Source organism: Hirundo rustica, chromosome 4, assembly GCF_015227805.2.
Source record: "Hirundo rustica isolate bHirRus1 chromosome 4, bHirRus1.pri.v3, whole genome shotgun sequence".
Lineage (NCBI taxonomy): Eukaryota > Metazoa > Chordata > Aves > Passeriformes > Hirundinidae > Hirundo > Hirundo rustica.
Window position 1 is genome coordinate 53,166,468 of NC_053453.1, and position 60,948 is coordinate 53,227,415.

Sequence of the window (60,948 nt, forward strand, 5' to 3'; positions counted from 1 at the left end):
CCTTGTTAACTGGTTTGCAATGCTGTCATTGGCACTGTACCTGAAAGCACAAGCCTCGGTATCCAAAAATGTGGCTGTGTGTCAGAGCCCCTGCCTTGAGGCAAGTGTTCAATCAGATCAGTTGTCCTGCCTGTTGCAAGTTGAGTCATGCTTTGTTGGCCCCTGTGTGTTAGAAAAAAGACTTCCACCCTCCTTTTGCTGTGGAGCTGCAACATCTTTTGGGCATACTTGTAATTTTCAGAGGAGTAAGGTTTATGGATCAGACGTGGTCCCTTGTCCTGTATATTCCCACAAAAGACCCCTCTGTGACTGATGAACCTGCTGGATCCAGTCCAAAGGAGACTGTGGAGATGATCAGAGGGCTGAAGCACCTCTGCTAATAAGACAGGCTGAGAGGGTTGAAGTTGCTCAGCCTGAAGAAGAGAATGCTCTGGAGAGACCTCATACCAGTTCCTAAAGGATGTCAACAGGAAACCTTCTGGCAGGGCCTGTTGTAAGAGAACAAGGGTTAGAGGTTTTTTCTAGGTTGGATGTAGGGAAGGGAAGAAGTCTTAGAATGAGGGTGGTGAAATACTGTAACAGGTTGCCTAGAGAGATGGTGGGTGCCCCACCCCTGGAAGCATTCAGGGATAGGTTGGATAAAGCTCTGAGCAATACTATCTAGTTCAAGGTGTCCCTGGTCATTGCAGTGACATTGGACTGGGTGACCTGTAAAGGTCCCTTCCAACCCAAACTATGATTCTATGAGGCTTTGGAGCCTCTAAGGTTCTCTACTTTTTGCTATAAAACTGTTCTCAGTTGCTGGAGGATTTTTCCTTATGGATTTTCAGTGGAAAGCTGGGAAAGTTGGCAACAGTTTGCTTGCTATTGTGTTTCCCTCTCATTTCTTGGTCCCCTGCATATTGCTGCCATTACCCATCAAAGCATCAGGCTGAGTCAGATGTAGAAAATGAGATGAAAAACTCAGGGTGATGGATGGGTGGCAGCCAAAATGACTCTTCCTATCCGCCTGTCCCCTAGAGCTGTGATAGCAGCTCAGAGGTTGTGCCTCATGACTTCATCCCTCCCTGCTGAGGGGAGATGGGAACATCATTATCAGCTGCCGATGAGTCCTGACTTGGAGCCAGCAGTGAAAATGTCCTCGGATGTAGAGCTCCTCCTCCGCCCCAAGAGTGACTTGAACCTGTGGGGAAGATGGAGGAAGAGCTGGAGGGGGGTGATGAGAAGAAAGAGGTGCAAATTCAACCACGTCTCTAGGAGGGTGTCATGGCAACAAGGTACATCGGAGTGCTTGTCAGGTGATCAGAGCAGGCTTTGAAGGTCTCCTGCTCTTCTCTGTTGCTGCAGGCTCATGTCTGACTCGCTGAAAAAAATCTTTCGGGTAATATTTATGCCAGCATTGATGTGCTAAGGGTGGCAAATGCCTCAACTAAGCCCCGTGCCTTTGCTTTCCAGTGGGATGCTAAATCAGGGCAAGGAGATAGGATTGCCAGTTTCATTATCTGGGAATGGGACAAACAGGCAGTAGAGTGGCTTCAGCCCATAGGGTCCCTGTGCTCATCTGACTCTAGGACATGAGAAGGAGGTTTCTATCCCCTCCAGGCCCATTTGGAGCTGGTTTAGGGCACTGGAAGGAGGAGGTCTCCCTCTCTTCAGGGCTGGCTCTGGGATAATGAAATCCGTGGTCCTGCTCCGGGAGTCGAGTCCATCTCCTTTGATGTGATCAGTTAAGTACACGGAGATGGTGTGTTGTTGTTTGGTGGTGTTTTTTTTTTTTTTTTTTTTTTTTTTTTTTTTCTGAGCCGTGACCTAATGATCTCATATTCCAGCTACAGCCCTTCCTAGGGACCTTCTGTCTGAACCGTGTGTCCAGACTGAATTCAGCAAACTTCCCGGAGCAAGACGCTGTGTTCCCCCACCCAGGGACGCCATCTGCTCCCTTCCACCAGCTCCTTCTGCGGGGCTTTGAGCTCGCCAGCCGGGCTGGAAAGCTCTCCTCCTCCTCCTCTCTCGCCCCGGTTCCCCTCGGCCATCTTGTTAGCAGAAGGCTCCGGAACGCGGGGCTGGCTGAATCTGGGCCGGTGATGGTGTCAGCCGGAGGCGGTTTCCAGGCAACTGTCGCGTCGTGAGACACGCGAGCCAGGAACACCGGGGACACCGCGTTCCCAGCGCCGCCGGGGAGCGCGCCGAGACACGCACGCAGGGAGCCGGCACGGGACGGTGCGAAGAGGGAAGCGCAGGGATGGCAGCAGAGGAGGGGGTCTCCAGAATATCCCCTCCTGCCCGCTGATCATCATACCTTCCCTGGCTGGTAGCGAGCGTTCCCAAGCTGCCTGCTAGTGCATCGCGCGACAAGGAAGGACTACACAATGTATGGGATTTTTCATGCCTTCTGCATCCTTTGGAAGATCGAACAGAAAAGAAACGTGCCGGACTGTGCCCCAGTCCCCAGACTTATTGCAGGTGGTCCTGTGCTTCTCTGTCCCTTATCAATTACAAAGCTCTACCCCTACAAGTCATGAACCATTTTTGTGCACACATCCCAGCTCTGTGTCTCTGGGGGTCACTGAAAAAGTGAATTTCTCGTAAAAAGAATGCTCTTCCCTTTCACAAGTTGACAGTCCTCCCCAGCACTTGGTGGAGTCCCACTGCCCCTCTGTGCTGATGCCCAAGGCAGTATCCCCACTACTGCCCACTTGCCTTCCCTGCCTGCTTTAGGGGCCCTGGGAACATCCCTGCCCCTGAGACTCACATGCCTGGTAGCCCTTCCTTACACTACCTGCCCAGCATTTCCCCTCACAGCAATGTCAGTACTCACATCCCCTTTGTTTTATTCAATTTGAGTGGCTTTCGAGAGGGGGCTTGAGTACAACTGGTTTTCACTGGATGAGGGAGGGTGATAAAATTGATATGGCCGAGCAATGGGAAAAAAATTCTTCTGGATTCTGAGAGTGCAGCTATGACAAATATGGGGAATCGGGCTACGTAGTGCTTGGCAGAGTATGCTGCAGAAGGGCAGAACCATTTTAATGCCCCGTACTTAAGGAAATGTTCTGCAGCCCTGTGCAGGTGACAGCACAGAGAGACAGGACAGTGGGGAGTCATCTGCAGCCCTGAGCCAGCCTTGCAGCTATTGATTTGGAACTTGCCCCGTTTACTCTAACCTTGGCAGTGCCAGCTCAACCCTTAGCAGTGCTGATAAACCCCACCACAACCTCCTGTCCCATCCTGGCAGTGTCACACCATGAGGTGCCGTGGTGACAGATCTTTCCTGCCACTCTGCCCTCGCACTCGTTGCTCTTTTGCTGCGATGCTCTAAATCCAGGAAACCTCTCTCCTATTTTTGCACAGAGACTGCAGCCACATCAACATTTTTAACCTGTTGTGGGTGCCTGTCCCTTGTCAAGTGTTTTGTGTGAGGAGGGATGCGGTGCCGGCTGCAAATGCCTTTCCAGAGGAAATTTAAAATCAGCCTTCTCCTTCTTCTGCTCTTGGCCCTTCTTGTGCACCTGGTGATGGATTTTGCTCTCCCCACAACCCACAGGCCCTGCGGCTGCGATACAAAAGCATCAAAAGCCATGGGAGTCCTGTCAGGCAGCCCCATGCCGGCCAGCCCCAAAAAGCTGAGCCTGCGAATCCTTCAGGATTTCAGTGGAAGCAACGGCTCCTTGGAGAAAAGTTCCCAGCCACAGAGAGCAGGGCTGCAATTGAGGGCTGGAGAGCCAGGGGTCCAACAGCAGCATGAAGAGTGGAATGCAGGGTGGACCAAGGGATCAAAGCTGGCAGCACTCTTCGAGCATCCTCTTTACAACATCGCAGTCCCAGAAGTGACAGAGAAAGACAAGCTGTTTATCATCAACCCCACGGAGAAGTTCAGCCTGCGCAGCAGTGGGAGTGATGAATGGTGAGCAAGCTCAACCCTAGCTTGCATTTCGGGGATATGTGGGTTTGAGGAGACAAGCAGCAGGGACCAAATGTGTAGTTTCCTTATGTAGATCAGCATCCTACCCCAAGGGGCCCGCATTGCTAAGCGTGCTCTTCTCACATCTCAGATCCTCTCCTAGCCCTGAATTTTTGGCTGCTATCCATAAGCTTGTAGCCCACAGCAAAACTAAAGGAGACTCTTGAATTATTAATTGTGATTAGGTGATCTCCTCTGCTCCTTCCCTTCCCCAATCCAGACTACCCCTTAGAGTCTCTCTCTCTATATATGAGGAAGTCCCTCCTCCAGACTTCTCACCAGTTTTATCCCCCTCTCTCAGCATGTTGGAGATGCAAAGCCTGAAGTGTAGGTTACCTCTAACCGGGAGACCATTCGTGTCCTGCATTTTGTAGGATATTGCCTGACCCCTTTAGGCTTGGCCGTACGGTGAGCTCACTGCTGATGGCTGTCTATTTTTATCTTTGGACTACTAACCTCTAATTAGAAGTGAAGATATTAAAAAGCTTTAGCATTGTAACACATGGCAGCTTCCCTATGAAAAGCACATCTTTCAAAAGTGGTGCCTGCTAGAACTGGGAGAGAATAAAAGACAGCTTAAGAGCTGGTTTCCACAAATGGGCATTTGACTTGTCTCTGAGGACCACCTATGGGTAGCCTTGGGTCTGGTTTGATGAAGTCAATGCACGGTCTGTGTTTTCCTAGAGAGATACATAGATATGGGTTATAGATACCCTGGACTAACCGCCCCATTGCAGTGCCAGTGTGTGCTAGCACAGCGGTGGGGCAGATACCCCCAGGGGCTCCCTTGGATGCCAGCAAACTGCAAATTTGCTAGATGCACAGAGACAGGGAGAGTGTTGATCCAAACTTATCCCCCTGGGGAAACCCACCAAAGGGGAACGGGTTGTTGAGGATGGGAGTTCTGGTCAGAGCTGGGGATGGGCTGGGAAGCCCATGCTACTCCACACATGTACACACATGTGTCCCCAGTAAGCACATGGAGGGGTGTAGCAGAGTGTACTCCTGGGAGCCAATCCCATAGGGAAAAACAATGAGATGACCTCTTCCAGAAGGGAAATAAATGCACGGATGAGAGAAGCAGGATCAACCCAGAGATTTTCCATGGGGGATGGAGGGAAGACACTGTGTTCAGTGTAGCCATGCTTGTGGGTCTTCCTGGCCACCAACTTTGGGTGGGATCTGCCAGGTGTCAAAAGCCTCACAGAGGCCATATGGGGCAGGGGGGTTCTACAACCATGAAACCTGGAACCTATCCGGGGCTTGCTCTGGGCTTTCTCCCTACCTCACCCTCCATGCACTGGCTCCCAGGAAGGGCCTGGGGACACGGGACCCATCCTGTCCCAACTAAAAGCTGTCATTGTTGTTGGGGTGGTGGTGGCTCTTGGGCTGCAGGGTCAGCAGCAGTAAAGCCGAGACGGTCCTCCCGACAGGGAAGACAGCCTATGACACCTACCCCACCTGGCTCAAATTCCACATCGGCATCAACCGCTATGAGCTGTACCCCCGTCGGGACCCCCTGTTGCCCACACTCCTCCGGGATTTAGCCACGCAAAGGATCATCAGTTCAGGTACCACCTCCCTGCCTGTACCCCGGTCCACACCCCTGCCCTGCTGCCTACTGCCTGCCTCTCTCATCCCTGTGTGCCTCCTTTCAGTCCAGAAGTCCGGTGGGACCCAGCTCAAGCTCATCATGACGTTCCCAAACTATGGGCAGGCCCTCTTCAAGCCCATAAAGTGAGTAGAGCCTGGGACAACTCTATACCTCACCTACACTGTCCTGTTAGGTGGTGAGGAGTGGCCCGAGGGGACCACGGAGGGAGAAATGGAGAAATGCTTCATGTGCTGCCTCGCTTCTGCACCTCTATCCCAAAACTGAGGCGAGGTGAATGGTCCCGTTTCTCTTGCCTACCCTGGCGATGCTTGCTGCAAACTGGATGCAGCCTGTGATGGGGTAGTGACCTCCAGTGGTGGAAAGAAGAAGGTGGTCCGTGAGGACCATCCAGGAGCCCCCAGTCCATGAAGGGTTTCCCCACCCTTGAGTTGGAGGCAGGGGTTGTGTGGAGGCCTGGATAGGGGGCTTGGAGCTACCCTCCCATCATGAAGTGTCTCGAGGAGACTGGGTCTGGCTGTGTCTCCAGTGTCACCAGGGAACACAGGGTGGGTGGTGGTTTAAAACTAATCCATGCTTGGAGTGACCCCATCCATGGTGATTGCCTCACTGTCTCTTCTCCTTCCAGGCAGACCCGGGACCAGGAGACCCCCATTGATTTCTTCTACTTCTCAGACTTTGAGCGGCACAATGCTGAGATTGCAGCCTTCCACCTGGACAGGTGAGCATAAGCTTTGCACACTGCCAAAGCACCAGAGAAACTGCTCCTTCATCCCACCTCTCGCTCCCTGTTGCAAGCGGTACCTGTGTCTTCTGTCAGTTTTAATAACTCACTGTTACTAAACCAGCTGAGGTCAGTAAGAAATTGTTTCAAGTTCTGTGTTTCAGGATCCTGGATTTCCGGCGAATCCCCCCAGTTTCTGGCCGTTTGGTCAACATAACAAAGGAAATTTGGGATATCACCACAGACAAGAAACTGGCCAAGACTTTCTTCATCTCCCCAGGTGAGCTTTCATGCTCTCTCTCCTCTCCTGTGGCCACCTGGATGGAGCTCAGCTGGAGCTGGCTGCTGCTGCCCTGGCTCCCCCCACACTCAGACAAACCATCCCACTGGAGACTGTTCCAGCTCCCGTGGGTAGCCTGCCACAGGCCTTTGCTCCTCACAGCCTCTCTTGCCATTGCTTTGCTGGTGGCAGATGGCCAGAATGCAGGGAGCATCCTCCCCTGGCTGCTTGCTGGACCACTCTGCCTGGGGATTGCGGGCTCGTCGCCTTCCTTCTCTTTGTTAACCTTTGCCTTGTCCCCATGGCCAGCGGGTAACGTCTGCTTCTATGGGGAGTGCTCCTACTACTGCTCCACCGAGCACGCCCTCTGCGGCAAACCGGACCAGCTGGAGGGCTCCATGGCTGTCCTGCTCCCTGACAAGACTCTGGCCAAGCGCCACTCCTGGCGCAGCCCCTGGCGCCGCTCCTACCACAAGAGCAAGAAGGCTGAGTGAGATGGGTCATGGCGGGTGTGGGGACATGGGCCAGCAGAGCCATGGGATGGGAGGGGGCTTCTTCACAGCTGCTCTCATGGCCCCATTGCCCTCCCTGGCCTCTGCCACCAGGTGGGAGCTGAACCCCAACTACTGTGCTCAGGTGCGAGAGACACCACCCTACGACAGGGGCCATCGCCTCCTCGACCTCATCGACATGACGATCCTCGATTTCCTCATGGGTGAGCCCCTCTGTGCCTGTGCTGGGGGCTGTGCAGGTCCTTCAGGACCAGCAGGCCCAAACGGCTCCATGCCCCATGGTACCATGCCCTGCGAGGTTTGTTGGCCAAACTGGTGTTCAGGCTGCTGTGAGCCGCAGTCTTACCCACAATAAGAGCACAGGGCTGTGCCACCAGGGCATTTCTCAGGCGGAAGTTGAAAAGTCAAGAGATGCCAGGGTCACCCCAGCTGAATGCCCTGGACATGAGAAGCACCTTCCAGCACACTCTCACACGCAGCCCCTGGAGAGCCAGAGGTAGAGATGATGCTGCCCAGGGCTCTTGCTGCCTCTCCTGTCCCTGGGCCATTTCTTCCTCCCTGCACTGTCCCCTCACCAGCGTCTGCCTGGAGACTTTCCCATCTCCTCATTCCTGACCACCCAGCCATGCCTTTGCCATTACTTCTGCTTCATTTGCCACTGTTGTCCATCTGTGGGGCCGCTGGGATGAGAAGGGGCCTGGAGGCCATGTGGTCTCTGCTCAGTCCCCCTGTACAACCATGGCCACCACATGGACACCTTAGAGGTGCCTCCAACCCTTTTCCCCAGGCTCTGGGTTTCAGTCTGACACCAGGAGGGTGCTCCATATCCCTGCTCCCATCTCCCAGCCCACAACTTGATGGCAAAATTGTTGGCCCACTACAGGCAATATGGATCGGCACCACTACGAGACCTTTGAGAAATTTGGGAATGACACTTTCCTGCTCCACCTGGACAACGGTCGTGGGTAAAGATGAGGAGAAGGGGGAAGCAATCACAGCAAAAGAATGGAGGGAGACCTCCAGTCTTGCTGAAATGCCACCCTGACACATCCTTACGGACTTCTCCCCGCCCCTAGCTTTGGCACACACTCACGCGATGAACTGTCCATCCTGGCCCCTCTCCAGCAATGCTGCAGGTAAGGGGCTGCCAAGCACCCTGGATCTGCTGTTGGGGTGAGGCTCCTCCTATTGAGACCTCTCCCTCCTCGTCTCTGGCAGCATCAAGAAGTCCACTTACTTGCGGCTGCAGCTGCTGGCCACCCAGCCCTACCGCCTGAGTGATGTGCTGCGAGAGGCGCTGGCTGCAGATCCACTGGCCCCTGTCCTGGCCGAGCCCCACCTGCAGGCACTGGACCGGCGCCTGGGGAAGGTGCTGGTGGCGGTGGGACACTGCCTGGCCAGGGCAGCCCGCCAGGAGGAGGTGCTGGTGGATGATGTGGGGTCAGGGGTGTGATGGGGGGGCTGGGTATCCTGCTGGACTGGGCTGTTTTGTTGTGCTGCCAAGGATCATGAGGGGATCGATGTGCAGCTCTGATTCTTTGTAGCATCAGCTTTTGGTGGTGCCGGAGGTGGTGGTGTGATGAACCAGGAAAGCAGGTTGTAAGGATAGCTGGGACAGAGGGGAAATTTAAATAAAAAGGTTGGCCTAGTGGAGAAGACACGGGCTGTGATCTTCCCCACCAAGGCTGTTTTCCCAGCCCTGGCCTCTCCTTGTGTGTCTGGATGCGTCACTTCAGCCCTCCAAAGCCTTTTAGAAAAGGGTAGGGATTTTTCCTGCCTTTCCCGCGCAAGAGCTGCTAAACTGGAACAGCTGGCAATCTCCTTCTGCCCCACCCCTACCCCTAGCATGGTGATGCCCTGGTGACCTCCAAAAAGAGGGCTGAGACTCCCCACAGCTGGTGTGGGGAAAATGAGGCAGAAGCTCTCAGCTACACACCACTTACCTTTGCCCCAGTCTTCCCACACCCACTCAAAAACTCTATAGCTCTGGCATCACCGTCTCCTCAACAGGACCAGGGATGCAGCAAGGACAAACCCCACTCCCCTCAGAACATCTTCCCGGGATAAAGAAATCCCCCGGGAACTGCCACTGACTCCCCTTATACCTGAAAAAGTGGCTCCTGAGGAGGGGATGAATGGATCGGGTGCTGAGCACACTAATGCCTGGTGGCTCAGCACCCAGCTTATCCCCTGAGCCTCCCGGGAGGGATTAATTCACACAGGGTTACGTCACCTGGAGGAGGTGCCATTGTTACAGCTACTGCCAGTGTACCCAGGCTGGGACACAGGATTGCCATCTGCACGGCCAGAGATAAAGGTGCTGCTGGGCAGGGGAGATGTCCTCTGGTCCTCTGTCCCAGCCAGACACTTGCAAAGGAATGGGAAGCCACGGGAAAGGGTGAAAAAGGGCAGCTGGCACAGTGGGAGATGGAGCTGGAAAAGCTAGGCTGAGATTTTGGCTGGAACAAAAAGTGGGCTCAAAAAAAAAATAAAAAAAAAAAAAAAAAAAAAAAAAGGAGACAAAGAGGATCTGTTTGTGTTACACAACGGCTTGGAACGCTGAACTGGGGTTTGTTGTGGTGTGCCCCCCCGATGCTGACAGCACGTCTTCCTGCCACTGCCCTGGCTTGTGCCCCAAAGCCCAGCACACGGAGGAAAAGGTTTAATGGCTCTTTTGCAATAGGTTCCTTTCCTTCTGCTAGCTTCTCATTTTCTTTACTCTTTATATAAATACCTTTTTGCCCCATACCCAAAGCCAGGGGGACCATTCCTGCACCGTGCCTCACAGACGTAGCCTAAACGACCGCATCCCGACACAGGTTGCCAGCTGTCCTGACTCGCGGAGCTCCCCCAGGCAAATCTTTTTCCGAGGCGCCGTCAGATTTAAAAGGCGGGGTGTGGGAGGGTGGCTGTTTTTTCAGCCTGGTGAGTTTGCACAAGCTGTGCCGCAGCGGTTCAAGGTCCCATGGGAGCAGGTTTGGCTCACACGCCCCTGACGAGCCCGCCGAGCTGCCCGTGGGAAAGAGCGATGGCAGCGCGGTGTCTGGGGCCCGTGGCCCAGGGAGCAGCATAACACGCCTGCCCAGTCGAGGTGGCGTGGGCACACGGGTGTCGAGCGGGGCTGCCCACGCCCCAGGGACAGGTTCGGCCGTGTCGTCGTGACGGGTGGTGCGTGGGGTGCGGGGATTTCCCGCCCCACTAGAACCAGCAAATCAGACACCCCGGCAAAGCCCAAACGGGGCCGGGGCGCAGCCCTGCACCTGGGAGCTCCCATTTTGGGCTGGCATCACCCACGCCCTTGGCTGGCAGCGTGGGATGACTGCTGCCCGTGCTGGGCACGGGGGGAGGAACCCCAGGGCTGAGGTGTTTGTGGACCAGGCCCAGTGGGCAGCACAGCGCGGATGTACCCTCATCATCGCCGCCCCAGTGATGAAAATAAAAAAAAATGAAATTAAAAGAATATGCCGGTGGCGGTAATAATACTAAACACCAATAATCATGAGGATAAAGAAGAAGTCAGCAGAGCGGTGTCTGCCCCGCTCTCCGCGGCGGCGGGCGGGCGGGGCGGGGCGGTGATGGGGGGGCCCGGGGGGAGGGCGGGGAGGCGGGTGCCGCCTTCCCCCGCAAAACAAAAGGGAGCGGCGGCGAGAGCGGCTGGGAAGAACGGGTGGATCGTTCTCGGCTGCGCGGCGCTTGCCGGTGGGTTTGCGACGGGGACGGTCCGGCGGGGGCACAGCCGCGGGCTTGCGGGGGGGACTCAGTACCGGGGCTTTGCGGGAGGATGTGTCGGGCCGGGAGCAGCTGCTCCACGCGCGGGCGGTCGGCGGAGGGGGGCGGAGGAGGCGAAGGGGTTTTATCGGCCTGTACCGGGAGGCGGCTCCATCCCGGGGCGCCCCGCGGCCGCCAGCTCGAGACGGTGTTGGGTGCGGGCCGGGACCCCTGCCACAGGGGTGGGGTCCCCGCGAGGGGGATGCCGCTGGATGCGCTCCTCCAGGGACCCCGCCACTGACACCTCCTTCTCTCCCCACCCCCAGGTGAGCCGAGGCCCCCTCCGTGCTGCCGCCATGTCCCGCCGCAGTCAGCGCCTTGTCACCACCCGCTATTACCCCGGGGACGATGATGCCGCGACCGGCAGCAGTACATCTCTGCTGGGTGGGACACAGCTCCCCTTCAAGGAGACCACCGGCAGGTTAGTGGGGGGGGGCTGCTCCCGCCCAAATCTGACAGGGGCGGGGCATTCCATCCCACACCAGGGACCTTCCCGGGTGAGGTGTGGGGATAGCTCGCAGGAGGGAGCACGACGGTGAGCCTGACGCATTCCAGCATGGCCGCCTTGGCACGGGCTGTGCCCCTGCTCCAGCCAAAGCCCCGCGCTCCCTGCCCAGGCACCTCTGCGTCCCCACGGGCCCGGCACGGCAGCCTGCCGCGGGTGGCCGGGTGCCAGCTCCCAGCTGTAGCTGGATGGCGAGTGGGAGGACGGAGGAAAGAGGGAGGTGCGCTGCAAGTGCCGGCCGGAAAACCGCAGCGGTGCGAGCGGAAGCGGTGCCCGGGACGGGCGGGAGGCCTCTGCAAAGCAGGGGTTGCAGCCTCCGAAAGCTGCCGCCATCCGGTGTGGAGGGAAGTGGTGCTGGTCGAGGGATTGGGGCGAATTCCCATGGGCGCACTGTGACCCACCCACCCTGAAACCACACATGTCTGATGAGCCTGTTCTTGCCTCCCGCAGGACGATCAGGAGGAAATCGAGTAGCACAAAGCGCCTCTCTCCCACCCCCAGCACCCAAACCTCCTACTATAGCGAGTCCATGATGAGCGAGTCCTACCTGGGGGGCAGCCGGGGCCTTGCTGCCCTGGGTAGCTCCATGCTGGATGATGACCTGGACAGCAGCGCGTACTGGGGTGAGCCTTTCCACTCTCCTATGGCAGCTGGGGGCCTCCCTGTGCACTGGAGAGTGCTGGGGCAACTGCCCAGGCTGGCTGACTGGGTTGCCCCTTTTGGAAGTGATGCTGGGTGATTTTTCAGTGGAACTCTGTTTTGAGGGCAGGTGGAGGGCTCTCCACCAGGAGGAGAAGAGGCACAGGGGACACCGAGTCCAGTAAGATCAATGGGGTACTAGAGAGCAAGACGTACGACACCTACACATCTTCATCCGGGTACTCCTCGGAGGACGACTATGCTGGTAGGGATGCACTAGTCTGTCTGTAGTGGCAGGAATGCAGGGGAGGCATCCCCAGGGAGACCACCCCAGGGCCTGGCTGTACCCAGTGTGCTGCCAGTCCCCACTAGGTGCCACCCCCAGTGCAAAGCCTTTGCTGTGGGCAATGCACTGGGATGTTGTCTGCATTGGTGACTTGATGCTTCCTTTCCAGGTCACTATTTTTCAGGCCAGAGTAGCTCTGGGTCGGGTCTGAGAACTGCAGCCTCCCGGGTGGGCTCCTTCCTCTGGCAGGTGTTCACCTCCCCAGGTGAGTGGAGGGCTGGCAGGGGCATTTCTACCTGCAGTGTTCTTGCCAGTCAGCATCTCTATTCTCCAGGTGCTGTGTGTGCTATTCCCTGTTTGGCTGGAGGGGTTTTATCCCCGTGTGATGCCCCCCTTGGGCATGGAGGGGACATCTCTGCCAGCACTCCTTCTGAGGCTTGTTTTTTTCTCTTGGCAGTTCGGTTCATGGGGTGGCTGTTCTCGAGGCTGGCAGGGGCCTGGCGCTGCCTCACCGGCACAGCTTCCCACCTGGACAGTGTCCCTTTCTCCAGGTGAGTGTGCTGGGGGGGACACCAGGATGGGGGAAGCCTGCAGGACCCTGGAAAGGGGAGGCACGTTTGGAGTGGTGGCTTGTCATCGTTGCTTTCCCTCTGGCCCCCCTCCAAAGGTGATGGAAGGTGGCCACAGTCCTCCAGGCACCTCTTTCTTCTCCATGCTCCAGGCGCTACCCACGTCTGAAGAGGTCCTTGCTGCTGCTGCTGCTGCTCCTCCTGCTCCTCGCTGCTACAGCCTATGGTGAGCCAGCCTCCCTTGATGTGCTGCCCTGAGATCAGGGGCAGTGCAGAGCTTCCCACTGGCACAGCTGGGAGACAGGATGGCTTGGAGCTCAGTGCTCATGGGTTCTGGTAACCTGTTCCATCTGCATCCCACTGTCAGTGTCTCTTGGTAATCACTGGAGATGCTGATGGCTGAGCCTCTGCATGTCCACCCTGTCCGCTACTGTGGTCCATTACCACCATAGCCTGTGGTTTTGACCATCTCATCCCTCTGTGCCCAGGAGCTTGGTACTTCTATCCAAATGGGCTGTCAACACTCAGCCTGCCTTCCTTCTCATCGTGGGGAGCTGGAAAGCTTTCCTCCACTTCTGATGTTCCTGGGGCAGGGGACCTGACCATGCTGGACCAGGTAAGCTTCAACAAAAGCATGATAGTGGCCAGGTGGGATGAGTGCCTTGCAGGGAGAGCTGGGACAGTGTGATCCATGACTGAACAATTGTTTCTAGGGTATGAGGAATGGGGCAGATGATAACTCCACACTGGCTCCCTGCGAGCTTGTGGCCATCACTCTTGGGGCGTCCCTGGGATGGAGCAGGGGGGACATCTACCTTTTCCTGGGAAGCAACAGATGAATAAGATGCCACTGATTCTGGGGAAGTGGGTGGGAATGAGTGGTCAGGGTCCCCTTTTACAGGGGTCCTGTAGAGCAGACTTCTCTGGGGAGCTGCATCACATCCTGTTTTTGTCCCTGCAGGGGGGACACCGACTCTTGGCTCGCTTCCAGTCCCTGGAGAAACGGTTTGAGGCACTGGAGGCCGAGCTGTCACGGTGGGAGCTGCGTCATGGGGCGGCAGCAGTGACAGCAGGGGGAGAACCACCCCCGGGGGACATCCTTGCACTGCTGGAGGGGCTGGTGAACCGTCGGGACATGGGGCTGAAGGAGCATCTCCACACCGACATGGCCAACCACCTCCAGGTGGGTGACACGGGAAATGCAGGGAGATGGGGGTGTGCAGGGCCAGGCTCTGATATTCCACCCTGTTCTTCATCCTTCAGGGCGAGCTGGATGCGCTCCGAGCCCAGGTGCAGAGGGATTTAGATGGGCGCCTGGGCAAGATGGAACAAGCTTCCCGGGTAAGCAGATGAGCATGCGGTGGTACCTGGACAGGACACCCTCACCAGTGGTGTCGTGGGTCTCACTCCTTCCCCTTTTCCTGGTAGGAGATGGAAGCACGCTTGCTGGAGCTGCACTCGGAGTGGCAGAGGTAATGCTGGCTGTGGAGCAATGCTATTGCTCTGTTAGGGCCATAGTCAAGGGGCATCAAGAGGCATAGTCTGGGGGGGATAGGAAGGAAGGATGCATTTGTGGGTGTCTGTGGGAGCCAGCACTGTGTCCTTCTGGCCAGAAAGGCCAGTGGTATCCTTTAGGTGCAATAGGAAGGGCATTGTCAGTAGGTTGAGGGAGGTGATCTTGTCCTTCTATCCAGCCCTAGTGAGGTCACCTCTGTAGTGCTGTGTCCAGTTCTGGGCTCCCCAGTATGACAGAGACATGGAGCTCCTGGAGGTGGTCCAGCAGAGGGCTGCAGGGATGATGAAGGAACTGGAGAATCTCTCTTATGAGGAAAGGCTGAAGGAGTTGGGCCTGTTCAGTCTTGAGAAGAGACAAGTGAGGAGGGACCTCACCAATGTCTATCAGTATCTAAGGGGAGGGTGTCAGATGGATGGAGCCAGGCTCTTCTCAGTGGTGCCAAGCAATAAGATAAGAGGCAATAGGCAGAAATTGATACACAGGAAGTTCCACCTGAATATGTGGAAGAATTTCTTTACTGGGTAGTGAACCACACACTGGAACACATTGCCCAGAGACGTTGTGGAGTCTCCCTTCCTGGAGATAGTCCAGAACCATCTGGATGCTCTCATGTTCTATGTACTCTGGGATGACCCTGCTAGAGAAGGGAGGTTGGACCAAATCACCCCCTGTGGTCTGTTCCAACCTGACCTGCCATTCCATGGCTGGCAGCAGGGCTCCAAGAGCAATGGCAACAAATGACCTTTGCCACTGTTGTTCGCATCACTGTGAATGTGGCCCTTCAGCTGAGGGGTGAGCCGAGGATGCTTTCCCATGGGATGCGGTAGAAGAGGTCACTGCCAGTAGAATTAACACTGGGTCTGGAGGTGGGGTTGAGCATAGGTGATGTGGGATGAACCTCTTCCTCCAGTTTGCAGAGGGGAACTGGGCCTATTGGCATGAAGTTTTGTTACCTTTCTCTTGGCACAGCTTGGTGCAGGAGAGCCTACGAGGGACCTTCCAGCAGGAGGTGGGCAAGCTGGAGCAGGAGGTGGCAGTGCTGAGGAGGGAGCTGGCAAGCCTCAAGTCAGACCAGGAGGTGATGGGGAAGCATGTGGAGGGGATACTGGAGCAGCTGAAGACAGTGCGGGCTGATGTGAGTCCCCGGTCCCCAGCCTGTTTGGTAGAAAGGCGAGCAGGGGTGCCTGTGCCAGGGCTGAGTTGTCCACACCATTCCAGGTGGAAATGCAGTTCCCAGTGTGGATCAGTAGGTTCCTGTCAGAGTCCCAGCAGGATGGTGCTGCTGCCTTCATCCTCCAGCGGGAAGACCTGCAAGCAGAGCTCCAGGCTTTGGAGCACAAGATCCTAGCAAAAGTCCTGGAGGACCGGAGACTGTCAGCACGGGATGCCCAGGCTGGTATTGGAGTGGCCCTGCGGCAAGGAGGGACTGCAGGAGTGACGGAGGAGGTGAGTACTGGCCTGAGCCCCAGGGACATGAGGTGACAACAGGTATGGGGTTGGGGACTGTGCCCCACTTAATGTGTGCAGGGGGCTGGCATGTATGCCTGGCAGATGGCAGAGGCATTGGGATAGCCCTCATAGCTGAGATATTGATCCTGGGCTCACAGGATGCAATAGCACCCTTGAATCTCCTTTGCAACTCCCTTCTCAGTTTGTGCCTGCTCTGTGCTCTGGAGGAGGTTGCAGATGGTAATAGCTGCAGCCCTGCAAGGCTCTTACTGTCTTAAAATCCAGGCTTCTGCTCCTGCATCCTTCACCTGGAATGTGGTGCCAACAAGGCTTCCATAGGTGGAGCATCTTGCTTATTCATTCTTCAGCAGCACTGCTGAGTTGTTTGGTGCAAAGCATTTCAGCAGAATGACACCAAGGGGAAAAAATGAGCCTGCTTGCTTTGGAAACAGTTGCTGGCAATTCCCTGTGGAGGGAGGGGTCAAGCTGGGATTAGCAGTCCCCATAGTCTGTGCAAGCTTTGTATGCTCCTTAAAGTTTACACTCAGTGATGCTGTGGGTCCTAGCCCCTTAGGCTGGCTTTTGCTCCAGATGGATGCTCTAGCCATCTCCTCCTTTTCTGGATGGGGGGAGCTCCCAACCATCCTGTAGGACAGGGCAGGAGGGACCATCAGATGATTCTGGGTGGTCTGTCAGGTTGTGTCTGGTGGTACCTCTCCTCCCTCTTGGGCCAGCCCCTCTTGGGGACAGGCAAGTGCAGCGTGCCTGGGTGCTGCCCCTTCACTGCACAGCTCTCTCCCCGGGGTATTTTTAGCAACTTCTGACGAGGCTTCCCAGCCAAGTGCACATCCTCTCATTTTTGCCACGGTGATTCATCCCCTGGCTGTTCTATCCCCTGGCTGTCTTGCGGGAAGGTCCTTGCACCCTCTGTCCCTGCAGGGGCAGGTGGGTGGAGGGCAGGATGCCTGCCCCAGTTTGTCACCCTCCTGTGCCCTCTACTTGTGCTGCAGCAAGTGCATCTCATCGTGGGCCAGGCCCTGAAGCGCTACAGTGAGGACCGTGTGGGGATGGTTGACTACGCCCTCGAGTCAGCAGGTAGGTGGTCGGGACAAGCCAGCTGTCCTTGGGGAGGTGACCACAGGGTGCTGGTGTGCAGCTCAACTGCTGCCATCCCCTCTCATGCCAGGAGCCAGTGTCATCAACACTCGCTGCTCAGAGACCTACGAGACACGCACGGCACTGCTGAGCTTGTTTGGCATCCCCCTGTGGTACCACTCACAGTCCCCCCGTGTCATTCTGCAGGTGGGTGCTGAGTGGCAGGACTGGGCTGGTTCTCGTGGGGATTTTATTGGGCTTTGACTGTTGCTCCAAGCCAGCAGCCAGGCTGGTGGGAGAGAAATTACTCTGATGGTGGTAACATTGCTGGTGTCTCACTTCCATGCTCGTAGCCAGATGTCAACCCTGGGAACTGCTGGGCATTTCGTGGCTCCCAGGGCTTTGCTGTCATCCGCCTCTCCGGCATTATCCGCCCCACGGCCGTGACGCTGGAGCACATCTCAAAAGCCCTCTCGCCACAGGGGACCATCCCCAGTGCCCCCAAGGACTTTGCTGTCTATGTGAGTGCCCTTGCCCAGAGCTGAGGGAGGGGGAGGGTGCTGGAAGGGATGACTAACAATCCTCATACCTGGCTGTGGGGTGCTCTGGAATCTTACCATGAAGAAGAAGCAATACTGGTGGGGAGAGGGGCAGCACCGGGTTTCAGAAAGAATTCGAGGGGACACAGGCACAAAGGCACTTTAGTAGGTGTAACTTTTGGTCTTCACCGCGGCCCCCCCCCCCCATACCCCCCCGCCCTTATCCTTCCCCTCTGGTCCCTGTTCCCATTTGTCTATTTTGACCTAGAAGAGCAGGAGCAAGGGCCAAGCACACTTGCATCCACCTCTCCCTCTTCTGCCCTGAATGTGTGCATCACTTCTGGTCTCCCTCTCTGATGACCCCTGGTTCTCCCTTTCTGCCTCCCTGCCCTTCCATAGGGCTTAAAAGAAGAAAGAGAGGAGGAGGGCCTTCTCCTTGGACAGTTCACCTACAACCACGATGGCGACCCCATCCAAACATTTTACTTGGAGGTAAATGCTTTGTCCCTGGAGCACCTGACCCCTGAGAAGAAAATGGAGCCTCTGAGGTCTCTGAGCCTTAGAGAGCCCTCAAGGACTCAAGTTTTTCTTTTCCCTCCCCCCCAAGGGCGACTCCATGGGCACATACCAGCTGGTGGAGCTCCGGGTGCTGAGCAATTGGGGCCACCCCGAATACACCTGCATCTACCGCTTCCGCGTGCACGGGGAGCTGGCGCACTGACCCCAGCCCTGCGCGGGATGAGGATGCTGTTGGGCTGACAGCAGGAGGGGATGCGTCTGGTTCGCTGCTTCAAACGTAGAAATCCTGGCGTGTGCCAGCAGCCGCCCCAGGAAGCTGCTCCCCTGGAGGGAGGAGAAGAGCTGGTGTTGAAGGGATGAGGCTTTCACGCTTCCAAGGACCTGGGTGTTGAGGCAAGAGCATCCCAAGTGGGTCCTAGCGCAGCCTGGCTTGTTTTCAGCGCATATGGGACATTTTAACTTTTTAAGCTAACTTTGTATCAGGTTTGCGCTGCCCCTCTTCCCTGTTTTTCCACTCCTTTCTAGCATGGCCAGGGCTTGGGAAAGAGGTGTCATTTTGTGATGTGCTTCATGTGGGCTTGGTGCAAAAGATTGGTGTGTGGGACCTTGGTGCTTGACTCAGTGCTGCCACAGTAGGTGGGAGCCACCGGTCGTGGCCACCAAGTGCCCTCCACACAGGGTCACTTCTCTTGCCTTGGTGTTGGTTTGGGTAAAGATCTCTAGCCCTCCAATGCTGGGCTGGCAGAGAGGAAATAAGACAGTATTAATGAAGTATTAACATAAAACTAACAGTTTGGGGCAGCAGGAGGAGAGGTGTGTGGCATGTGTTGGTGGCAGAGCCCACCTTGGTGCTGCCATCCAGCCACTCAAGCCCTCCTGCTCACAGTAGCTGAGTTGGGTCTTGGCAATGCTGTTGGCCTCCCTGGCTGCCTCCCCAGTGTTAAGCTTGATGATGCTATTGAAAAGTCCTGTTGCTTGCTTTTCCTTTGGGGTTTGTTCTGATTTTTTTTTTTTTTTTTTTTTAAGAGGGGTGGGGAGCTATTTTCCTGTTAGGGTGTTGGGGCTGTTTTGGGTGGGTTTTTTGTTTGTTTGTTTTGGGTTTTTTTTGCAGGGGTTGGGGGGTTTGTCGTATCAAAGGGGAAAAAAGACTTTTTCCATGCAATTTATACTTAACCAGAGAATGTTACATGGTGCCACTTGGATGAGTGGTACAGATATGGAGAGGGCTAGAGCTTTTTTTAGTAGAATAGCACACACAGTAGGATAAGCTAGAATGAGATGAGCAAGGCTGTTTAAAATACAGGCCTCACCTTGTTGGTGGCTTGGTAGCTGGACTTGGCAGCTGGGATCCTCTGTGCACTGCTGCTAGTAGGGTGCTAGAGGTGTTCCTGCTCTCCTTGCTCTGGATGTCCTCTGAGACTGCAATGCCTGGCTGTGGCCTCTTGTCCATTGCTGCATCTGTATATACTTGACTGTTAGCAGCAAGTGGGTGCTGCTGTCCCAGGGTTCTTGTGGGGGGAGACAGGGCAATCACCAGGGCTTGCAGGTGCCAGCTGGTGGCTGGTGCAGGCTGACCTCCTTTCTCTTGGAAGTGCTCCCTTTTCCTCCTACCTCTCCTCATTGGCATTGTGCTGTTTTCTGAGCCCTGGCTGTGGTAGGACTGGGCTGGAGCAGGTGGGGGAGTTCTGCCTGCAGTGGGCATGTAGATCTTGCCTGTACTTTTGGGATGGGTGGAGGCATAGCAGGGGTTTGCAGGAAGGATGCACAGGGACCTTCCCCAGGCTGGGGAGTGCTAGGGCCATCTGGCCCCTCCACCTGCTGGCTGCCTGCATCACAGAGTTTGGCTTATATTCTTGGCTGGTGTTAACAGCCTCCAGCATTGTGTTGTGTTTCACTGAAAGAAAAGCCCAAGGGCTCACGGCCAGTGTTTCAGTCCCTGTCCAATGCTGGTATCATCCTTCCCCTGACTTCATGAGAGCACCATGTATTGATTCCCACTCTGCTTGAAGCAATGTAGGCAATAGAGGAGGAGGAGAGGCTGAAAAAGGGTCTCCTCTCAGCATCCCCTAATGGACATCAGGCAGAGCTGCTGAGCCTTGACTCCCTCCATGCCAGCCTGGGAGGGTGAGGATGGTGGCAACACATCCCTTGCTGAAGGGGTCTCCTTGCTCCAAGCAGGGAAGTGAGCCCTGAGGGTGCAGTCCTGTCTCCAACAGGTTAAAATTACCCTGTGGAGCCTCTTGCAGAGCTAGGAGGCCCTGCTGCAGGGAGAAAGCTGACCTGGAGCCAGAGCTAGGGACTATAAATTCTCTCCTATATTGAGCGTAGTCTTAATTCTTGGCATCCACAGCCAAAGTTATTTTAAACTTGTCTACAGCTGCCGCTTGCCTTGGAGTCATGTACATAACTGCACTGAGCACACAAAAGTTGTGCTTTTATGAATGCCTAGACCAGTTCTGGGCTTGGCAGCCCAGCTCCTGTATTTGTTTGAATCATAAAGAGTGAGCAGAGATTAAGCTCTCCCTTTTTCTCACCTTTCACTGGCTGCTGGAGCAAGAGCAATAACCATGAGCCTGGGAAAAAAACCCTTTTCTTATGTTCCTTCTGGGTTTCTGGCTTGAACTGTAAGGACAGGTGAGGTCTTTGCCCAAGAAAAAAATTATTTCATGGTAAATCAGGCATGCTGGTGAAAGGCAGGAAAGGTGACCTCTTCCTCTGAAAATGGAGTTGTAGTCGGATCTCCTTCCACGTGGGTGTTAACTGCTTTGTCCCGGTTAGGGAGCATTTGTCTTTACAGTGCAAGCTTGCCTTGTCCTTTGGACATGAAAACCATTGCTGTTCTAAGTAAAACTCCCTGGGGCCACCAGTGAGAGCTCATTCTGGGGCTTCGTGCTCTTTTCGAACTGGTTTTAGAGGCCTCACCATGCCGTCTGTGTGAGGATCCCCATGAACATATGCTGGGGCTGCATATGGGTTTTCAGCCCCAAAATTCAGCATCAGTGCTGGGCTGCAGCCTGAGTACATGTGCTGAGTGCCCAGAGCCACCGGCTCTTGAGATTGTAGATTGCAGCATTTCCCAGAGCTGCAGAAGACGGCACAGAAAACTGCTGCTTCAGCATGTGCTTCATTGCCCAGGGGTATTTAATCCTAGATCTAAATGCTGAAGATGAGGCTGGTGAGGCAGGGGAAATGCAGAACAGTTGTTGGGAGCAGATTTCTCTTATTTACTCCATTTACCTCCTTTATTTTCCCTCCTCAGTTTGCCCTACACACGTTACAATTTAGCCCTCCAGAAACAGATGGTTACAGACAGGAGTTTGTGTTTGATGCTGTAGCCTGTTGCAAATGCTGCACTGTTTTGTTCCTTTTATTTTTTAATCAACAGATTGTAATTTATGCCTATGCAAGAAAAAAAAAAAAAGAAGACCAAGACATAAATTATATCAAAACTGCTCTGAGTGCTTTGGATGTTTTATAACTGAATTTGCTGTTTGGAATGATGTACAATTATTAGATAGACAAAGCTATTCTTGGAGCTCTTCTTCGATGTAGTTTTATGGCAAATCCTTATTTTCCAATACTGATATACTAACTCTAGGGCCAGTTAACAAACTTACCACCTTGTCACTGAGCAGGCTTGAGGATGCAAAAACTGCTTGAAACAATGCTGAAAACAAGACTTATCCTAAAACCTCCAATTCCTTGGGACTAAAAACTTCTACTAGACTTAAGTTGGTGATATCATGGTTGTCCTAATTCTGCAGTCACCTCCCAAGCCTTCCCATCTTTTGCTTACCATGAGCAGAGCCCAGCTGGCCCCAAGGAGCAGCAAGTGAGGCTGGGTTAGCAGGGCCAAAGCCTGATACAAAGCCTAATTCAGGGTATCTGCATGCTTCTCTTTTCCTTCCCATAAGGTGTTAACTACTCCTCAGCTACAAAGCAGGTGGAAATGAAAAATTTAATTTTCCTTAGCAGGAGGAAGTTAACTTAGTTGCATAAAAAAGTCTGAAAAATGGGAAATTGAACTGGCTTTGAGGGAGGTCACAACCATGTCTGCTTAACCTGGGCTTGGAGGAAGACTTTTGTTGAGGAATACCCACCCAGCTCCTCCCCGAAGCCCATGCTAGGGCCAGGCTTCCTCTCTGCTGGCCCTGGACCAGCCCTCTCCAGGAGGAAAATGGCTGTGTAGGCCTCAGTTCTGGCTACCACAGCCCAACACTTATCTATGAAAAGGCTGTGCAGAGCAATAAAAAGTCTTTGTGAGCCTCTGGGATCAACTGAGGAGACAGAAAACAGCTCCTTGCCAACCTTGCACACTCCCACTGTATTTGCAGAAACAGGTCAGGTGCATGTCCCAGGGAGCGCAGTATGTAGACACTGCAAGTGTTGTGCTAATGCTGCATCCTCTAGCAGAGTTTCTCTCGTGGGGCTGGCCCCAAGTGATGTGCTAGAGCTGCTCTTCATGTCCACTCAGACATCTCACGTAGCACAGCTCAAGCCACAGTCGTGTTCTTATTTTACCACTCTGCCATCAAGGTGCACTTCATTTTGGCCAGAGTAAAAGCTGTCAGAGCTGTACAGAGGCTCAGCAGCTGCTCTCCTGTGCTGTGCCAGGGAACCCTGCTTCCTCTGGCTTTCAACCTGGTTTTCCAGAGGGACAGAAATCAAGAAGACACTTTTACCTGGAACAAACTCTTTTAAAATTTATTTTATAGATCACACCAGCCTGAGTGATCTGTAAATGCTGGTCACAAAAGAGAGATCACACCACCTCCTTTGCACAAGTTGAAGTGAACCTTCTTTCAGTCTCGGCAGTCTCCTTCATTTGGAGCACAAGGAATGGAGAAAGAGAAAACCGCCTGGAGCTCCCTGCTCCCCTCAGAAGCAGAGGGCAGTGAAATCAGATGCAGTTTGATGCTGCTACAGGGCCAGAAGACAAACAAGCCAGGCGCTCTTGCCCTGCTTAGCCACACCTCACACCCCCTCACAATGTGGGTGCTATTAGTGTTGTAGCCGCCTATAGTTCCTCCCTGGCCAGGAGTGCTGGTATTTAGGCACATAGCTTGGAAAAGGACTGTCTGACCTCCCCCTTCCACCCACTGCAGTCTCTAAGGCAAAGGACCCTCATCTCCAAACCACATTTCTCGCCTCTCCCGTGCCTTTTAATGCTCTTGGAGTGCTGGTGTTGGCAGCGGGAAATGCGCTCTGCCACTCAGCTGGCCTAGAAGCCTATCCTGAGTCACAAGGTGAACTGGAATGAACTCCACACAGGTGACACAGAGTGAGGAACAGGAACAACCTGCTGAGGAGGGACAGAAACTTTGCAGTCTCTAATTAAAATAAAAGTCCTTCATTGGAGGAGGAAGCCCCCAGAGAAACTGAGCCTGACTGTGCCTGCTGCAGAGACCCATGATTTGCTGAGGATGCCACCTCCTAAAAATGCTACCACGCTCCCAGAGCTCACCACAAGCTGGCAGAGGATAATTCCTGTCCTCACCAGAGCCAAGCAGGGAGGAAGGGTTAGAAGAAAACAGATCAAAACAGGCAGGGAATCAATCACTTGAAAAACTCATTAAATGGTTAAAAAAACCATTTCAACAGTAATTCATAAACTGTCCTTGCAGGACCTTCTTGGAGAAGCCAGAATTTCTCATTATGAAAAATAAAATCTTAAAAAAAATTCAGTGGAAGTCAGAAAAATTACCATGTACTTCCAGCCTTGAAAGCACTTCTATAAACTTGGTACCAGTTTGTTACTGTCCTCTTTGGCCAAGAAGAGAAGACAAATCCTACCTCTGCGATGGCAAAGTTTGGCCAGTGAGTTCCAAAAAGGTTTTGGAAATCTTGGAGTAAACAAAATCAAGGGGAGGTCATGTTAGCCTGGTATGTATCTTCAAAATGTATCTTGCCACCTGTGACCTCTGTCTGTCGAGGTGAGAAGGCTTCCTCTGGCTCAAGGGACGGACTGACTCTCCTGCACTGTTCTTAATACTGTCAGTGGAGCTGCTGCAGCCTTAAGAGGCAGGTTAGATTGGCTCCAATGTACACTGAACAAACACTAGGAAAAGCAGCATGATGGGAAGGGGAACGGGCTGGGTAAATGTCTGCCTATTTAACTCTGTTGCTAGTTAAAAATTTAAGTGCTATCAACATTATTTGAGGATACTGAGCATAGGATCCCTGAATTTAACATCAACAACTCCTTTCCAATTTGTTTCTCTTAGATATCCAACTAAGGAACTTTCTCACCATCTCCTTCCAACTTCAGTCATTACAACATTAAATTAATAGTTTAAAAGGGAGGGAATCCAAAACATATTTGGCACAAGGCCACAGTGGTGATGCAACGGTGCTCCATGGATCCATCCTAAACAACCTGTTTTAAACTTTGCAGGTCTGAAATTTCAAGCATCTGATAACCCCTGGATCTGAAACAGCAAATAGGGGAGAGCAGCAAGTCCTGTGGACAGAAAGGGGTCAGGGAGGAGGGAGGCAACTAACTGGCTCTTTGCAGCTCTATCCAGACTCCCCTCTCATCTTCATGCACACAAAATATAATAAAAATGAATAAGAATAAAAACTAAGCCCATGATGTACAAAAATGTGTCGACAGGGGGAGGAGGAAGGTGTCAGTTACTCAGTTCTCTGTCTTATCACCTTCATTAGCTTATAAATTATGCTCCTCTCCATCGCTTCCTGCAGGGAGGAGGGACGATTCTTCTGCAGCCAATCAGCTGGGATGGGTTTTGGTTTACGCTGCTCTGGATGTTTTGGATAAGAGATGAAGGGAAGGAGAGGAATTCCTCAGACAGAGGAGAAATAAGAAATTCAGCAGCCACTGGCAGGAGTCACACAGGCTCCCTGAGATTTCACTTTATGGCGCTGACCCCCACGTCGACGGCCTCCTCCTCCAACTTTTGACTGAAAAACAAGATTGACTTTAGTGCAAAGCAACTCAGTTGGGATATCAACACAGCAGGAGCTCAGATGGATCACACACACATTCAGACAGCGGAAGGGGAGTTGTGACTGATCAGCTTTCTACCACTGCAGGAAGGAGATAAGGCAGGAGGGAGATAGACAGCATGAGAGAAGGAGAGACAGATGCACCATGAAGTTTTGCCCTTCAAGCTGGGAAGACTTTGATTTCCCAAGCTTCTAAATGCTTCACTCCCATGAGAGCCAGCAGGTGCAATGGGGGTCAGCATACAGGAAATTAAGGCCTTAGGCTCTCTTGACTGCGTGCAGAATTGAAGGAGAGCCCCCCCACCCCCTACCACGGCTCTCAGGCTCACCTGACTCTTTTCCCAACCTCAGCAAACCCACTGTTTCTCTTTGAGAGCAGCCAAATACCTTATTGCCCTCACGGATGTGAGGCTCTTCATCCAGTGCAGGCTGAGGGAACACAGCAAGGAGAGAGAGGAAGACATAAGCAAGAACAAAAGCAACCCAAAGTCTCAGGAGGAGGGATGAAAGAAAGCAAGCTGGAATCACTACTTACAACCACAGTGATGCTACAAAAAGACAAAGATGGGATGGAGGACTGGTGTGAAGCCCCAGGCATATGCAGAAGGAGAGAACCCCTGCCAGGGGGACCCCTTTGATGAGCAGTCTGGCTCAAGATGGTGAGATATGACCATGGCAACTACTATAGCCAGAATTAAAAAGGGGAACACCCTATCACTTGACAGAGTCAGTTCCTGAACCTTTCACTTCCTGCAGGAGTACCCCAAAAGAAGACCTTTCTTCTACCAGTAACAAAGCTGATCAGTAGGCTCCCAAAGCCCGCAGTGAGAATTGAATTTCCATTCCTTTCAGGCCAGAAAGATTAGGTATCCTCCATGGGATTCCTCCATGAACTGGGAAGTCCTAACCAACAAAACAACCTGGATAAATTTTTCTAAAGAGAAATTCTCTAAAGAGAAATTTAAAGCCTTTCCTTCTTCTTGGATGTCCCCAGCCTTATTTTTCCACAGGGCAGACAACCTGTGCCTAATACTTAGGTTGTAATTTCTCTAGTGTAGGGATATTCTACCTCTCATTCAGACATCAAAGACTCGTTCTGTGACTAGCTGTTACGCGTTTCACTAGTTCAGCTGCTGGGTATATAGAGACACTTCTTCACTCTGCACATGGTCAAAGTAGTGAAACAGGTTGCCAAGGGAGGTTGTGCAGTCTTCCTTCTTGGGAGGTTTTTAAGACATGACTGGATAAAACCTTGGGCAACCTCATCTGACCTCAGAGCTAATCCTATTTAGAGCAGGAGGTTAGACTAGACACTTCCTGAGGTCCAACCTGAGTTGTCCCAATACCCTGAGCTGCTGTCTGCTGGAAGGTCAGCCGTGGAGTCATCCAGTAATCAGAGAATTATGATTCCTGCAGTGAGACTATTTATATTTCTATTTGTTTCTGTGGCAAGATAAGTTTGAGGCATGAGGGGATAATTCTTGTGCTTTAGAGTGCCCTTCCTCCAACAGGTAAAACCAGGACACAAACAGCTAGGACAGACATGGTATTTTCCTCACTTACCGATGGTTGCAGGGCAGTAGGTGTCAGTGGTGCTGCAGCTGTTGAGGGGGCCTCATCCCCAGCTGCTGGGCCTCCAGCTGCCATCCCAGCGGCGGGAACACCATCCTCTCGTTTCGTAACAGCTCCCTTCTTTGTTGACTGCATCTTGATCTGCTGTGGCTTGGAGTTCATTGGTGAATTATTGGTGGTCTGGAGTAGCTGCAAATTGCAAAGGGAGAGGCCAAACTCAGCATTAAACTAGCCAGGCTGATCTGGCTGATCGGATTCAATGCTGCTTTTTAACAAAAAGCCTCAAGAGAATTTGTTAAAATAACTGTAAGAAGAAGAATGCAGCAGCAGCAGCTGTTCAAAGAAACCTAGACCTCTGATCTTCCCTTGGAAAGGGCCACATGGTTGAGGTGACACTGTAACCTCCACAACATGACTCAAATGGACCAGCTACAAGATGTCAGAAAGAGACTGAGCCTTAAGAACCAGCAGCAAATGGCTCAGCCCTCCCTTTACATTCCCTCATTCACACCAGCTAAAGACCCACCACATGTCAAAGCACAGCAGTCATCCCTGACCCATATCAGGGCCGATGCTTGTGGTTGAAGCACAGCCTCCTCCTCAGTCTTCCAGAGCTGTCCAGATTCTCCTGCTGGCCACTCAGTGTAAGAAGTAGCTAATGGGCAAAAGCAAGTGGGACTTGGCAGCCTTTACCTTAGTGATGGTACCCACGGCCTTGGTGCGGCCTTCCCGGAAGACCAGCCGCTGGTCTATATGTAAATATTCGGGGGTTTTGATGAAGCGGAAGTGCACCGTGGCTTTGTCCCCTGTCCGCAGGCAGTCCTTGTCCATGCTGAGAATCGTGGCTGTCTGGCGGATGCTGCCACAATGCACTGTGAATGTAAAGCACAAAGGCTTTCAGCAGCCAGGCCCGTTAATGGAACAAGCTTCAGAGACACCTGATGCAGCTCCTCACCCTACAGCAAAGACCATAAGGGTCATGCAGTTGCCTTTGTTCCATCCTCAAAAAGAACATGCATATAAGCTAGAACAGCTGCCTTCAAATTGTGCATGTCCTGAAGCACCTTCAACAGAATCCTACACACCAAGCAGCTGGGCTAGAGGGCAGGACCCAAAATGAGTCTTTCCATCAGCATTTGAAAGTGGAGAATCTTTGCACCATGGAGATAGAGCACAGGCAGGCTCCAAGTACACTTGATGGCACACATCTCTTTTTTACCTTATAGCCCCCCACACTCTCTGTAAGCGCCCTTCCCTCTCTCTTCCACAATGCCAGAAAAGGCAAAACCAGGAACTATGGTGTATACTCAGGTTGTCGGAGACATCAGGGGCAAAATTATTTTAGGCTAGATGTGAAACAAACTGCTACCATTGGGAAACGAAGACAAACCAACACTGACACACGCACCCATGGCCTGATATCGTGGGCTGATGGTGGTGGGATGATGGAGCACCAGAATCTCTGCTTCAAACTCCCATGACGCTTGTGGATTCAGGCGGGGTGACACCATTACCATGCCTTTCCGGATGGAAGAACGCTTGATCTGAAAAGCAGAGACACAAAAAACCTCAGCATGATTCTCCAGGGAAGAAATCTGCTACTCTGGCTGACTGCATCCAGCAGAATCTTAAGGGATTTCACAAATACTATCTCATGCCCAGCAAAAGGCAAAGCAAGAGCTGTGTAGCTGTATGTTATGTATAGGCTATTATGTAAAGGTTGCAAAAAATCAAATTCACCTGAAGTTTATAAGGAAGCTTTAGAGTACTGCAAATGCTAGACACTTAACACATTTACTTCACGGATCCTTTAAAAGCAAGACATACATCCTGGTTGCACATTATCCAAGAAAACGATCCCTCAAAAATCCTCTCTGTTAATATAACATGATAAGCCTGAACACATGAAGTACAGTATAGTTAAACGACATCCCCTTAAAATCAGTGCAGCTTCTATTGACAAAAACCTTTTGCAAGAGGAGTCATATCAAATTTTGCTGATTTTTAAATCTCAAATCATGCAGCTGGTCCTACAAGCCAAGAGTCCAGGCTACTAATGCAGTTTGAGCACAAAAGGAGAATTTTCTTCCAATGCCTCCACATTCTTAGATATCTCCAACATCATTATCTAGCGGCATTGCTATCCCCTGGCAGCTCCTAGGAGGAATAACAGGATGTGGAACCACAGAGGTTCTATGGGATTCCATTCCACTGCAAAATGAGGCAGCTGATGTTTGTAGTAACAGTCTTATTGCAGCTCAACTCTAAGACCATTTGAAAATTAAGAGGGCAGTTCCTGTTCTGGGGGAGATCATCTCACCTTCTTCAAGGCAAAGGAGGCAGTCTGGCCTCCCCGCACCTCCTTGACAGGCATCCTTTTGCGGTGGATGGATTTGACAGCAATAGGGAGGAAGTTGCCAAGGGGATCAGGCCCCAGCAGCAGGGTGTCATTTAGCTTGATTAGGCCTCTCAGTGTCGTCCCAGAGACAACTGTTCCTACACCCTATGCCAAAAAAGAAAAAAACAGTAACTTTGGTTACTCTACCAGGCCAACAGAGGAGCTCTAGAACTCCTCTCTAGAGAAGATACCTTCTTCACCTAAAAGATGGAACAGAATATTCTTCCAAATACCAGGCCCCTTACCGGGACAGAGTAAGTATCATCTATCTGGAATTCTGCTGGCTCTTCTTCCCTGTAACTGGTCCGTGGAGACAAGAGATTAAGAAACATCTTCAGCAAATCTAGATTCTCTCCAGTAACATTTGAAATCTGGAAAATTGGGCACATCCTGTAAAGGAAAATTGATGAAAACGGAGTTAGTTCACCTTCCTACCTGGCTTTCCACATGTAGGGAGATAGCCAAAATCTTGGGACTAGTTCAATACACAGTGCTAGAAAGGGAGAGCCTGGTAAGCAGTCAGATGCACAACACCCCATGTTTGAAAACCTGCAGCATTGCCTCTGCCTTCCAATGACATTTGGGAAAAGGTGTAATGTTCTGAAGGAAGGACTGAAGGAAGCCGAAAGGCCTGCAGACTGCCCAGAAGTGCCCTCTCATTTTTGCCTCAGAGAGGGGAACACAAGCAGGTCATCCTCAAAATCAACACAGTCTTATGTAATCAACACACCACAAGGCAAATGGAACCTTCACACATCTAGACAATGGGACTCTCTGAATCTCCTCACCCAGTCTTCACATAGGATTGAAAGAGAAACGATTCTCCTCTACTCCCGTTACCTCTCTGAGCTGAAGTTGGAGGCTGTTACAATGACATCATCCTTGCTTTGAACCAGCACGGGAATCTTCCTGCACCCTGGGGACTTCAGCAGTCGCTGTAACAGCTTCAGGGTTTCTTAAAGGGTGAAATGAATATTGTTAGGGCAGCATCTCCTGTCTTTACAAATCATTTTTGTGGGGTCTCTCCCGAAAGGGAGATGGGTGCTCTGGTCACAGATAAGACAGGAGAAGATGGCTAAAGGTGAGACTGTGAGTTTGCTGCAGCCCAGGTAGGACTTAGGAGCCATTCCATCTTCCATTTCATGCCAGCTAGCCTGCTGCCAAGTGACGCCATCCATACATGAACAGACAGACAGACAAGTTTGCAATGCTGTGGAGTAGATATTTTATAGCTGTCTGTTAGTAGCTTTAAGTGGTTACAAAATATTTCCTCTTTCTAGAAAGGGTTTTTCATAGTGAATTAATTGAAAATCAGGACTCAGTGACAGAGATATTTGAGAATATGCGAATCGTAAATTCTGAGCAAATCTCAATATATTTTCCCTGGCAGTCAACTTGCCATAGGAGGCAGGAGAAGCATGAAAGAGGTAAAGATTATCATCATAGACTAGGACAATATGGGTGGACCATATTCAGAAATCAGTGTTTTGGAACAAATCTCAGGGCTACCAATTTTCAGCTTTGGCCTCTTTTTAACTTATTTTCTGAGCTTCATATCCAGCAGCCAGCAAGGGCATTACCTGATGCACTAGAATCAACCTCCTACAAAGTGCCTGACAATAAATAAAGAAAAAACAGAAAAGAGTACTAAGGGCTTGAAAGAGCAAATAATTTATGTTCTACAATTGTCATCCAATTATACATGTTTTTGTAAACAAATGATTGCCTGTGGGAAAGTAGTATTTTGGATACAGAAATACAAACATCTAATCAAGCCATCTGCTCTTCACAGATACACTTGAGTCAAATCTTGAGTCTATTTACTTTAAACAGAGCATGTCACGGGAGCAGTATCCCCATGAGCAGCTCTTCTCTCCTCACGCTGAGCCAAAGGCTCTCCTTTCTTCCCAGTTATTATCTTATGGTCAGGCCTCACATTTATTTGCCAAACCTCTAGTATAGAGATATACAGATTATTTTCTGATCACATGCATCTATTTGTCTGAAACATATCTAGGATTTTTATAGTAATAGAACTATAGACAGTACCAGGAGTATTCATTTCCTTGATTCTTAGGACTGATTTATTAAAAAACCCCCATTGCTCCAATTAACCGCAGCATGTTTCTGAAGGTGTGAGAAATGCTTAAAGAGAATTTTTAAGTGAGAATATGTCACAGCCTGAAAAACATTATGCATGGGTTAATGGGACACTGCTGGGGTTAGAGGCACTGCTTTAACTCTGCTGAGAAAAGAATCACTAACCCATGCTACTTATTGCCATCCCTGCTTGTGTGTAGTCCTGCATCCCATCCTGCTACCATAGCCTATATATGTAGCTGCTTTAAACCATGATTTATTAAGTGTTGGTTGGTTGTTCAGACAAGAGGAAGGAGCTGCTGCAGTTATGCCAGCATACCTGAGAAGTGCCTCGGTGAGCAGGAGGTAACCAGCAGCTGCTCCTTCACTAAGAGCAGTGGGAGATCAGGTTGGATCACAGCTTAAGATCACACTCAAACTGTGGGCAGGGAGGAAAGCAGCTTTCAAGAGAACTTCCAGACTTTTCCTCCAGGTTTAAATAGCCAGAGAAAAAGCAAAGCCCAAACCCCAACTGTATGCTGCTCCTCTTAGAGCTCAATTAAGCAAAACCTTGTAGCAAACACTTTTGGACTGCTCAACTGAGTCTCCAGCATGGGTAATTTTGACATGGTGAGTGTAAGTCAACCACCTGCAAGGGTAATGAGCAAGGGAAAAGGATAGATTTCTGGAAGGTGTTTAGGTTGGAGTCAGAACCAGATGAAGGCAGCTTTCTTACAGCAGTAATTCCTGAACCCAAGCAGAGGACAGCAACACATACAGAGGTAAAAAACAGCCCTGGAGAGAGCCTGTAAGACTCACCTTGCAGGATGTTGGCAGGGCACATGTCAATCTTGGTCACCACAACAAAGACAGGAACATTAAGTGCAAGCGCCAGGCCTAAGTGCTCCTTGGTCATTCCAACAATCCCAGCATTGCTCCCAACCTACACCAGCGATACAAAATACAGGGATGTCAATGTTCCTTCTGCAGTAAGCTGGATTACAGAGAAGGCCTTGTCAAACATGCAGTAGACCGTGATTAGGTTGTAGATGTGCCACTGGGGTCATATGAGCAGACCCCGCTCATCTTAGATGTTGTTGGACCCTGGCAGAGGACTGACTCATTTCTCCCCAGTTTTAACATGGTTTTCTAAAATTCAGCAATTTTTCCATTTTCAAGAATCACAAACCTTGGGCCTGTCTCACACTGACAGTCCTGGGACACCTGCCTCACAGTACAGGACTGATAGCCACAGGGGCTTCTGCTCTCCTGCACTGTGAGATGCTGCCTCCCTCCAAAACCCCAAAGGCACTTTGCAACAGGAAAGAAGTCGAGGCTGTTAAAGCTGTGAACAGCCCCGCTTCAGCTGATATGGTCCATCTTTCTTGCTACCTACCATAAGCATGCAGAAGTCAGGCAAGTGGCCGGTCATACCAAAGACAGTGGTTTTCAGGTATTTTTCGTGACCAGCCAGGTCAATAAATGTAATGACCTTGGTGGATTTCTCACAGATCTTTGTCCATTCCAAGCTGCCACCATGGCTGTCAGGTTTGTTCACCACATTGCCCTCGCTGTCGAAGCCTAAAATGTCGTTGCCCACACTGCTGGTGCGGCCTGACTCAATCTCGTGCTTGTGGCGGAAGAGCTTTTGCCGAGCAAAGCCCCGGCCATTGTCTAACTCGCCGTGAGTCAAGACACCCAGCAAGGTGCTCTTCCCTGCATCCACATTGCCAACCACTGCTACCCTGCAGGGGAAAGGAAAAAGGAGCCTGGTAAAATATGGCACCTGAAGAAATGAACAAGTGATCAAAAAAACCAAAACATCACTGCTCCTGCAAATAACTCCCTATCCTTCAAACAGGGATTAAAAAATGTCAGAGCTTCATGAGCAGAGCAGAGATTCTTTTACAGTTATTAACTAACAATAGAGGTCCCAGACTCTGGGGACTGGGATGTGAAAGACTGTGGAAACATGTCACTGGTGTCCAAAACATAGTCAACTGAATGTGACGTTGCTTGATGCCACATGGAGTGTGTCTATCTATTCCAACTCCTTGTCTCTGCAGTCCAACATAAACACTGTGGCAATTCAAAAGGAATACTAAATCCCAACTTGGTCTAGAACACCTCTGCCTTTCTCACATTTCTCATGTTGCAACAGCACCAAGCGCTAAGTAGAGCACAAAAATTAAAATCATTGTTCCCAGAAAAGGATAAGCTAAAAAAAAGAGAAATAATTTAGGAGAAAGCCATGTCCTGCAGCAAACTCCTTTTTCTTCATCCAGGCCTGGGCAGACTCTCAAGTTATGTTACATAAGCTAGTATATGTCCATTAAAAGGTGACTTGGATCATCAGAGTCTTGGAACAGAACTGGATCCTTTGTCAAAAATATTGTGTTCCAGCAGTGTGCATATATATATACACATACATATAGCCACATGTGCATGAGATGCCCCTCTGGCAACCCAGCACACAAAAGATAGCCCCCAACTGTGAGGCTATCACCCAGAGAGCAGCAGCCCTCTGCTAAACACAGGCAAATTTCCACCAACAGTTTGCTCACAAAAGAGACAGCAACAACAAAAAGGCAATTTCATCAGCAAGGAGTGGTCAAGTTCGACTCCCTTTGTTGGGTAGCTCCAACACCCAGACTTGAAGCAGCATTGCTGGCTCAGCACCACGCACTGCTCACACAGTAAAAATGCAGCTGAGCTGCTGACTAACCCTGTCTCCACCCAGCTCCTCACCTGACCTCCAGGAAGTCGTTGTCACCCACACGTTTCCGAACAAGGTAGTCGCACACCTTGCCCCCGGCCTCATGGTGCTCCCTCAGGAGGATCACGTCTGCCTCGATCTGCTCTGCCATGCTCTTCAACGTGGCATAGGACGCCTCCATGTCTGACTCACTCAGCCCGTACTCAGTCCCATCTGGTGTGGCGTGGAGGAGACAAAGGGCAGTCAGTGAGCACCACCTTGCAACAGGCAGCAGCGATGTCATCCTGCCTGGGACCTTCATACCCATCGGGATTTATATGTGGGCTGGAGATGTCATCCATGTACACAGAATAAACACCCTCGGCCCAAAATAAAAAGGGATGGCCTTCACTCTTAGTCTTAAAAGACACTAGAAAAGCACCATCTTTCATCCAGAGGAGCTTCCTTCACAATTTTTACAAATAAATACATAGGGACTGGCCAGAAAGACATTTCTTTCTAATTCCCTTACTTCACCTGCTGAAGGTATTTTGTGTTCATCAGTCAGATAAAGGAGCTCCTCCCACAGTGCAAGAAAAGGTAAAGCATTAACAAAAGGAAAGCTCTGAGTGAAGCATCACCACAATTAGTCAGTAAATGTGGGACCACTGTAAACGATCAGCTTGTTTTATAAAACCACACCCCAAATACACATTTTCTGCAAGTCTGACCTGCACAGCAATTTCTTTAGACCCCATGTTCTCCAGTAAAAAACAATGCTTTTGGCATGTTTCACTGCCTTCATCCTAGCACTTGAGCACACGAGATCAGAAAAAAGCAAGGAGGCACTGCTTCCTCTAGGCAGCTCACTCAAGCTAAAGAGCTGACAGTCAGAGCATGCCAGTGACAACTATCTAGACAGGCTCAAGGCCACCACTGTCTCCCAATCCAGGTGCTGTGAAGGTGCACAGATTTGACCCCAGAATCTCCTCTGTGGGTAAAAAATGCTCACAAAACAACAAACAAAGGTGGAGAGCCAAACTGCACCCAGATGACCAAAGTTATTGCCATGAGTACATGTTCATATGCATAACTGACTCATTGGCTGGTAAGCAGGAACTGCAATTTGCAGGAACTTATCAGCATTTTAATTACTGCCCAGCTCTAAAACTAGCAGAGTTACTGGATGATTGCCAACCTTGCTCATAAACTGGCTAAAAAAACGAGCCTTGGGTTATAGGAGGGGAACAAGAAATAGGGGACAGGAGAAGGCAAGACCCAAGAGACAAAGGTAAAGGTCACTACTGGTGAACTAATAATCTTCCTGTGGCAGTTTTCAATTGCTTCTCAGTCAGCTGAGTTGGGTATCTGGGATCATCAAAATCACAGATGCTTAAAGGGAATGAGAAGGAGTGACAGTGGTAGGGACACCAAGATCCTTTCTCTGTTGAAAATATCCCCATCTTCCCCAACTATGCTGCAACACAAAATGAAGTCAGAAGTTTAACCTCATATTTTAAGGAACAAATGCCTACTTCTAAGTAAATCATTGAAACAACCACCAGTTAACACTCTCACAAGGTATCCTGGAAGAGAAAGCAGGTACTAGCCTGACTAGCTAGATCTCCACTGCAGATGTGCTTATCCCAAACACCAAGGATACAGACGACAAGTAGGAAGCTTGCTTGGAGGAAAGAGCGTAATCCCTGTGATACTGACTGCATGAACGCTGGCCATCTAATTGTGGCTTCTCCTCTATGTTGACTGCTTCACAAAAGTCCAAGAAAACCCAAAAAGCACGCAGTTCTGAGGTTACACAGTTCCCTCCCTCCATTATTTCAGCCAACCCTGGCAGGGTTTCATATTCTTCCTCAAACACACCAAATGTCTGATCATGACAACTTCATATTCAGTAGATATCCAGTACACTTGAAACATGCCTTTCGCCTTATGATAACCAAAGACAATTATTTTATATTCAGAAATTTCAATTTCAAAGCAAGAGCATGATCAGTATTTTACCAGCAACAGATGCAAATATTCAAATTGTCAAAAAGAACAAAAATGTAATCCATGCTAACTGCTAAAATCTGCAAAGGCAAATGATTGCAGGCACACGCAACTGAACATGACAATAAAGGTCTCAGGCTGAGCAAAGGAAAACCTTTTCCTCCGTAGCAGACACATACTAACACAGAAAGTCAGCAGCATATATTTTGGCTATGTGAAGTATCTATAATACATTCCTGTGGAGCAGTGAACAAAATCAGACAGAACAAGACCTGCACAGACATTGAGAACATCTGTACTACAGCTGTTACTATAATTTTAGATTCTTTGTCTCCTCCTGGTGTGCTCAGACAAGATATGCCTTATTTCCAAAAATGAATTTGCATTAAATTTTAGATTTTATTAAAAAAAAAGTTTGGCTCCACTACATGAAACAGTTGTTGGCAGGAATAAAATAAAAAAATCTGTCCCACTTATTCTGTTATATTTTATGGACATTTTCAAGTTATTCTGGAAAAGCAAGCACTACCTTCAGCAGTAGTCTAGTTAGATGAACCTGGTTTTTCTTATAATTTTAATATTTTTTTGTTGTTTTGCTGGGGAAGCTATACTCACCTGATCCTTGTCCAATGACATAGATGGTCTCCCCACATCCCTCATCAATCCTCTCTGACATCTGCTGGAGCAAACTGTCATATTGCTCTGAAGTTGGACTCACCATCACTAGCTGGAAAAAAGATTGAATATCCATTTGCAGACATCAGGCAAACAATTTCAAAGCCAGCTTCAGTTACAAGCACAACCAATCTAACTGCTTTACTGAAAGAGAAGGACTCTTTTTTTCCAGGACCGCTTTGTGGTGGTTTTGTTTTTTAAACCAGTTTTGCTGACAGCTATTTCCTTGTGACACCACACAAGGTTGTCTGTCTGAGCTCAGAGTTCATTTATGCAGGAAAATACACTTCAAAGCAGGTAAGAATACCAAGTATCTCATTTTGATGTAACCAATGTTTAAAAGCCACATTTAAGTGAACACTCCAGTATGTTTTCATTCAAGGAAAACAGAAAGGGGAGCAGGTATTTCCTCCACAGAAATTCCTTAGCTGGGTATGCCACAGTCTCTGCTGTAAAGACTGCTGCTGCTCCCCTGAAATATGACTGGACAGCCAGAGAAAGCCAACCAGACCTCACTGCAGAGAACACCTGGGCACCAAAATCCAGAGCATCTCCTAAGTCTTTCACATATTTGATGTCCCCTTCTGTTTTCTGAGAGAGCAGAAGGAAAGGAGACAACATGAATAAGCATTATTTTCAAAATTTAGGTACTTTACACTACAGTGCTGAGGGGCAGACATGCAAAGCAATTTGTATGAACACATCTGGTGGTTTCAGCAGTGGAAAGCTGCAGTTTTGTAGGCCAGCAGCTGTGCTACCAACAAACTTTGCAGCTATTGCAGTAATCAAACTTCTTTGCCCTCCCCTGCAGGAACATCAGGAGAACAGAAAAAATAAAACAGAAACAAAGCAGAAAATGAGGACAAGAAAGTGCTTCAGGAATGATTTTCCCTAGAACGGTATAGCACCATTTCTGGCAGAAACCTGCACTGCTCACACAGCTGAGGACACTAGCACAGGGCAGCCACAATGGTGGCATGACAGTGACAGACCAAGGAGACCTGCATCAGCCACTCTACCTGCTCTCTGGCTGCCTCCATGGTTACAAATCTGTTGGTGGTGAGCATCCCAGTGCAGCAGCCTAACAGCTGTAGCAATTGAGATACACATTTCTGTGAAAAAGGCACTTTCAGTAATAGTTATTAAAAGCTGACACCAAGAGCCCTATGGGTAGGCATAACTGTGCCAACACTCAGTGACATCCACAGCTGTCCCTACGTACACATCCCAAAATCAAACCCAGAAAGAAGCACTTCACTATGGGCTGAGACTGAAAGCTGTGCTAAATTAGATATTTGCCTAAAACATGGTTTAGAGCAGTTGACAATAACATCCTCAAGTATGCCAAACATTCTCTAACACAGCCTGACTTGCTTAACACAGTTATCACAATGTGTTTTCAAGAAGAAACTACCTTTACCACTACTATTACTACCACTATTACACACTTGATGAAGGCCTTTTTTGGAAATCTAGAATGTAAAGTAACTCAACACCCCACAAATAATGTTTAAGCAGCTTTCAAAACCATAGCGATGCATGCTGGAACACTGAAGCACAAATAGCAGGTGCTGGTTAGAAGGTTTAAGGCTGCCAAAGCAACTTTTTCCACAGATGTTAAGGTCCCAGAGAGCAGGGATGTGTCTGCAAGGGCCAGACAGCACCAAGAGATACAATCACCTTCACGTGCCCCTTTCGAACACATGCCCTACCTACGCCCTTCAGCTACTTGGCATGGTCTGCAAAGGGTATCAAAGTACTCTGCTCTGTCACAGTCTTCCTATTTCACGCTATAAAATAATGAGTTTTGCTTTTATTAGTTTTTCTTTCAGTTCTGTTTTCCTTTCAGTTTCATTTTCTTCTTGAGGGAAACCACTGGACGTAAATGCATTGAGAGCAAAATCAACAACTCTTGAGAGGCTCAATCCAGGCAGGAATGGAAGGCTGTGTTTTGATGTGTAGGGCTCATTTTGTCCTGCAAGTACTTTCAGGAATTCCTGGATGCAAAGCACACAAGCTCACTCTTTAGGCCTGTGCACCAGCACAAGCCAGGGAAGACCTATTAAACAGTCTGTAACACACACAAAGATGACTAAAATAGCAGGGGCCACCAGGACTGGCTACACTAACTTCAGTTTCTTCAAGTCTCATCACCAGCTTTGTTCTTCTGAGTCCAAGTGCTTCAGCAGTATGAACAGGATGTTGTAACAAGTACCAAGGCACTGAGCAGCTCATTGTAGCATTTCCTCACGTTTCAGGCAGGAGGGCTGGGGACCTCAAACAGCACAGGCTCACTCGCATCAGCTCACAACACTCTCCCACACAGCTGCTTTCACTGCCATGCAAAGGTGTTCCTGAAGAATGTTCCAGTGGCAGACTGCCTCCAATGTTTACTCTGGGGCCGATGAAGCTTACAGCTCATATGACATAGTAAGACATCAAGAGAAGTATCTGTAGATAAAACAGCAGCTTTCATGGATCACACCTTCCAATGCCACTCAGTGTTTCTGACAACTATTTCTGCAGCTGCAGCCCCAGACAGTTGTGCAGTTTCCTAGGTCACTGCAAGACTTGATGTGCTGTTTTGAAGATCTCTTCAGCCTCCTGGATGGAGAGAGCCTGTTCTCTGACATCTCCTTCATCAAAGAGAAGCCCTTCACTTTGGCTTCTCTGTTTTTTTTTTTTCACTTTTCACCTTTCAGCAACCCCTTCATGCCTGCACTATGAATGCATGTTCTTAAGAGGTTTTCACAAAGTCAAAAACATTCACTTTTGTTCTTTCCACTTTGTCAGGCCCTGAGCAGTTATCAGTAGGAGCCATGCAGGTCTAGCAACCTCAGGTTTCCTATAGGGCAAAAAAGTAACAACCAGTTATTATTTTATTCTTAAGACAGCAGAAGGAAATACAGCTCACAAGTTCGAAATGCTACCTCTCAAGTCCCTTCCCAATCTCTGGGGAGAGGTGGCTTTGCCTGCCTCCGTGAGGCAGACAAACTATAAGTATTAGGGGCAAACCAAATACTATGTGATATGTAGTGCTGCCCTTTATTGGAAAAACAGAGCCTGACAATTTGCATGGCTGGAAAGCCACCATCAGCTATTGAGAAGCTGGTGGAAAGGTACCCTCTGTTATGCCATATTTTCTTGTCTGTGCCCTGCAGACATACATTGTTCAGGTACTATTATGTTCTGTTGTCAATGTAGATCTAATATTAAGTATCAGCTTCACTAATAGCCTATAGTTTTTGACCTGAAAGTTGATTACTGCTGCAGTGTGCTGGCACTGAAGGGAAAACAAACACCCATTAAGATCAACATGATAATGAATTTGCGCTGATGAATGGAATTGTTTCTCTGACCAGCCATCAAGGTGCACTTGATAACACAATCCCAAAGTGCTCCTCTGTAAAAAGAGCTCATCTTACACAGGGAAAGGACTGGGACAAAAGTACTAATGTAGCTAGGGGGTGAGTCAGAAGGACTAGGGCAGAACTAGCAACTATCAAACAAACTGATTGCAGTGGGAGTCCCCATTTTAAGTAGGGATTGGAGTGGAACAATTCAACTGGAAGGACAGAAGAGATGCAGGGGGGAGGGTGTCGGGGAGGCGCAGGTTAGCTACTGCATTCTCACCATATGGGATTGCTGTTTTGGGCACACAGTGGGAGATTAACTTGGGAAGATGGAGCAGAGCTCACAGTTTTAGCTCTCATCCAAGATGGGAATAAATGAAAAGTCCAGAGAAAAGACAGCAGGTGCACAATGCTGTATGGAAAAGCAATTTGTAATAAAGGTCAAAAAAATGCTTACCTACTACCTCCACAGCACCTGCAGATTTCTAGGAATTTGATACCACAAATGGGAGTTTGTGGGAGAAAGGCATTCTTCTGTCCTTGCTGGAGTTTTTGTCAAGTTCCTCGCTGTCAAGAATCAGTGACGCAGTCCTTGGCATCCTCCTTGGCCCTCTTCCACAGCAGCCACGTCCAAGACAAAGCACAGATCAATACTGGCATCCTGTATAAAAATCTTGTCCAGCTCATTCAGGCACGATCAATAGATACTACAGGTTTGATTTCTGCTCTTTACTATTTTACAAGATGCCTTTGCAACATTTGTTTCAATACAGTACCACATTGTAAAATATCCATTTAAAAAAAAAAAAAAGGTTTCACGTCCACAGACACAATTCCTCTTTCCTTTTCTCTGTGCATAGAGGGCAAGAAAGTCCAGGACTCTGGAACAACTTAAGGTGGAAGCATGAAGAGGAGGGATGACAGAAAACTAGGAGGAAACACCAGCTACGCTGGCTTCTGGATCACATAATGACAAGGGGACCAGATGAAGTTTTCAGGAGACTTTAGAGTGGGAGATAGCAACACAGTACACAAAATCCGTGGCAGCAAAAGGTATACAGTTAAAAATATCAGCCGTTTAGGAAAAAAAATAGAAGACAGTGACAGGAGGCAGCTAATGTAGTCTGTGGCAGGCTCTGGCACACACATGTTACTACAATGTACCTTCCTGCAGGATGGAAGCAAGAACTGGTTCTGATAGAAATAAGACCACCACACAGTTTTGTCACTAGAATCCTAGAAAGGAGCTTCACAAGATGAACAAGCCTTTTCTGCGTTGACTAAACCCTGTTTGCAAGAGCAAGGCACACTTGTGACCGGGCTCTCGCGCTCAAAAGTTACAAGCTCTGACCACCCTTTGAGATTGTGGAGAAAGTCCCAGGAACTACAACAACTGGCAGCAGAGGTAACTACAGAGACCCAGCACAGAAGGCAAACATCAGCGGGACGTTGCAGCAGCTAACAACTCCAAACCCTGCGCTTGCTAAGGATGCTACACGGGCTGTGGGCTGGCGTCTCCCCCGGGCAGCCGAGGCGGGGAAGGCGCAGGGCGGAGCAGCCTGCCAGCACCCTCCTGTCCCGGCCGGGGTATGGGACAACTTTACTGCGTCTCTCCCGCCGCTTCCACGCGGCACAGCTGGCTCTGCCACCCGTCCAGGTGATGCTGGGGCCAGGGGAGCGCTCAGGGGACCCTCCCGGCCTGGCGGAGGCAAGCGGGTCCCAGCCTCTCGCTCTCCAGAGGTGAGGGGAGCGGTCAGGTTCGGGTGGCAGCCCGCTGCGCACGGCCGAGCGGCAGGGAGGAGAGCAGCGGGGGCCCGGCGGGGTGATGGCGCTCGCCGCCGCTCGCCCCCCCCTGCCGGGCCTACCTTACTGGTGAGGTCGATCTCGGGCTCGCCGTTGAGCGTCTCGCCGTCCTCGCCACCGAAGGCTGCGCGGAGGGGACGGGTAGCCGCCGCCCCGTGAGGCCGTCCGCCCGGGGAGCCGGGCTCCGGAGCGAACATACAGGCCGGCACCGGGGGCCCCCCTGGAACCGGGGATCTGCTCCGCTCCGCCGCCGCCATCTTCCCTTCCTTGCCCGGCTCTCCGCCCCGGTACCGCCCCCGGGCCCGCCAAGGCGGTGCCCGCCAATCACCGGAGGCGCAGCGGCTAGATTTGCATGTTGCCTTGGCGACAGCGGGTGGAGTCGTGGTTATTCATAAGGCGATGCCACGGCCCCCCGAAGTGCACGAAGCCAATGGGAGAAGTACTGCCAGCTCGGCTTGTTTTCTACACATACACACACAACAGAGCCCGCTCGACGTGTCCGGGGCCGGCTGTCCAATAGGAGAGCTGGGCTTCGTGACAAACAACCTTGAAAGCCAATCGAATAAGGGATCTCAAAGACCTGGGTGGGACTAAGTGCCGCAACAGAGCCCGCCCTGGTAGGTGGGTGGGCGGGCGGACAATCTCTCTTTCTAACCAATCTCCTCAGAAAGAGGAGCTTTTTCACTGATAGTTGTGTCAGCCAATGGAACAGGGTGGGAGCGCGCCTGCTGTCGCTGCAGTCGGCGGGACCTGGTGTCCCGGCGCGCCGTGCCGCCAGCTCCCCGGGTTCGCAAAGGGCCCTGCCGCCCCTCCCGCCCGGGGCTCTCGACAGAAAACCCCTACACCTGCTCGTCATGCTAGCCCACAGTGTTCAGGCCGCCGGCGGGGGCCGCTAGGCAGGACGCCAACGCCAAAGAGGAAACCCCTCTGGCTGAGGGGCTCTGCGGCCTGGCAGGTGACCCCTGCAGAGCGGCGGGGAAGGCTGCCTGTCCTGGTCCTCCGCCGGGCCACACGCACGCCTGTTGGCACCACCGCCACAAGCACCAGCCTGTGGCACAGAACGAATCCGGGGGAAGATTTACGTTTGTTTATTCGGCGGACGGTGAGACCGCTTTCGCTTGTGCCCCGGCTCGTTCTACCGCTGACGCCGAGGGGGCGGGCCGACGTCGGCGCGTGCGGCGGGCGGAGTGGGGCGCGCGCATGTGTGCGTGCGCGAGAGTGGCGCGAGTGGGGCCTGGCGCGCGCGTGCGCCGGCGCGGGGCGGCCCCGAGGGCCGAGCGGGCGGTGAGGAGGAGGCGGCGGGACCGGACCGGCCTGGCCCGGCCCGGCCCGGCCCGGCGGGGCCCCTGCAGTTCTCACGAGGAAGGGTTAGACGGGGGCCTCTCCTCAGCGCGGTGGGCTGCGGGGGTCGCTGGGCTTTGGTCGTGGGAAGCTGCTCCCGCCTGGTTTGCTGCTGCTGCTGTTGTTGTTTTGGTGGTGGTGGTGGTGGTGGTGGTGAGGGCGTAGGGTGGTGAGGGGCGGGGTGGAAAGGTGCGAGCCAGGCCGTGAGGCTGGTCCCGCCTGCCCTACCCTCGCTCCCACAGGCTTTGTGCTGCCTCTGGTTGCTAACGGAGACTTCCCTTTGTCGGAGCGCAGGGTGACCTGTGAGGAATCGCCTTCCCCGCTGCCTGGACTTGGGTTTCTCGTGGCCTAACTTCCTTCCCCGAGCTGTTGGCATCTTCCTGCCAAGATTCAGTCGTTCCCAAAGGAATGGAGGAATGCAGCTGATAAGTGCTTAACCACCCTGTGCTCCTATAGGCAGTGCCAGGCGCTGGCTTTATCTTCTTCCCTTTGGCACTTTGGGGGTGGGCCTCTCCGTGTTAACTGGTCTGGGTACCTTTTTTACTGGCACTGTAGACCAAAGGAAATGGAAGAAAAGGAGCGATGTGATAAATTCCAGCTGGTACCTTGACACTAAGGAGAACTGTATATTTTGACATTTTTAATTTTTTTTTTTCTGTGGAGGGGAGGGAAATACTACATTTTATGGGGTATGGGAAGAGGGAGGTTGCAGATCTTCATATGGTTTTTAAAACTGGCTGTCAGAGGCAATTACTGAATAAACTGAAGCACAAGAGGAGGACTTTTAAGTTGGAAGCAGTGCTAGCCCATGAAGGAAAGGGGCAGTGGGCTGCTGTTTTGACTGTGGAGACAGAAACTTCAGCCTCCTTCATTTTTTACCACCTACTCCCCATCCACCCATCGAGAAAATGAGTTGTGTGCCATGGAAAGGTGACAAGACCAAATCGGAATCGCCAGAGCCATCTCAGCTACTGCCACAGCATATTTACCATGAGAAGCAACGTAGGGAGCTGTGTGCCCTCCATGCCCTCAACAATGTCTTCCAGGACAGCAACGCCTTCACTAGGGAAACCCTGCAGGAGATTTTCCAGAGGTAGGATGTCCTCTGTACTGGCATTAGCTTCCCCTTGTCCTCTGCTGATTGGAGGAATTTTTTTGGGTGCTATATGGGGGGAAGTAGAAAGAAAAGGAGGGATTCAGACTGTGCTACTGCTTTGAACTGAATGTATCTTGTTTTTTTAATCCCAGCCCTTTTTTTTTTTTTTTTTTTTTTTTTTTTTTTTTTTTTTTTCTTTTCCCCATGCAGAAATTCTTTCTCATTTTGCTTGTTTCTTAACTTGTTCTGGCTGCCAGTTTTGGGTCCAAGGGAAAAGGGCTTTATTGCAGAGGCTTTCATGTGGTTGGACTGCTGTTTTCCTCTCTACTCACTTTAATGCTTCTGCCTGTCTTCCCTGTTTTTGCCCGTGCCTTGTGTAGATAAATTACCTAGATGTTAATAATGGATTTGGGGATTGCCTAGGAAGAATGAAGGTGGCAGGAATGACTAACGGGTCATCATAAAAACTTAACTGATACTTATACTGCAACACTTATGTTTTTTTTAGAAATTAGGAATTTGGCCAAATGAGTGACTCCTTATTCAAGAGGTTCAGTGAAGTTCTTCAAATATTATGGGCTTTTTTTTCTATGCAGCAAATCTCTGCATTCTCTCAAATTGGATTTAATTTCAGTAGCTGGATGCCTGTTTCCTGTGGCGTTGCTACATATTTCCCAGCAGCTTCAGATAATTAATAAAGTGGATTTGAGTTTTATAGGGATGAATATAAATTATTACGTGGCCCGTGAAATAGCTCATATTTTGCTCAGTGTTTATTTTATGGTGTTTTCATGCTTTATGGAAATTCTCCTGTGTGAGCCTGTATAAGTTCTGGTGACCCACCACTGATGAAGCTAAGTGATGATGTAGGAAAAGGGCTCTTTTCTGATACTCAACCTGCAGATGTTGTACACATCGTGTAAGTTAGGATTGAATACTTTTTACCAGCAGTTGCCAGCATCTTGTCTTTGTGACAGGTAGGAGATCCCACATCATGGCAGCGTGTGCTGTGGGATGAGGCAGTCGTGGTACCCTGTGCTCATGAGCAGGGAGCTGTGGGCCTGTTGCTGCTCTCCCGAAAACTAGAAAATTTATGAAACTGGTGCTTGACTCATCAAACTCATGCCTGTCTTTGGCAAAAGAGTGTGGTGAAGGACAACAGCAAGTATTAGATTGAAATGCTATTTATTACAGCCTTGTAGATAAAACTCCTGCTGGTGGAGTGGAGCTGGTCCATGGCAGGCTCAAGGCACTCTCTGTCCAGCATAAACACACTGGTTTTGTTCCAGAGCAGCAATTGTCAGAATCTTAATCACAGCTGGATTGCTCTTGCCCTGAAGCAAACAAAGGCAGTTCATGTGGTAGAAGGAGTGTGATGATCTAATTAGTTGGCTTTCATTGCATTTGGTGAGACAGAATTAGTGTGCAGCATGAAACCTCTCAGAAAAAGACTGGATATTAATCTTGTTGACTTGTTCCCTAGAAGGGAGAGCTTGACTTTTATTCCAGCCTGGAGTTGTTCCATCCTGATATTTAGATCAAGATATACAGATTGATTCAGCCCCATGGCAGTATGGAAATACACATGGATATTCCTCTTGGAAATGGATTAGCTATAAGCTATGCATAAGAATTGCCACTGTCTTTCTGTTGGGTGACTACTTGTGTGTAGCTCTTTGACTTGCTTTTAAGAAGTGTGAATTTACTTGCCCTTTATATGTCACTTGTCTTTTCCTATGTCTGCTCACTTTCTATGTATTGATAAAGGACTGATGAATATTTTTAATAACATGCCAAAACGTTGAGGTCTGATTTTTAAACCTGGTGTTGACAAGGTAACAAAGTCACAAATAAGCTCTAGCTTTTACCACATTCCTTGGAGAATGATTGAACTACATTGCTTAATCATTAGCTTCCCTTTTCCTACATCCTATTGTGTAAGGCCAGGGTAGTCTGATGATCATCATCTCAAGCACATGACAAAACTTAGTCTGGGCATCCCTCTGATTTTGTAGCTTTCCTCTAAAACAAGTAGTACCTTTTTGATGTTCCTCTGGCTTTTGCAGGAAGTATGATTGCATGTTCCAAGTGTTGCATAGAACAAACAAAATCTCTTCATTTCACTGGAGTCTGCACATTGAGACTGATTAGGAAAGACAACTGCATGCAGGAATCTTGGAGCCCCTTGTGTTAAGACAACATGTTTATGAAAGTTTTTGATGTAGAAAGATCAGGAGGAATATTACCTGTATTTCTGTCCAACTTTGTCAGTCTTCCTCAGCTCAGTGGCTAGATTAAAAAAAAAAAAAAACAAAACAACACCCAAAGCAACAACACCAGCAAAAAAACCCACAACTGCCTAGTCAGAATCATTCAGCTGATGATTGCGGACCCTGCTTAGGTATGTCTGGGTCAAGATGTTGAGATGGTTCATGGGGCAAATTTGCTGACAGGTGCCAGTTTTTTGTTGGCCATGCTGGTTACCGCATTGCATTTCTGGGGCTCTGGAAGTTCTGTGAAGGAACAAAAATAAGTTATTTCAGCTCTTGAATAAAGTTGTCTCTGGAAAATGATACCACGAGAGGGTGCTTCTGCAGCCCAAAGGGCTCTCTGAATTGTAAGGTTTTCCTTGCTTGCTAGTGCTCAGGAGAGTTGTAGGTTGAAGCAATGATTTTGAGGAATTAGCAGTAGCCAAGTGATCTTGCTTTTTGGAGATGCTGAAAGAGCTGTGAAAAGCTGCAGGTTCTGTCTCTGTGATTAGTAAAATACACTCCCATGGTGGGTATTAACAGCTTTTCCTCTTACTATGGTATTGTGGACTCCCCTCCCTTCTGTAGTGAACACGCTTCCCAGACTGTTCTGCTGCAGGCTGCTCCACTGGAGAAAAACTCACAGCTGAAGACAAAGGCTACCTCTCCAGCCTTGGTTGCTCTGAAACTCTCTACTCAGTCCACTGCTTTCTTGTCAAATGCTTTATGCTGTCAGGGTGTTGCTGAAAACTGGGAAATAAACTCTCCACAGCTGGTTAGGAAAGAAAGCTGAGATTATTTTATTCAGCATGCTGGGTGCATGGGGATTGCTCCACCTAATGTGTGTACCCAGCAGTCTACCAGTCATATAACCAGACCAGGTTAAATGCATGAAACCAGTATATATTCACTGCATTTCTATTACAAATGCATTGTATTTCCTGAATACATGCATATCTGTTAATTATTTCCATGCATATCAGTAGGGGCCTTTTGAGGGTCTTTGGTGGTCATTTGGGAACATCCCATCCCCCAAATTTTCCATTTATGGTTCTGGATCCTCTAATGAATCTTTTCACCTTGAGAATATCTCAAGTATGTTGTCAGGTCACAATGCGCTTCGTTTATCATTCTTTGGCCTGGCACTCTATCTTTGTTCTCAGAACTAAGACATCTGCTAGTACATCTTAATCACTGATAATAGGTAAATAAGGAAGCGCTAGCTGGTACAAGTCTATCAGTCAGAGATGTAGGGAGTTAAGACAAAGCCACATTAATCTCTGGCATTTGTACAAAGTACTATATGGTACAAAATGAAGCATTAATCACAGATATAGGGATCAAAAACTATTGTGCTAAAGTTAAAAAGAATTTTCCAACATCTTCTGCCACTGCTACATGGATGCCTTTAAAAAAAAAAAAATTTGTTGGGTAACGAGGGCAGGAATGCAGAAGGGCTGAGGGATTTTCAGTGGATGAAATACGCCTGCAGAATATGGAGTGTGCTAAAGGCTGAGCGAAAAATGTGCAGGAACATTAGGAGTTTTGGGGATAGAGTTGACAGGAGGAGGAGGCAGATAAAATACAGATATTTGGATGATATGAAATCTGAACTTTGCACTAGTAGAATTAATGGAGTCCTTATCAATGGAAGGAGCAACTCATCACAACAGAACTCATCTGAGGCTTGACTTTCTTTGGATTGGCATCGCATGACTTTGTTGTTCTCTGCTCCGAGTTTCCCTCATGCTTGCTTTTCCTGCTGTCATCTTCATAATAGTACATCCTGCTGTTTTCCCTCCTTACAAGATTTCTTGGGTTGAGGGGGGAAACTTAAAACCATAAAAGTGGCTAACGTCCTTTTTTGCCACACATCTCTGTTATGTCTCACATCCGTTATCTGAACTTGTGCAAAGGCCGTTGTGTATTTTGGCATGTAACCTTCATAGCAGCCCACAGCTTCCTCAGAAGGAGGAGGTGGAGGGCCAGGCATTGATCTCTCCTTTCTGGTGACCAGTAACAGGACCTGAAGGAATGGCATGAAGTGCTGTCAGAGGAGGTTTAGGTTGGATATTAGGAAAAGGATCCTCACCTGGAGGGTGGTTGGGCACTTGAACAAGCTCCCCAGGGAAGTGGTCACAACACCAAACCTGACAGAGTTCAAGAGGCCTTTGGACAATGCTGTCAAGCATGTGGTGTGGTCCTTGGGGCTGTCCTGTCTGGGAACAGGAGTTGGACTCTGTGTGGATCCCTTCCAACTCAGGATATTCTGCAATTATATGAACATGATGGACTGTGGTTCTGCATTTTAGATGCTGTAGTAATGCAAGTGATGTCTAAGCAAACTTACAGGTCAAAGCTTAAGAGATTTGTTTGCATCAGGATTATCTGTTTAGTTACCTACAGCAACAGATACTCTTTTTAATCATCTAGAAACAGCAACAGTTTAGAAAGCTCCCAACCCCAAGTGTCTTCACAGCTTTGTCTGAATACTTCTTTCATTTACCAGTGGAGGAGGAAGAACAACAACCTTTCCTGCAGCCAACCTCCCCTGCCTCTTTTTCTCATCCAGTCTTGAAGAATGGTGTTGACTGTTGAACTCTTGAAATTGTAATAGCCATTGTCCTAAATAGCAATCTGGCATTTACTCCAACTGTAAATTGAGGAAAAATCATAATTGAAGCATCCTTCAGAAGTACCAGTTCAAAGGGTCAGGGAGGAAGAGCTTTGTGACTTCTTTTGCATCAAAGGTAGGATTTTTGGAGGCTTTGTACATCAAAGTTACTCTTAATGTATTGTTTAGTTCCCTCATCCCATTTGATGAGGGATAAGGAGGGATGGAATAGTTTGTGTATAAACACAAAACCCCTGAAAATGGACTTCAAGTTATAGAGCAAGTAGCCCCTTTCCTGTTGTGGAATACAGGTTCAGCAAACATCTGCTAGAGCAGTCTCCTCTTCTGTTTGCAGGCTGTCTCCCAACACCATGGTGACCCCCCACAAGAAAAGCATGCTGGGGAATGGGAACTATGATGTGAACGTGATTATGGCAGCACTTCAGACCAAAGGCTACGAGGCGGTTTGGTGGGATAAGCGCAGGTACTGAGAAGTTGTGTAATTCTGGAGGTGGCTACTATTTGTAAAAATGAGGAAGAGATTGAAGTGAAAGCACCAAAACATAATCTGGTTGATACTTGTGTTCTGCACTCTTTCAGAGATGTTAATGCCATTGCCCTGTCTAACGTGATGGGCTTTATCATGAATCTGCCCTCCAGCCTTTGCTGGGGCCCCTTGAAGCTCCCCCTCAAGCGACAGCACTGGATCTGTGTCCGGGAGGTGGGAGGCACCTACTACAACCTCGACTCCAAGCTCAAGGTGCCTGAGTGGATTGGAGGTGAAAGTGAGCTCAGGTAGGATTTCCTCTTATCCTTCCCTGTTGGAGGTAGGAAGTCTGTTCTTAAAACAGTTAGCAATTGAAACATGTATGGCTGACCTTCAATAGTAAAAATTTGAGAGTAATGAGGTTCTTCTGCCTCCACTTGGATTTATGCCCCATTTTTACAAAGCTAGGGAAATGCTTTTGGCAGTGGTGTCTCTGTGAGCTCAGGATAGCTTGACTTGGTCTCTGATGTGCCTGGCTCTGTCAAGTGGTGAAGATAGAGGCCACCCCTGGTGTTAGTGGGTGGCACCTGCAACACAGCGTGCTGTGTCCTGCTCCCTCTTCGAACAAGACGGTATCAACATTCTTTGCCTCTTTAGTAACAATCTCTATGTTTTCAACCAAAGGCTTTCCAGACTAAAAGTGCAACCTTATTCCTGGCAGCAGTAAGAGCTGTTTGTGAGGAATCACTTTTCCTGTGTAAGGATACGCTGCCCTTTTGGCTTGGCTCCCCTTCCCTCTTCAATCTTAATACAAGATGGTCATTGTAAATACTTTGTAAAGTTTCACCTGCTCTTAATTGCTGTTTGGCTTCCATTCCATGGTACTGTAAATCCTACTAGCAGCTTGGCTGCCTTGACTAGATTTGTTCTGAGATAGGGATTGCAAATGTGCAGTGTTTGCAGAGCCAGCCGTGCCATTGAAGTTTTGGCAAATTTCTGGGGTAAAGTAACTCTCTTATGAAACTACTGTGCAGAGGTTCTGGTGGATTTTATCCTAGGCATATTGTTCTTCAGCAATAAATAAGGGCTTTCTCTACTGGGAGTTTTGGAAATCTGGACCAAAACATACTGGAGAAAATGTTGATTTTTCATATTTATTGGAAGTAATCTAAGTTTGGTATTAGAAAAAGCTTAGGTGCAGGAAGGGGCTAAAAAACCACGTCAAATGACCAAGCGGTACACTGCTGCTAAGGAAATGTAAATGATGGGGCGTTCTTTTTTTACATGAGAAAGATTTTTCCCAGATTTCTGGAATTATTTTAAGTTAAGGTGGGGTTCTTGATTTTGGAAATATGAAGAAACTACACTTGGTTTTAATTCTGTTTTTCTTACCTTGGAAAGTAAGAAAGTAGTATCTATATAGACTCATCTCTGCTGAGGTTAAGATAATGTCTATCTGATTCTGAGACTTTTCTGGGTAGAGATGGTTAAATCTATTGGGGCAAATTTAGTATTTGTTTGTAAGCTTTTTTCTGTCATAAAATAACTAAAGACAGTGGGGTTTTCCTCTATTTCTTGTTACATTTGAACAGTTAGTTGCATTTAGTAGTTACAGATGACGAAGTTCTACATTCAGTAGCGCTTGTTTCTCTTTATGATAGGAAATTTTTGAAACACCAGCTGAGAGGAAAGAACTGTGAACTCCTGTTGGTGGTGCCAGAGGAGGTGGAAGCACATCAGACCTGGAGAGCTGACATGTGACCTGGGCCAACTGTCCTCCCACTACAGTTCTTCCCCTTTACTGAATTCCCGATGTCCTAAAACCTGGATAATGGGTGCCCTGACTCTTATCATCTGGAATTTCCTTTGTTAGGCTCTTCTCTTCCTTCCTTGGTGCAATAGGGCAATATCAGAGGACATTGGGGGTTGTGGGTGGGGAAGAACTGAGGGCAGAGCAGAGGAAACTGGAAGCCAATCACTTAAATTGCAAGATGGGTGAGCTGCAGTGCCCTTTGGCCAGCTGGAAAGCATCATGCCCTTGAAAATCTGGGCTGGGGGGAAAAGTGCCTGCAAACCCTGGGCCTCCATTTCCCCACGTGGTTCAAGGCCACATGTGGTGGGACACTCACTGCTCCCTCCTTGGCTTGTCAGGAGGGAGCAGGGGCTGAGCACGCTGCCACCTCTTTACAGTTCTCTCCCTCCAAAACAAGTTGTCGTGAAGACATTTCAATTCCTAAGGGTCTCTCAGGACACTCAAAACATTAGGAATGGTACGGTGCTCAGCGCGACCCTCTGCTTCTTAGGGCTGGTTTGTGCCAGGAATTAGGAAACAATAATAAAACCAGTGTCATCTTCCAAGAAATTCTTTGGGTAGCTAGATGATTCTTCCCCAGGGTCTCCAAGGATTTATGTATGTGGCAAGTGGTTGTTTGGTAGTGTGTCTGACTAAGGTGATGTGGAAACAGCAAGTACAAGGCTGACTGAGGAGTATCAAGTTGCTGGACTGGAGAGGCCACAGTCTGCTTGGGTTTCTTTGTGCTATGGTGGGTTTCTTTTTAGTATTTTAAACAGTTTGGTTTTCTGCATGGTCACCCAGTAGTTTAGGGGTTCCTTGGAGAGAGGAATAAAGCTGAAGAGGTTTTCTAAGAAATTAATTCCCTCTTGTTTTCCTCTCTCCAGAAGTCTAGCCCACAGTCACAGATGTCATGTGAAAAGGATGTAAAGTTATAAAATAAAAATGGTCTGAGGAAGGAAGACTTTATAGCAGTCAGTTTTGCCCTTGCTACAGTCTGCTGCTATGGGAGGTGCAGAGGGTCCACCAGAACTTTCAGGCATTGGAGACACCCTGGCTTGGTAGTTGAACCAACCTCTCCTTTAGCATTGGCCAACAAACACCCCATTAGTGGGTGAATTGCTTTTTCCTGCCTTCCATGGGGAAGTGAGACTAGACACGGAAACACAAAGAGGAATCTCCACCAGCTGTTTTCCAGTCACCCAGGAGAGCTGTAGCTTAGCCATGCCTTCCATGGCAGGAGGTGGAAATGCTGAATTTGGAACTGACTTCATTGTGTTTAGTGCTTCCAGGCTGAGCTGCTGTTTGCTTCCATCTTTACACATCTTGGTTGAACAGCAACCTCTGGGACCTGATGGAACTTGAAGGATCCTGTTCCATCATGCAGGAAGTTCTCATTACTGATGTTTGAGCTGGTGAAAGAAGGGATTGTAATGACCTTTTCTCAGTTATTTTTCTCTTCAGAAGCTCTGCAAACACACGAGCAGGTGCTCGAACTTGAGAGACCACCGAAGTGGCACTGTCCCAGCAGAGAACAGAGACCACGTGACAACAGGACGATGGTGTTTGCCTGCCCTGGGACATTTGGCAAGCACTTGTGCAGTCCTTTGAGCACAGCCTCCCACAGTCAAGGGCAAATGGCTCTTACATTTTTAAAAGTTCTATTTCATAACACATTCCAATGACCAATACCAGCTGGCAGAGTTTTTACACACTTTCCAGGCAGGATTTCAGCCTGCAGGCATTCTGCTCCTGACTTGAAGCCATTTCTTCAAGAGGGGAAAATATAAATCTCAACAGCAACATTTTCTCTGCTGATTGAAGTTGCACTTTGGAGAAAAATCTTTGTTTGCATGGAAACTGCAAGCCAATGGATCAGTGCAGAATATGCAAAGATGTTTTAAAATACTTTGGGGCTGCTTTCCTCTCCTTGTATGTCAGCTGCTTTCCCAGGGGAGAAACTGTGATCCAGCTGCTCAGGTAAAGGGAAAGTGTATGATCACATCCCCATGGAAGGTGTGGCTGCTGTGCCCAAGGATGGGTGAGCTAGTCCAGTCCCACTGCTCGGGAGTGGGGAAGCCCCTCTTTGTTTTCTTGCTTGTTTTTGTTAGAGCCTTGTCTTGAGTTTGTTTACAGAGATGTATTTTGTTTAACCAAATATTAAAAATGGAAAAAAAAAGTTTCCATATAAATGTCCTATCACTTCTGTATGTTCAATTGAATTGTTCTGTAACAAAGTATGTAAAGGATAAATAAATTTTTTTCTTTGGTTATAAAACCACGTTTCTGTGAGTTAGTAATCTTGAATGGTGGATGCTGGTGCTGAGGTATGCTCACCTCCCAGGGAATTCCCCTAAGCCATGCAAGGCTTTCCCACCCCTCTGAAAGTGACAAAGCTGCGTTGGCCCCTTCTGCACTGCCAGGCTGTGCATGAAATGGAGAGATCCCTACCCAGAAATCCCCTGACAGCTCTGAAAGAACTGAGCCTCCCTCAAGGACATCTATTAAAACCACACTGCTCAGGTTGGATTTATTTAATATTCCATACAAAAAAATACGCAGCTGATGTCTGTTCTACTTCATGAGGCAGAGAATCTGCGCGGATGTGATCGTCTCAAACCTGGCCTGCTGCTCCCTCATTTCTAACACACACACAGCTGCAGTGAAAGTGTTTCTGCAGACCCATCTTCCCAAAGAGTATTTTCCATGGGGTATTGATTGCCACCGGCACCCCTCCTTCCTTTGCTGGGAAAGTCACACTTCCTGCCACCACTGTCCTTCAGCTCCAAATCAGGTAGGAAAGCATTTGTTTTGTCTGACTGCTGCTTTTCAAAGCCTGACCTGTGCCCCAAGGTGTTTTGTGGGGCCAAGAAGGTGGCAGAGGAGCTCCCCCGGTCCAAGTCTGTAACGGGTTATGGCATAGTGATTGAATAAAAGGAAATACTCATGATTTCTAAAGGAGAGGGGGATGCAGAGAGGAGCCATCATCAGGTCCAGAGGGGGGCTTCCCTCCCTCGTTATGAACAGGTCAATGTCCCAAAGGAGAAACAAAAATAAAAAGAAAAAATGCCCTGGCCCAACAAATCAACAGTTCAATGTATCATAATCGCAAGGTCTTTCCACTTGATATGAATCCAACTCAGCTTCCGCAAATTAGATTTTTCCAGACAGTGGAGGCAGGGCCCCTGGCATTCCCCCTGAGAGCCCTGTGTTGGGTCCAAGGAGGATCTGGAAAAAAAACAATCAGTTGAGGGGTTTCAAGGACACAAGACACCTTGCCATGCTGTCCCCCTTCCACAGGTATTGGTGGCACTTTGCAGCACCTGCCCCACAGCTGCTGCAACAGCCAAGGTCAGTGCCTGACCACAGTCCCTATTTCAGCCCCCCACAGCATATTTCAGCTGGTGAAAGCCAGGTTGTGCTTGCCAGGGATTGCCACCATCCTGACACTGGGAATTAGCAGGATTGTCTAATTAGAACATCCAGCCAGAGAATCTGGTGGGATGAGCGAGCCCACAGCATACAACAGACTGCACCCTTCTCCCCAGGCTCTCCCAGCAGCTATCCACAGTGGGAGGTGCAGGCACTCCCAGCAAACGCTGCAAGGCGGGGAGAGAGCCTGGCCTTCCTGCCTCACCTGTCGCTGCTGCAGCTGCTGCTGTTGCTCCATCTGCAGTTTTTCGGTTTCAAAGACGACAGGAAGAACAAGAATCATGAAGGAGGTGGTCCCAATCCACAGAGCTGCTCTAGAGAATCTATCAAGGAGAAAGAACTCTAGGAGCCAGTTCTTACTGGCACAATCCCGCGTTTCCCTTCCGTGCCTCAACCATAAGCCTGCCTCCAAATCCAGCTCCGAGCTCCGGGGTATCCCCTTATCCTCGCCCTTCCCAAGCCGCCCATAAACAAAAACCGTGGCTCCGCCGCTCCCCACAGGCCCCGCACTACACTACCAGCGGCCGAAGCCACCGCGAAAGCCGGCGGAGGCACCCCGGCCTCCGCTCTGCCCGCCGGGCCCGCTCCGAGGGGCTTAGCCCGGCCCGCCACCCCCTCACCTGTACATCTTCTGCGCTACCGTCAGCGACAGGTCGAAGGTAGCCCCGGCCGCCGATCGGACGCTCTCGGGGAACATCTCCGTGAGTCCCCACAGCCGCTCCGCCAGCGTCTCGTCCAGCTGCGGGCGGCACCACGTCAGGCCCCGCCGCACGGCCCTGCGCGCCCGCGGGGTCACCGCGCCCGCCCGGCCTTCCCCGCCGCCTGCCCCGATACCTCCTCGTCGTCCTCCTCCTCCTCCTCGAGCTCGTCCTCCAGCTCCTCGGCCTTGCCCGCGCCGCCCTTGGGCAGCAGATCCTCCGGGGACAGGGACGCCGAGGCCGCCATCGCCACCAGACAGGACCGAAGGAGCGGCGGTCAGAGCGCTGCCGGAAGCGCGGCGGCCCACCCGCCACCTAGCCCGGGAGAGGCAGCGGCCCCTGGCGGCCCGGAGGAGCAACGGCCGCCCCCTGCCCCGGCCCGCGCAGCACAGCGCGACGCGTTACAAACACCCTCAAAACCGGGTTTTAATTGCAAGGTTTTATGTAAAATATGCAAAACTCTCCCGAACGAGCAACTCCAGCATCCTGCTCGCCTAAGGCAGATGATGAGGCTTGTACAAGCAGCGGCGGGCTCCCCAGGGGGAGCAGGCAGAGATCTCCCCGCCCCCGTAAGCGGAGAAGGTGAGGAGGAGCCCTTGTGGAGACGGATCTTCTCCACTGCCTGTTGTCTGGATGCGGTAGAGAAGAGGGTACCTGTGCTGGGCTGCGGTGAGGAAACGTAACAAGGTAAAGTGCTCTGAGGAAAATAGTGTTAATTAACAGCACTCTGGTGCTAAACCAGCCATTAGCAGTACCCACAGCACCACACAACGCCGGAGGCATCTCAGCACTCGTGGTCCCGTGAAACAAAGTACCTCCACACAGTACCAACATGGCTGGCAGGCCCAAGCCAGCCCCAGCATCCCGTGGGCCAAGACCCAGAACCAGCCTGGCCACCTCTTGTTCACTTCTTCTTCCAGCTGTGCTGCTTCAGCTCCTCCAGCTCCTTCTCCATGAGGTGGGACTCGGCAGTGGTCTCAGAGAGCTGGAATGCACAGCAAACAACAGGGTTGAGTTAAAAAGCTCATGAGGCTTTTCCAACTTCACAGCACAACTGAGACTTACACAAGCCAGGTCCTGCAGGAGGGAATTTGTTCCTGTTGAGCAAGGGGGAAGCTGCTATGTCATGCTTCACTAAAATCACCAGGAAAACCTGGAGAGCAGCTAGCACTTCTGCCAAGTGTTCCAGCCACAAAAGCCATTTTCCAGTTTTAAAACAAATGAAGAGTAAGGAAAGAAAATATTTGTTTAGAGCGACATAAAGGCTAAATCACTTATTAACTGAGAACAGATATGTATTCTCTTTTACTGAATGTCTCTCTGGGTAAGGTTGAATTTCAGTTTATTTACTATAAATTCTTTCACCCCCAGTTTTACACATAAGATAGATGTCACACCCCTCATGACAGCAGATGGAAACTTTAGTCTTCTGTGACAGAAACACTGGCTGTAACTCAGTTTCATAGTTAGGACAGAGGACAAAATGGCAAGAAAAATGCCATATTCTGTGCAGAAAGGGAAACAGGAGACGTGGCACTTGCAGGGGCTTTTCCTCAGTCACAGTGTTCACAACAAGCTCTGCGAAGTGGAGGGAGCCTTCCCCTCTTTTCACAGAGGGGATCAGGTTTTACTCCCACAGTCACTTTGCCATTACACCTGTGTTGCACGACAGGGTAAAGCAGAAAAGGGGGTGCAGCGAGAGCAGCCTTCTTCAGGGGACCCAGCACCCTTTGCTCGGGTATCCCCACTACTGTGGGCAGGCAGGAGTCGGGCAAAGACTCACCATGTCCAGAAGAATGTCCACTTTCAGCCGAAGTAGGTTGTTTTCTTCCTCTAGCTGCTGGTTTCGTTTGCGCAAGCGCTGCAGTTCCCTGCGATCCCCCAGGAAGGTTCCTGATTCTTGGAGGAAAGAAGGAGGTCAAAATCCAGATTGTCATCCAACCGTGACTACTTCAGACCAGAGCAAGCTGAGCTCTACCTGAAACCCAGTGGCCATTTTCGAACTTCAGGCTCTGGCCAGCAAGGTTCATTGTGGGGGTGCCGTATTCCAGGCCCAGCTCAACCTCACGGGTGGATCTATCCAGCTGCAGGGAGAAGATCACACTCAGAGCTTCACAGAATTCCAGAGCTACCCCCCACTCTCCCATTTCTTAGTGACTGGCATTCCAGTGGAAGATGTTGGTCCAAATGGCCCTAGAACGTGGAACCCTACTTGGGTCATATACCGCTGCAGTAGAGGACTAGCTGGTCTCACTGTCATCCCTGCACTTTCTCCGACTCACGCACTCATCTCCCTGCACTTGGAGACCACTGGTAAGAAGTTTTCAGTGACACAGTTCTGGACTGCAGGGGGGGTGATGATGATTCTTCCCTGAGCTATTCCATTTCAAGCTTCATGTATAGTCAACAGTGATCAGGAATGGTGCTGCATTGCAGGAAGAAAGCAGCACAGTTGGAATAACAGAATATACTGAGTTGAAAAGAACCCACAAGGATCATTGAGTCCAACTCCTGGCTCTGCACAGGACCACCCCCAAGAGCTGCACCATGTGCCTGAGAGTATTGTCCAAAAACTTCCTGAACTGTCAGGCTTGGTGCTGTGACCACTGACCTGGGAAGTCTGTTCCAGAGCCCAATCACCCTCGGGTTAATAACTTTTTCCTGCCCCGGAAGCAGCTGGGAGCTCTTGTAAGGATTATGGCACTCACAGCAGGAGCCCCCCACCCCTGCCACCAAGGCAGCACACCCAAACCGCAGGTGCTGGGACTCACCAGGTGCAGATTGGACAGCGAGGCCCATTTCCTGGGGGGGGTCTTCTTCGGGCTGAAGGAGTTCCCGAAGAGAGGCATCACGCGCTGCCGGCCAGGCCTATGGCGGGCTCCTGAAGGAGCACCAGAGACACAATGGGTCTGAGATTGTGGGCCAAGAGCAGTGATGCGGCAAGGCGGCCGTTCTCCCCAGGCAGAGCCCCCCAGCTCTCAGGCCAAGATGGCAAATTGGGGGGTGGGGAGCCTGGCCGCCGCCCCGCCACCGCCACGTTCCTCGCACCTCCAGCGCCACGTGACCGCGGCGGGCGGGGGACGGGACGGACGGTACGCGGTGCGGTGCCGCCCCGCTCCCCCGGCTCTCCCCGCCGCCGGCCGGTACCCCCAGCGCCGCGCGGCCCGGCACCGCGGGGCAGCACGGGCCCTACCACCCTACGGGCACGCCGAGGAGCTGGAAGGGGAGCCCCGCGGGGCGCTATTCCTCGCACAGGCCACCGCCGGGATGCTCCTTTGTTCTGTTTTCCCTCCCGGCATCTCACTGGCGAAAAGAGCGGGCTCGGCAAGAGCGGAGCCGATGAAGAATGCCCCCCATCCCCCCACCCCCCCCCGCGCCGCAGTGGTAGGGTCAGGCCCGCGGTGCGGGGGCGGTTGGGCCGGGCTGTTCCATCGAGGTTCTCCTTAATTCCGGGGGGGGTGGGGGGGCCGCACCTCTCCGTCGGGCCGCGCCCGCTCCCGGTGCTCGCCGCCCGTGGGATCCGCCGCGTGTCCCGGGAGCAGTTTGCGGCCGCGGCGTTGCCGTGGCGACGGGCTCCCCCGCTCCGCTCCGCTCCGCCTCCTGTGGTGGCGGCAGACGGGGGCGGAGGGCCGGGCAGCGGGCTCGGGGGTCGGGCTCTGCTAACGGGCGGGCTGCGTCAAGCTAGTACCGTGCCGACCGGGCTTTTCTTAACACCTTCCCTAAAATGCTGTAATCGCCTGGGAGTTGTTAAAATTGATTTGGGTGAGGATTGTTTATTTTTTCAGACAAATTAGAAAAGGCCATTAGGAAGAGAACTCTTCCTTGCATGGGAACGTGAGAGAGGTGAAGGAGGTCTGGCGTCCTGGACTGCATGGTTCAGGGGATGGTGGGTGAGGAGCTGGGGAGGGAAGAATCGTAGAGAATCACGGAATCAGTTAGGTCGGAAGACGTCTCTGAGATCATCGAGTCCTGTCTTTGACTGAACGCCGCCATGTGAACGTGACCGTGACGCTAAGTGCCCTGTCCTGTCTCTTCTCAAACACCTCCAGGGACTGTGACTGCACAGCAGCAGCTCCTCACATGCCTTCCTTTTGAAGCAGTCCCAGCATCCTGATTTCCTGTGCACGTTGCAAAGTCCTTTTGGCACATGATGGAATAAATTTAGACTCATTGTGTTATTTGCTGGCTTGTATTCCATGGGAGGTGACAGTGGCAGTTGGTTTGGATATTTTGAATGGGTGGCATGGGTATGTACCACATATCACCAGCACTTTTTATGTTACAGAGGCAAAATGCCGCTCCTAAACTGTAAAATAATTCTCCAATATGTTAGAATAGTGATCTGAATTACTTGCTTCATTGTTTAAAAAGCTTATATTGAGGATTTCCTGGGGTTTTCCTGAAAAATTTTGAATGACTAAGATACTAAGATGCTGACTTTTAGTTAAAAAGGAAAAATGAAGACAAGGAGGAAAAAAAAAAGGGGGGGGGAACCCAAAAAAAACAGGGGGCAGGCAGATAAAACTGGCAGATAAAAGGAAGATAAAAGAGAATCACTAACATTTTGATTTGGTTTGTGGATGTACTAGTATGCCAGGAAAAAAAAAAAACAAAAAACTAACAGTCTTTCATTCCCAGAGCACTTAACTGGCATCCTGCCTTATGGGAACCAGAAAATTTCTCACTTGGAATGAGAATTGCAAAAATAGCACAATAAATCCAGTGACTTGAGACAAAAATAAAATCTCTGGTGCTGCAGTACCTTTTGGTAGTCCAGTTATCCAATATCTGGTTCTTGCAGGGCAGTTATAAAAACTATAAAAACTATATGCTATAAAAACAGTTGCTTTCTAACCCAGTATACCAGAGTCCGTGCACTCGAAAGCAGTGATTTTTGCAATAAGAGAAATGATTATAATGAGATGTGTGGGGGGGGGAAGTCATCATCCTTAAAAGAAGAATAAAAAGTCGCTGTTCAAAGCAAGGTCTTTGTGAAGTAGTTGTGGCTTCTGTCACCATTTAATACTCATATGTGTGTGCATATATTGCATAAGAAAGATGAAAGGAAGGCCTAGATAAATGAGGGCAAGAACTTTGGAAGAAAAGCTGAGAGCATGTAGAATTACAGTATTGAAATGAGAAAATAAGGGCAGATCACCTGGGTGCTTATAAGAGCCAAAGACCATACAGGATAGCGAGGGACTGAGCTCAGTTTGCTTGGGGTGTTTTTTTTCAGTAATGTTTATCTTCCTAGAAGAAACCTGTGCATTTCAGCACAGTTGCTGCTTGAGTCCTTGCAATGAGCAGGATGAGTATTGTAGAAATACATTGTAATTATTGTAAAACCAAACTGTCTAATGCGTCTGGGGTCTTAGAGTGATTCTCTTACTGCCTCTTTCTGTGGAGCAGAGACTTGGAAAAAGCTGGGCAGCCCATCCCCACTGCCTTGGCATGAGGTGAATGTTTCCTTTTGTGCCTGGTACTGCGCCCATGGTGGATAATACCTGTGTGAGTGGTCTCATAGTTGGCAGGGCTCATCAACAAGAGTTCAGAAGGCTTCCCCTGGACACTAAGAGGAGGTTTAGTGTCTTGCTGTGATTTGCTTCATGAATCTTTCTTCTTCTGCAGAGTTTGAGGAAATTTCATTTCTCACCAGACTCCATTTCCTTGAAAAATGCTGTGAAATTTCCTCACTGCACCAACCTCCCAGGGTA

The 60,948-nt window shown here is 50.1% G+C and overlaps 6 protein-coding genes across 11 annotated transcripts; 3 read left to right on the forward strand and 3 right to left on the reverse strand.

Annotated features, from left to right (window-relative positions):
- Window positions 1–3,425: 3,425 nt before the first annotated feature.
- On the forward strand, window positions 3,426–8,549 carry LOC120751416 (extracellular serine/threonine protein kinase FAM20C-like). The gene is made up of 10 exons (XM_040061200.2): window positions 3,426–3,904; window positions 5,357–5,532; window positions 5,620–5,698; window positions 6,202–6,294; window positions 6,462–6,577; window positions 6,887–7,067; window positions 7,183–7,292; window positions 7,973–8,054; window positions 8,166–8,225; window positions 8,308–8,549. The coding sequence occupies exons 1-10, from the start codon at window positions 3,426–3,428 to the stop codon at window positions 8,540–8,542; spliced, it is 1,611 nt and encodes a 536-aa protein (XP_039917134.1). The 3' UTR covers window positions 8,543–8,549.
- Window positions 8,550–10,690: 2,141 nt separating this feature from the next.
- On the forward strand, window positions 10,691–21,432 carry SUN2 (Sad1 and UNC84 domain containing 2). The gene is made up of 18 exons (XM_040061196.2): window positions 10,691–10,788; window positions 11,124–11,278; window positions 11,813–11,985; window positions 12,132–12,266; window positions 12,457–12,552; window positions 12,745–12,838; window positions 13,009–13,082; window positions 13,345–13,472; window positions 13,818–14,039; window positions 14,120–14,197; window positions 14,285–14,328; window positions 15,342–15,507; window positions 15,591–15,818; window positions 16,832–16,916; window positions 17,008–17,123; window positions 17,270–17,437; window positions 17,855–17,947; window positions 18,063–21,432. The coding sequence occupies exons 2-18, from the start codon at window positions 11,154–11,156 to the stop codon at window positions 18,174–18,176; spliced, it is 2,139 nt and encodes a 712-aa protein (XP_039917130.1). The 5' UTR covers window positions 10,691–10,788; window positions 11,124–11,153; the 3' UTR covers window positions 18,177–21,432.
- A 1,218-nt stretch (window positions 21,433–22,650) lies between these two features.
- Window positions 22,651–41,951, reverse strand: GTPBP1 (GTP binding protein 1). Of its 3 annotated transcripts, none has more exons than XM_040061197.2 (13): window positions 41,588–41,951; window positions 36,310–36,421; window positions 33,738–33,918; window positions 32,386–32,734; window positions 31,809–31,932; window positions 29,751–29,865; window positions 29,156–29,300; window positions 28,833–29,015; window positions 27,921–28,056; window positions 27,206–27,384; window positions 26,504–26,701; window positions 25,328–25,369; window positions 22,651–24,895 (listed from the first exon to the last, which is right to left on the reverse strand). In XM_040061197.2, exons 1-13 carry the CDS (start codon window positions 41,780–41,782, stop codon window positions 24,803–24,805), a joined length of 2,052 nt encoding a protein of 683 aa, XP_039917131.1. In that variant the 5' UTR covers window positions 41,783–41,951; the 3' UTR covers window positions 22,651–24,802. The 3 variants fall into 3 exon arrangements, with proteins under 3 accessions (XP_039917131.1, XP_039917133.1, XP_039917132.1); XM_040061199.2 differs by lacking the exon at window positions 41,588–41,951 and adding exons at window positions 38,082–39,214; window positions 40,180–41,411 and having other exon boundaries at window positions 22,651–25,369; XM_040061198.2 differs by lacking the exon at window positions 25,328–25,369 and having other exon boundaries at window positions 41,588–41,949.
- On the forward strand, window positions 41,943–51,674 carry JOSD1 (Josephin domain containing 1). 4 transcript variants are annotated; one of them, XM_040061203.1, is made up of 5 exons: window positions 41,943–42,142; window positions 43,161–43,959; window positions 49,181–49,309; window positions 49,426–49,620; window positions 50,974–51,674. In XM_040061203.1, exons 2-5 carry the CDS (start codon window positions 43,775–43,777, stop codon window positions 51,071–51,073), a joined length of 609 nt encoding a protein of 202 aa, XP_039917137.1. In that variant the 5' UTR covers window positions 41,943–42,142; window positions 43,161–43,774; the 3' UTR covers window positions 51,074–51,674. The 4 variants fall into 4 exon arrangements, with proteins under 4 accessions (XP_039917137.1, XP_039917136.1, XP_039917135.1 ...); XM_040061202.2 differs by lacking the exon at window positions 41,943–42,142 and adding an exon at window positions 42,366–42,627; XM_040061201.2 differs by lacking the exon at window positions 41,943–42,142 and adding an exon at window positions 42,791–42,892.
- Window positions 51,675–53,604: 1,930 nt separating this feature from the next.
- Window positions 53,605–55,531, reverse strand: TOMM22 (translocase of outer mitochondrial membrane 22). The gene is made up of 4 exons (XM_040061204.2): window positions 55,371–55,531; window positions 55,157–55,275; window positions 54,742–54,859; window positions 53,605–54,332 (listed from the first exon to the last, which is right to left on the reverse strand). The coding sequence occupies exons 1-4, from the start codon at window positions 55,479–55,481 to the stop codon at window positions 54,258–54,260; spliced, it is 423 nt and encodes a 140-aa protein (XP_039917138.1). The 5' UTR covers window positions 55,482–55,531; the 3' UTR covers window positions 53,605–54,257.
- Window positions 55,532–55,620: 89 nt separating this feature from the next.
- CBY1 (chibby 1, beta catenin antagonist) lies at window positions 55,621–58,775 on the reverse strand. Its single transcript, XM_040062501.2, has 5 exons — window positions 58,708–58,775; window positions 58,006–58,115; window positions 57,213–57,318; window positions 57,018–57,133; window positions 55,621–56,219 (listed from the first exon to the last, which is right to left on the reverse strand). The coding sequence occupies exons 2-5, from the start codon at window positions 58,081–58,083 to the stop codon at window positions 56,139–56,141; spliced, it is 381 nt and encodes a 126-aa protein (XP_039918435.1). The 5' UTR covers window positions 58,084–58,115; window positions 58,708–58,775; the 3' UTR covers window positions 55,621–56,138.
- Window positions 58,776–60,948: the final 2,173 nt, after the last annotated feature.

Bases quoted from the DNA above. Each gene is read 5' to 3' on its own strand.
- LOC120751416 (XM_040061200.2), top strand. From the start codon at position 3,426: ATGCGGTGCCGGCTGCAAATGCCTTTCCAGAGGAAATTTAAAATCAGC. The intron at 5,533-5,619 runs GTACCACCTCCC...GCCTCCTTTCAG, and splicing joins GCAAAGGATCATCAGTTCAG to TCCAGAAGTCCGGTGGGACC. The intron at 6,295-6,461 runs GTGAGCATAAGC...TCTGTGTTTCAG, and splicing joins GCAGCCTTCCACCTGGACAG to GATCCTGGATTTCCGGCGAA.
- SUN2 (XM_040061196.2), top strand. From the start codon at position 11,154: ATGTCCCGCCGCAGTCAGCGCCTTGTCACCACCCGCTATTACCCCGGG. The intron at 11,986-12,131 runs GTGAGCCTTTCC...TTTTGAGGGCAG, and splicing joins GGACAGCAGCGCGTACTGGG to GTGGAGGGCTCTCCACCAGG. The intron at 17,438-17,854 runs GTGAGTGCCCTT...GCCCTTCCATAG, and splicing joins CCAAGGACTTTGCTGTCTAT to GGCTTAAAAGAAGAAAGAGA.
- GTPBP1 (XM_040061197.2), bottom strand. From the start codon at position 41,782: ATGGCGGCGGCGGAGCGGAGCAGATCCCCGGTTCCAGGGGGGCCCCCG. The intron at 29,016-29,155 runs GTAAGGGGCCTG...TTTTTGGCATAG, and splicing joins ATGATACTTACTCTGTCCCG to GGTGTAGGAACAGTTGTCTC. The intron at 28,057-28,832 runs GTGAGATGATCT...TCTGCTTTTCAG, and splicing joins CCTCCTTTGCCTTGAAGAAG to ATCAAGCGTTCTTCCATCCG.
- JOSD1 (XM_040061203.1), top strand. From the start codon at position 43,775: ATGAGTTGTGTGCCATGGAAAGGTGACAAGACCAAATCGGAATCGCCA. The intron at 49,310-49,425 runs GTACTGAGAAGT...GCACTCTTTCAG, and splicing joins GTTTGGTGGGATAAGCGCAG to AGATGTTAATGCCATTGCCC. The intron at 49,621-50,973 runs GTAGGATTTCCT...TCTTTATGATAG, and splicing joins GGAGGTGAAAGTGAGCTCAG to GAAATTTTTGAAACACCAGC.
- TOMM22 (XM_040061204.2), bottom strand. From the start codon at position 55,481: ATGGCGGCCTCGGCGTCCCTGTCCCCGGAGGATCTGCTGCCCAAGGGC. The intron at 55,276-55,370 runs GTATCGGGGCAG...TGCCGCCCGCAG, and splicing joins AGGAGGAGGACGACGAGGAG to CTGGACGAGACGCTGGCGGA. The intron at 54,333-54,741 runs GTGAGGCAGGAA...TTTTTTTTCCAG, and splicing joins AGCAGCTGCAGCAGCGACAG to ATCCTCCTTGGACCCAACAC.
- CBY1 (XM_040062501.2), bottom strand. From the start codon at position 58,083: ATGCCTCTCTTCGGGAACTCCTTCAGCCCGAAGAAGACCCCCCCCAGG. The intron at 57,134-57,212 runs GTAGAGCTCAGC...CTTTCCTCCAAG, and splicing joins AAATGGCCACTGGGTTTCAG to AATCAGGAACCTTCCTGGGG. The intron at 56,220-57,017 runs GTGAGTCTTTGC...TGTGCATTCCAG, and splicing joins TGGACATTCTTCTGGACATG to CTCTCTGAGACCACTGCCGA.